General features: G+C 31.7%; 2 protein-coding genes across 2 annotated transcripts in view; both read right to left on the bottom strand.

The window, feature by feature from the left end:
• Window positions 1-16,534: 16,534 nt before the first annotated feature.
• Window positions 16,535-20,474, bottom strand: LOC114711675 (subtilisin-like protease Glyma18g48580). The gene is made up of 11 exons (XM_028896092.1): window positions 20,382-20,474; window positions 20,184-20,293; window positions 19,649-19,746; window positions 19,368-19,532; window positions 19,010-19,133; window positions 18,374-18,917; window positions 18,184-18,278; window positions 17,826-18,092; window positions 17,611-17,725; window positions 17,304-17,517; window positions 16,535-17,207 (listed from the first exon to the last, which is right to left on the bottom strand). Exons 1-11 carry the CDS (start codon window positions 20,472-20,474, stop codon window positions 16,666-16,668), a joined length of 2,367 nt encoding a protein of 788 aa, XP_028751925.1. The 3' UTR covers window positions 16,535-16,665.
• Window positions 20,475-70,602: 50,128 nt separating this feature from the next.
• LOC114711676 (uncharacterized) overlaps window positions 70,603-72,089 on the bottom strand; it is a 3,692-nt gene continuing 2,205 nt past the window's right edge. The window contains exon 3 of the mRNA XM_028896094.1: window positions 70,603-70,921. Coding sequence (XP_028751927.1) covers window positions 70,603-70,921 — 319 coding nt within the window. The remainder of the gene's footprint in view (window positions 70,922-72,089) is intronic.

A 72,089-nucleotide genomic window follows, 5' to 3' on the forward strand; every position in this document is an offset into this window, starting at 1 on the left:
TTTTCCAAGCTAAGTTAAGAGATAAAAATCCTATCCTCTTCCATCCAATCCTTTTGACATTTTTTAATTACTTTACTATCATTACTATCATATCTTATCCTATCCTCCCCATTAAGCATGCCATTCTCTCCATTTTTTTTCTCTATCCATATTTTATATATGACACCATTTTAGTTTCCTAGGGATTATCTTAGATTATTTGTATAGAATAATTTATTCAAAATATGTAATATTTAAATAGATTATCCTAGGATTTATTTGAATTGTATGAAGATAATCATGAAAAATCAAGGAAGGTATGAGAAGGCTAAATCATTCAAAAATCAAGAGTCCAAGATAAAGTAAAGATCATAATCTTTATCCTATAAGGAGGCAAGCAGGGGGTCAGCAAAGGCTATAAAAAGAGGTATAAGGGCATGGACCAGGACAAGTCTTCTTCACTCGCTCTCTATACTTCCCACAAGCATCCACTAAGGCATCAAATTCTGTTTATTGTTGTCTTTATATTTTTGTTTTCTTTCTTGATCAATATGATGTATTCTAGCCACATGAGTGGCTAGTCTCCTTGTTCTTGAGGAGAGATGTTGCGGTTTGAGTCCTATGCTTTAATCTGAATGAGTTATAACTAGAATTTTTAATCTTTCATATGTAAGTTTTTATGATTTCCTAGTTTTAGGTTTTGAAACTCTTATATATGATTCTTTTGATTATTAATATGAATTTCTTTTTCAGTTATAATTTGTGAGCTTATTTATAAATTCTTTCTCCTTTCATAATTATTTCATGTTATTCTAATATGTTATTTTAGGATCACATGAGTAGTTATAAATTAAGTTTAGTGTTAGCTTACTTTTTAAGAAGATATCGTTTAAATATTCTTGTTTTAAGGGACAAATTATAATTGGAATTGAATTTCACATACTACGTGGTTCTAAAAGTAATTATTTTGTTGATATTTATATACTAGTTTTAGGTATAGAAATTAATTAAATAGTTATGACCTACGTTTTCACCTAGGGTTTATATTTTGACTTAGTACTCTTCTCTTTATCAACTCTTATTAACTTTTAGACTGGGATAGCCACACATCTATCCTTGGGAAGCTTATCTTATCGGTAAGGTTTTTCTTAGTCACTATCTTATTTTTACGTTCTCTTTACTTTCTTGTTCACCTTAATCTAAAATCAACATTCTCTTCTACCCCTTATTCCTCTTTAATCTCGTAACTCAACTTAAAAGTTATTTTAAAGCCAAGCTTTGACTCCACAAGAGACCGACCTAGGGTTGGCTATACCACATAGGATTAATACCAGTAACTAATTTGAAGTGCTAGCAACAAGTGCAATCACCTCACTTATGTCATCTTACTTTGGAAAATATTCAAAATAAATGACTAAAAGAAATTAAATATTGTCTACCAATATTAGTTAGGGATGAGTGTTGGAACTTATAGGCATAGCTATAGGGAGTGGTTGCACTACTATAGAATTACAAATACTTGACGCTAAATACTTGATGGTTATAACAAAAAATCATCAAATATGGTCATGCAGAATTTGCGAGAAGAATATTTGACAGTTCTAAGAGGAACCGTCAAGTTTCCTGTGATAATACTTGATGATTTTGAAAAAAAAAAAAACGCCAAGTATTTGAGGAAAATATTTGACAGGTCCTATGTGAACTGTTAAATATTTTCCTCAAATACTTGACAGTTATATTGAAAAACTGTCAAGTATTATGTTTTAAAACCTTCATTTTTGTTCATTTCACTCGACCTAGGTTTAAAATTTCAGGCGCCCCTTCTGGTTCCTAACATGTGCCCAGACATCACAACCCTCTAAACTGCCATCCCCACCTTATTTTCAATCTTTCCTTCTTGTTTTTGTTGATCATCGTCCATCATCATCCCTCTCTATGTCCTCCTCCATCATTGTCACGTCCTCCAGTATCATCATTGTCGTGACTTGTTGTCCAAATTTTATAGTTTCAGGTTGGTTGTCTCTTCTATTAAATCCTTTATCTCATTTAGTGGTTCCTTCCAAATGATTGTAGTTGAAAGAGGATGATAAGATGAACAATTATTTTTGGTCCATTATTGTTTCTCTATTCGGCCGAATCCATTTTTTTTCACATTTTGATCAGTTTTAGGGTTTAGGCTCCTTTCAATTTTTGTTTTAGCTATAAATTGTTTGCTAAAGTATAGAAATTGCTAATGTTTCAATTTTTTGTTTTTGTAATTGAAATTGACTGAGGCTGTACGTTTTATGTTTTTGAATGTTAATTAATTTGTATGTTGTTAATGAAATTGCCTTATGATTTGCTGCTAAATACTTTATTTTGAAGTAAAATGAAGGGCACAAAGCCTGAAAAATGCTAAGTTATAAGTTGTTATGCTGCTAATTTTTTTTCCAAATGGAATAGCACATTAGTAGCAGTAGAATATTTTTCAAATTGCCTAATGGTTGTGGTGTTTGGAAATTGGTGTTTGAGGTGGCATTAAAGAAGAGCAAGAAGACGAATTTGTTTGATTTGGGTTGGAATATTTGTAATAAAATATATACTTATATCTTAGTCAAGAAGGGTGTAAAGAGGGGGCAAGCTTAATCTTGAATGCAAGAAATAGGGATTAATGCTTTGCTTGGATTATAATAAGGGTATTTTAGTCATTCTGACATTTATACATTTTCTTCTGACCATTCACTTCCTATTTTTGTTTAATTCTCACAATATCTTTGAGTCGTTGATCACTTTTCCTCTAAATGATTTATCTTAGTTAAGGACAATGGACAAGGAATGGATGTCTGCTAATCGTCTGTCAAAGGAATATTAGGATAAGGGAGAAGATTTTATTAAGTTTGCGGTTAAGCACGCCGATGATCGAAATTGGATTATTTGCCCTTGTCTTAAGTGCTGCCTTGTGAAGTGGGTTTTGCCATTTGTTTGTGAGAGCTACCTAATTATTAATCGAATCGATCAAAGTTATAAGTACTGGATAAAGCACGGAGAGACAAGAGATACGAGGAATAGTAGTCGAGGCCATAATGAAAGTTTGTGGATCATCTAATTTTGAAACAAGTACATTTGAAACTGATTGTCTTGAGGATATGGCCAATGTGATTGAATAGGAACTTGAGGATTGTCCAGAAATGTTTGACATATTGAAGTGTGATGCTAAGACAGCTCTATATGAAGGTTGTACTAACTTCACAAAACTGTCTGCAGTTTTGAAACTGTATAATTTGAAGGCAAGAAATGGGTGGAGTGATATAAGCTTCACATAGTTGCTTTCGCTTGTTAAACAAATACTACTGAAAGAAAACGAGCTTCCAAGCAAAACATATGATGCAAAGCAAGTGTTACGCTCTATCGGCCTCAGCTATGAGAAGATACACGCTTGTTCCAACGATTGCATTTTGTTTAGGAAGAAATATAAATCACTAACTGAGTGTCCTAAGCGTAATGTGTCGCATTACCAAGAGAATGGGAAGAGTCCGAAGAAGGCATTATGGTATTTTCCCATTGTGTTGAAATTCAGATGTTTGTATAGTAATATAGAAGATGTAAAAAATTTAAGGTGGCATGCAGAGGAAAGGATTAAAGATGGCAAGCTTCGGCATCTTGTTGATTCTCCAGAATGGAAGAAGTTTGATATTGAGTATTCAGAATTCAGAGAAGAAGATAGAAATCTACAAGTTGCATTAGCCACCGATAGGATGAACCTATATGGGATGTAAAGCAGCACCCACAGCACATAGCTAGTAATTTTGTTTATATATAACCTTCCCCCATGGCTATACATGAAGAGCAAGTATTTTATGATGTCTATGATAATCTCTGGGCCAAAGCAACCAAGAAATGATATAGATATATACCTAGCTCCATTAATTGAAGACTTAAAACTATTGTGGGAGAGTGGGGTCGATGTATACGATGGGTATAAGGGAGAAACATTCAAGTTGAAAGCCATGTTGTTTGGCACAATTAACGACTTCCCTGCTTATGATAATCTCTCAGGGTATAACATTAAAGGGCAACTTGGTTTTCCTATTTGTGAAGAGAGCATAGATTCTATAAGGTTGAAGCATGGTATGAAAAATTCATATATAGGGCATCGTAGATGGTTGTATTGTGATCATCCTTACTAGCGATTTAAAAAATATTTCAATGGGAATTCTAAAAAAGGTAAGGTACCTACACCATTGATTGGGGAGGATGTATTTCAAAAGGTGAAAGATATAGATTGTGAACTAGGAAAACCTTTTGCGATGCACGTTAGGACAAGTGGGTGGAAGAAAAGATCCATTTTCTTTATGTTGCCATATTGGATGACCCTGAATGTGAGGTATTTTCTGGATGTTATGCATATTCAGAAAAATGTATGTGAAACTCTATTTGACACATTACTTCATATTCTAGGAAAGACTAAAGATGGCATAAATAGGAGGGTAAACATGGTTGAGATGGGGTAAGGGAGGAATCGGCACCAAAGGATAAGGGAACTCATACATTTCTTCATCCTGCAGCTCACATGCTATCTAAAAAAGAGAAAATTAGCTTTGTGAGTTTCTTGCTGCAATAAAAGTGCCGGAAGGTTACCTTTTTAACATTAGTAACCTTGTGTCAATGAAGGATTTGAAGCTAAAAGGATTAAAATTTCATGACTACCATGTCTTGATGGAAAACTTTATTCCAGTAGCAATGCAAGCTATTTTACCTGATAAGGTGAGAGTTACGATCATGAAGTTATGTTTCTTCTTTAAGTCTCTTTTCAATAAAGTGATTAATCCTGATAAATTGCTAAGATTGCAAACCAGAATCATAGTTACGTTGTGCAAACTTGAAATATATTTTCCTCAGGCCTTTTTTGACATCATAGTCCACCTAACCATCCACTTAGTTAGAGAGGTTCAATTGTGTGGCCCAGCATACTTAAGATGGATGTACCTAGTTAAGCGTTACATGAAAATATTGAAAAGGTACGTGAAAAATTGGAGTCGGCCAAAGGGTTCTATCATAGAAAGATTGATAACCTCTCAAAATTCCTACTGAGTTAAGCTGACTTAGCGCTCTTTTATTGGGTTTGAAAGTCAATTTTGCAGGAAACAAAGCCTGAGGAGAGTAAGGAATTGAGAAGAGCTGAAAAGAGGTCATCCGCCGCGGCTTATGGGAGAAAACGCCACGGCGGCTCAAACAGAGAGGGAGGAGTGCGTCTCTATAAAAGTCACCGCGGCGCCTTACTGAATCCGCTGCGGCGCCCAAGCTATCTTGGAGGAAGCCTATTCAGTATAATCCACCGCGGCCGATTATCACATGCGCCATGGCACCTAAACCTCGAAGGAAAGCTGTTCTGTGAAATCCGCCACGGCGCTTGAAGGAATCCGCTGCGGCACCTATCCCCTCGCAGCTGTGCGTTTTATGTTGTAACTTAAAAAATTAGGGCATATAGAGGGGGATACTTGGTTTTTCAGACATACTTTGACTTTGGAGCGATTTTGGAGGCTGGCTCTGCTAGGGTTTAGAGCTTTGGAGGCTTGGAATCTTTAGGCTTGAAGCTAGAAGAAATTCGAAGCTTGTAACTCAATTTTCTGGGTTTTCTTCTTCTTCCTTTCTTGTTTCTGCTATGACTACTAGCTACTCTTATAGTTGTAGTTCTTTACTTGATATGTATAGCTAAATCCATTTCTCTAGGGTTATTTTGATCTATTGTATGGATTGAGACTTGGTTTTACTATCTCTTGAGTGTTAATGATAATGTTTACTTGTTTTTACTTTGAGCTTAATGCTTCCTTATGTCTAGCCATCATTTGGAATGATTGTTTCATTAGTTTAACTTAAGAAAGTTAAGTTAATTTGTGAACTTTGGTAAAAACATGCTAGTCCAGAAATTTAACTGAGTAAATAGACGGTTTGTTGATAAAACAGAGATTTATCTGTTGACCTAGCATAGACTAAATGGGTTTTGGTTTTTAAAGTGCAAGCTTTTTAAACAAATGCAAGAGATTGCTGTGTTTTAATTGTGTTTGCAAACATTTGGTTTTGACTTGAGAAAGTTTAATCAATTTTGCAAACCCCAGCTAACTGAACTTATTGTAAAGCACTACTTGAGAAGTGATTAATCCAGTTTCATGAAGTACTTTGGTGAAGAATAACCCTAGTTTCTTAATTGTTTCAAGGTCAAGTTGATTTTACACTGCTTTAAACCATTTTTTTCCCTAATTTCATTTCACAAACTCTTTTACAACAATTGTTTCACTTAACCTAATCAAGTACACAATTATGATTTTCAACTCATCTAGCCTTAGTCTCTGAGGGAATGATACTTTTTATATTACTTGTGACCCATCCGCTTGCGGTTACGTTAATCGATGAACAAAGATATATTTATGAAGAGGCTACTGAATTTTGTACCCAGTATTTAAAAAATGCAAGTGATATTGGGTTTCCAGTGTCTCGTCATGAGAGAAGGATGGATGGAGAAGGGATTATATGAAGGAAAGTTGTGACTATTTTAAACCAATAGTGGAAGCAAGCACACCTATATGTATTGCACAACTCTGAAGAGATTGAGGACTATGAGGACAAGCACATTGATGAGCTTAAGAGGGATAATCCGAATAAACTTGAAAGTTGGTATGTGAAAATGCACAATAAACAATTTACAACATGTTTGAAAGAGCACGTACATGGCAAGTATAATGTTGATCCTAATTCAGTTTCTAAGAAATTAAAGTTATTGGCAGATAGACTTACCAAACATGTGATTTCTTGCACAAACTACTTTATTAATGGGTTCACTTTCTATACTAAAGAGCAAGATGATTGGAGTAAACAGCAAAATAATGGCGTAACTCTTTTAGCTAATACCATACATATATCGAGTGCGAAAGATAAAAATCCTATTTATGCATGAACGTCATACTTTGGGTAATTGAGGAAATTTGGGAGCTGGATTACATTAGATTCAGAGTTTTGGCATTCGGTTGCAAGTGGGTAGACAATAATAATGCATTGAGGATTGATGACTTAAGGTTCATACAATTGAATTTGAATAAGAAAGGATACAAAGAAGAGCCTTTCATTTTAGCTTCTCAGGCTAGACAAGTTCTCTATGTCCCAGATCCGGCTACTAAAGGATGGTCTATTGTTTTGTTGACCAATAAAATGAATAAGGAGATGGGGTATAAAGACAATACAGTTGAGGATGATCCATTTCAAGGGACAGCACTTGAATCTCTTTTAAATGAAGATGAATCCATGTACATCAGGCATGATCACAGTGATGGAGTATGGATTTCAAAGAGGGGAGAAGTGCTTTGCAAGAAGATCAAAACAATTCAAATGAAAAAGATCAAACAAAAAGCTAAGAGTAGAAAAAGGAAAAGATCTAGTTAAAGATGTAAATTTTCTTTATTATTGTGTAAGTTTTATTTGTTTTAATTTGGTTTAAATCAATTACGTTATTAATGATTTTGTTTGATTTCATTTCATTATAGATTATGGCTGACGATAGTGGTTGTAGCACCGATAATCCATCTCAGCCCAGGGATACCTCTGACTAGGAGAGACAGCTACAAGAAGAGGCAGCATAGATATAGAGGGGGTTTTGTGTAATGCAAGAGGTGGTAAAAGCAAGAATGGAGGAAAAGAAATTTGTTGTATAGTCAAATAAGAAAGGACAAGCTGTATGGTCAAATAGATTTATCAGCTATATTGGAGCAGTGGCACGAAGCACCGTGCAGCATTAGAGGAGGGTCGATCATTCAGTTCAGGACGTTATTTGGACAGATGTATTGGTAAGATATAATAAGAATTCAAATTTCATTTGCTTACAAGGTGCCTCACACTAACATGTATTGTCTTATGTGGTTTACAATCTGGATTTGATATTGATGCGAGCAACAAGAAGTTTGTTTTGGGGAAGGCTGGGAGGGCACTACACTCTTTCTAATATTTTATGACAAACAAGTACTTGAAGGATCCTTCCACTGTTGATGAGTCTGAGGTTCCGAGCTTGATACAGGAATTGGTCAAACTAGAGGATTGGGCTGCTTTTGTGACTTCACGTCGTGATTATCAATTTCAAGTAATATTTATTCATAATTCTTAATTAAATAGTCATTTTTGTTTAATAGATGCACTATTAACCAGAATTTACTTTGTTTTTTTAAGAATTAAGCACCCAAAATAAGGAAAGGGTCAAGAAGAATGAATATCCCTATTGAAAAGGGCACTTGGGTTATGCGGGCCTCGAGCAAGAGGTGGCTGAGAAGGAGGGATCAGATGTCACAGTATCCCATCAAATGCTATGGGCATTGGCCAACTAAAATAAAGATGGCCAAATTGATAATCCTCGCGTCCAGGAGGTCGTGGACAGGATGGTGAGTTTTATTCTAAATTAAATCATCCTTATGTTGTTAATAAATATCTTTATTGACCAATACTAACTATGTTTGTTGCACAGCAGAGTTTCTCCTATGAAGTTTCGTAAGGGGCATATTTTGCATATGACCAGGATATATTAAGAAAGGCGTTAAGGACTCCTGATCATCCTAGTCTTCTTAGAGGTGTCGGTTATGGAGTCATCAAGAAGGAATACTTTAGGTTTAGACAAAAGCGATCTTCATCATACACCTTCTTCTATAGAGTTTACGGAGCTAAAAGAAGAAACGCCCTGGTTAAAGGAGCAAGTGAAAGCACCAGCACTCCTAATTGATCAATTGATCAAGGCACAAGCACCATAGCCGCCTTCGAATCTCAGCCCAAGTGGGCAAGACAGCTGTACATTCCCCTCGCTACCTGAGGTATAATAGTTTTTGTGTTTATATGATTACACTAAATTATTTTCATATCACACTAACTTGATCATATGTTTATTCAGGGTGAAGTGGACATTCAGTGTGGGGGCATATAGCCTTAGACATCACACGGTTGCAACGGGCTACATGTTCAATTTATTGGTAGAGAGCATGAATCATAATGCCTCTCCCTGCTGATCATGTGAGCACTGCCATTGATGCTAATTATGCCCTTCCTATGCCCATCCCTGATGCAGAGACAGTGGCTCAAGCCGTGGGTAGCTTTGTTGCTTGGCCTAGCCATTTTCTTACATTAGGACATCTTACAAAGGTATATATGTATAGATTGAAACCTTTAGTTGATTAAAAATAAGCTCTGTTTTAATTACTAACAGTCTATTTGTCAGTCTAAGGAGAAGAAGAGCCTATTGGGTAATCACTCATTATCATCACCACAGAAGCAGCCCTCTGAGTTCGTTCAAGTGGTATCATCAAGATTCCGATTATGTCTGGAGGAATACACAGTTGAGGCCAAATTAGAACATGGAGAGAATTTCATGATTCCCCTAGAGTTTGAGCCAAAGGTCTATGGTCGACCCTTGTCAGAGTACGTCACAAATGACGTATTGAATGAAATTCTAGCACATGGAATGACTAGCACAAATGCCTATAACTTTTATATTAGGTATTTGTTAAAACCTTAATTAAATACTTAAGTACTTGAGCATTTATTCTATTAATATCTTTGTTTGTTGATTTAGGTATCTTTTCAAGAATTTTATAATCCCCAGTGGCCTTGATGACAAGTTCAATGTAAATGATTTATGTGTAATATCTCTTATAGTCATATTTCTCAAATTTTTAATGTAAAAGTCACTTAACTAATTTGGATAAGTTAAAAAAACTAAATATGTTACTCAATTATAATAGATCTGAAATGATCTTCCTAAAATATTCTTATGTAATTTTATATTATACTACTTCCGGTCTTAATTATAAAACATCATTTGTAGTCTACGAATAAGGTCTTATAATTAAGACCAGAGGTAGTATATTAGTTTTTCAGTTAGAGATAGATGTTTGGAAAAAAACAATAAATAGGAGAGATAAAATGGATTAAGATATTATATTTAGAACCAAAACTAACCCTAAACTAGCTCCTATGTTTAGAACCGACAGAGTATCACATAGTTTCAACTCTACGTATAATATGTTTGTTGAATAGAAGTGTTGTAATTTTAAGCGATTGAAATAAACAAGTAGCTTTAGATATTTGACAGAAAAGAAGAAAAGAAAAGGGAAGGAATTGATTATCAAAAGAGAAAATTAAAGGAAAGTAACTAACTGGACTTGACTCGTGTCACTAACTCACTCTATATATGTTTCCCAACAAGAATAACTTTTGATGGTTGAGACCGAAAAGGCAGAGAAGAAACAACTTTTGAGTCTATTATTATATTATCACGTGAAGCCGTACGTGTGAGCATATTTCACTGTATGTTCCGCACCCAGAAAATTCCAAAGTTCGGTTTGTTGGAAGTATTTTTATTGAAATGGAACAGGAAAAGGGATCGAAAAGGCAACATGAACATGAATGGGAAAGAAAAAGTAGCAGCATGCGAATGAGAACAAGAAAGAGAATAGGAATGAGTTTTAAAATTATGTTTTGATATATGACAGAAAAAAATTAATGAAATGAAATCTCGATATATATATATATATATATATATGTGACTTTTATTTGGGACGTATGAATTAAGCATGAAAAAGGAAGCCAGAAACATTGAACAGGCTACAATGCCCTAATACAAATGGAACCAGATGGGAATCTGGCAATTCCCTCCCCCTTTTCCATTTCCAAAGAACAAATTCCTTCCAAGTTCCAACCAAACAAGCCTTTAATGGTTTTTTTTTTTTTTGGTGAGGATTACACTTCTCTTTATTTTGTTTGATGTCAGCAGCTTTCACGACATAAAGACTCCCCCCCCCCTTTCTTTTAGTAGTGGTGGGAGGAATCACCCTCGTCTTAAAAAAGACTAGTAATAACTTTTTCTTAGTTCCTTGAAAAATAAAGTAAGCGTAGTGCAAAACTTTAGTTAAAGAGAAGTAATGGCTCAATCAAAAAAGGCCCTTCTTTAATTTGTTGACTATAAAAGGAGAAAGATAGGAGCACATGCATTGTGTAAAGACAAGAAAAATATCCTAATGAAAATAATAATTTAACGATGTCCACGACTAATCCAATCTTTGAATTAATTAAGATAAGGTAGTGCTTTTTCTCATGGAAAAACAATATTCTTAAAATTCATAAATGATTATTCTTGAATTTATAAAAGTTGAATAATAAATTCATGAGAATATCTATTCACGATTGCCTGTATTGTCACTATCAAATGTTAAAGATTGCTTGATTTTCATCGATGTGCCGATGTCAGTAATAAAATTTATAACAAATTATATTACCTCCCCTACTTAATATAAAAGCTGATTGACTAATTTGAGTAGATTAAAAAAATTCATTAAGTTAATTCTTTGTAATAAATAGGTGTTGTTTTTCCTAAAATATTCCTGCTAATCATGTGTATTAGTTAAAACTACCATTTGATGAAACATTTAATATGTGCAACTACTATAATGACTACTTTGGAGAAAATTGATAAATATAAAAAACAAAGTAGATTTGGATCTTATATTTAAGATCAAATTAAATATCAACCTAGCTCTTATATAAAAATCAGGAGATACTATTATTTATGAATTTTAAATAATGCAACTCATTTTTTGAACTCCTTATATACACAAGAAAATATTGGCCCTATGGCGAATGCTCTTGTAAGTTTTAACAATGTTTTTCCCTTACCACTCACTTTAATCAATAGCATCTACATGATTTAATTTCCTTATTTCTTTTGAATTTTTTAAAAAGTGAGATGACATAGCGTGGTTAGCGAGCTGCAAAGGCTAATTACTCTGTTATGTTTTGTCCCCAGTTGTCAATATCTGTAAGCACTTCTTCTGAAGTCTATCAGTACTATAAAGATGTCTATACAAAAAGAACAAATTATTCTCAGAATATCATGAAGAAACTTCGCTTTTATGGGGAGCGAAACTCGTGTATTTTTTTTAAAAAAGATTATATAGTCCCGTTTTCTCATTTCAAGCAAGATAGTTTGAAAAATGAAGATGTAAATGTCTAAAGGATGAAGAAATAACTGTTTGAAAAAGGACAAGGTTGAATAAGATGTTGCCGATCCTGTAGCACTTATTACCCCACCTTATCTTCAAAAGAAGATTCTTTTCTGCTGATCACTTTTCAAGAAGTAAAACACACACATACTCACATTCTTATATCTATACGTACGCGCTTAAAATTTATGAATGTGTCACATTTAGTGAATTCTTTAACATACCTATTATTTCTATTATTTTCATTTAATACACTTCTTCATTTCTCTGCAACATGGCTTTGATAAAAACTGAACAAATAGCAAGAAGGTAAACAGGTAAACAACACTCTTGAATAGTACTACTCTTAGTCTTTAATATAAGAGCTAGTTGACTAATTTGAGTAGATTAAAAAAATTAGTTAAGTTACTTATTTGTATTAAGTAGGTGTTGTTTTCTCTAAAATATCTTACTAATCATGTATATTAGCTAAAAATATCATTTGATAGAACATTTAATATGTACAACTATTTCAAGAACTATCTTAAAAAAATGGATAAATAAAAGAGACAAAGTGAATTAAGATCTTATATTTAGGATCAAATTGAATGTCAAACTAGCTCTTATATTAAGTAATAGAGGTAATACTATAATAACAAAACAAAAAATTTGCAAGGAAGGAAACTTAAACATGTCCAATAATGATATGTGGTTATCAATCTTCAAGTGATTAGAACAAACTAGGTATATATAATTCTTAGATATTGATTATAAAAATGTGAAGAGATGAGTTGTTATGGTTCTTGACTCGTGGGTCTCCCCACTAAGCATGTACTCCTCCAGTTTTTAATATAAGACCTAATTGTTGAGTTGATTTTGATCATAAATATAAGATTTATTTCTCATATTTATCATTTTTTCCTAAATTACCCTTATTGATACTCCTTCATGCATAATCAAATAAAAGGAGGAAGGATATTAAAGAAGACAATTATGGTGTTTTAGGAAAAACATGTCATATTTCTTATAATTACCTAACTTACTTAACTTTGTTAATCTAATCAAGTTAGTTAAATAAGTCTTATACTCCTCTGATCCTTAATATAAGACCCAATTGTTGAGTTGGTTTGGTTTTAAATATAAGACCCATTTCTCATATTTATCATTTTTCTCTAAATTACTCCTATGGATACTCCCTCAACTATAATCAAGTAGAAGAGGAAGAGAAGGTATTAAGAAAGATGATTATAGTATTTTAAGAAAAACGTGTCACACATTTCTTATAATTAACTAACTTACCTAACTTCTTTAATCTAATCAAATTAGTTAAATGGGTCTTATATTAGGACTGGAAGAGTAATTATATATCCATTATTAAGCAACTCGACATACAATTCAATAATGGGAGACTTTTACTGTGACACAACCCTCCACTTTTGGAAGAGTCATCACTACTTCATTAAAAGAAAGGAATGAAGGAAGGAGACAAGCTAGTAATAATTTTTTTTATTCATATGATTATTAAAGAAAGTATAATGCATTACTTAGATAAAAAAAGTAACTCAATCAATTGATGATTATAATTAAATAATGGAGAATCGCAAGAGCACATCGAATAAATACGACAACAACAACATTGTAACGATATAATAATATAACTAAGTCCATGAATTATTAATCATCTTTAAAATAGGACATTAGTGTGTTCACAGGTGGAAAGTTTCTTCATTCATTTGTCTTAGTTACTATGGCATTCAAATGCCCAAGAGAAGACAAAACTGATGTCTTATAATTATTATGTGTACATATGATCATAAGAGTTAATGATACGTTGTTCTAATGGCAACGCTACTCGTTATGTTCGTACAAGATTTCAGGTTTGAACTTCAGCCAATTTTAACCTTTTCCTGCACCATCACAAAGCAATTATATATAAAAGAATGGGAGAAATTGCATAAATATAATGTCTCGGATTAGCACAATATATATATATTAATTACGACTCTTTATAAACTTCATATTTTATGTTTATTTTATGAATTTTACTTTCATTATTTTTTATTTTATATTCTTTTGCAAGGTAGAATATGCCCACTTACAAAACTTCCAATCTTTTGGAAAAGCAATCTCTTTCTGAAAGCAACCGAGGGGTTTTGCGACCATCGATCATCATGTATGAGTATACCACAGCATTATTCCTAGAATGCTTTTTATTTGTAAAAAAGAAATCATTTTTTAAAGATTTCTTATATGATAGGACTGTGACCATCATTTTGGCATCTCCCAAAAAAAAAAAGAGAAAAGAAAAGAAAAGGAATCCATTAACAAACAATGTTTGGCACATATATTGCAATACAATCAAGCATGGGATGTGGAATATAGTGTGCTTTTCCTCATGATTTGATAAATCTCTTTTCATTCGTTCATCATTTTCCTCATACCAAATAAATAATTGAAAAAGTAAAAGCTTATATTTCTTTTCATGCCATGCAAGGTATAATCCATATCATCCGTCCTATACCTTTTCATTATTTTTTTTTTCACTTATAAATTTCATTATTCTACATATATATCCCAGACGAGCCATCCCATTATAATGCTTGAGAAATGAGAGCTCTGCCTTTTACATGCCAATTGTACGACATGTGTTGTACATAGATATTATATTCTACGTTAACGACTAATTTTTAGAATATTATCATCGGTATATCAATACAAATGATGAAATTTATTATGTTACAAATCTTGAATTGCGTGACTTATACGCAAACACACAGACACACACACGCACACTTGCTATAATTATAATTATTTCTTACTTATAATACAGTCTTATTCATTTGCAACTCAACTTTTATTCCCCAAGGTCTCTCCACTTCTGTAACTCAGTTTTAGATGTTGAATGAAGGTTTGATGTCAAACGTTTGGTAAGATCTCATACAGAAATATTATAATTGTTGTGCGCTCATCGATTTTCTCTGGAAAATAAACAAATTTTTCAAGAGTGATCTCAAGGAGCTACCAAAAACATATGAAATGTAAAATATAAAATCAGAAGTAGTTGAGAAAGTTGCGAGTAACTCTCGAGTGGACTGGTCTCTTTGTTATTGTACTAAGACGTAGATGAGCACATCGACACACATCTGAGCACAAATTAATTAAAACTACTGCCTCTCACAAACTATTACACAAGCAAAGTGGATTATTGGTAACCCTGAAATCTACATAGCCACCTTCTTATGTTGAGGGATTACTATAGGACTTCTCGCTCCATGCTTGCCATCAGTCGAAGTCAACTCTCCAAATGAAGGCTCTGAAGTTTTGGCTGAACGTGTGGCCTGCAAAATAACCATATAGCTCTTCTTTTGATTTGTCCTTTGAATGGTTAAAGTTGTTGGAAGAACAACAGCTTTAAATCCTCTAGGGGCTTTAATAATTACATTATATATCCTTGGAGGCCCAACATTTGTTACTGCACGAGTAATATTTACAGGTTTCACACCCAGAAAAGGCAATGTGATGGAAGGGTAGTTGAAATCTTCTAGTTTGTAAGACCTTGGACATTTGTATGGCCTATTATAATTAATGGCTTCAATTATTCTTTCCTCGTAAAAAGAGAAGCATAACAAGTTGAGGTAATCGGAAGTTTTGAGATCATAAAAATCCAGGGTCAATTGCAATGTTGGGATTGACATATCCTGTACCATAGTGAAATGGAGTTCCTCGGCTACCATCTTGTTCGTCCTGAATCGGTCTATTGGTGTTATCCAGCATGCTTGCTATAGCAACATAATTTTTTAATCCTCGTAGATTTTATTATCTATTGAATTTTACTTCATTATTTTTATTTTATTTTATTTTATATTTTATATTCTTTTGAAAGGAATATGCCCACCTGCGAAACTTCCTATCTTTTGGAAAAGCAATCTCTTTCTGAAAGCAAGCGAAACCGATCATCATGAGTATTACAGCATCCCAAGTATGCTTTTAAGAAGAAGAAGAAGAAAAAAACCATTTTTTAGAGATTTATTATGATAGGACTGTGACCACATTTGGCATCTGCCCAGAAATGTTTTAAAAAAAGGGAATCCATTAACAAAGGATGTTTGGCACAGATATTGCATTGTTGCAATATAATCAAGCATGGGCGGCATGGAATATAGGGCTTTCCTTCGTGATTTGATAAATCTCTTTTCATTCTTTCATAATTTTTGTCATACCAAATAAACAACTGAAAAAGAATATGCTTATATCTCTTTTCATATCCTGTACCATACAAAATATAATTCATTCATCCATCCCATCCCTTTAATTTCATTGTTTCTTTTTCTTTGTGTCATTTATAACTTTCATTATTCTCCATCCCACCAGACCAGCAATCCCATACATATAGAGCTTTGATAAACGAGCTATGTTATTTGCAACAATATGAATGTGAATAGAATCAGATATCATATATAAGTATTATATTCTACGTTAATGACAAAGTTTTATAATATAAACCAACGGTATATTACACACTCTTGTTATAATTCTTTTCACTGAAAGCGTATCTATCGAGTAGACCCATCGCTTTGTTATTGTAATAAGACAAAGATGAGTACATTCACACGCATCTGAGCACACACTAATTAACACTACTGCCTCACACACTTTTACACAAACACAGTGGATTGGTAACATTGAAATCTACGTAGCCATTTTCTCATGGAGGAATCACTATAGGACTTCTCACTTTATGCTTGCCATCACTCCAAGTCAACTCTCCAAATAAAGGCTCTAAAGTTTTGGCCGAACGTGTTGCCTGCACAATAACCATATAGCTCTTCTTCTGGTTTGTCCTCTGAAAGGTTAAAGTTGTTGGAATAACAACAACCTTAAATCCTGTTGGGGGTTTCACATTTACAGTGTATGTACTTGGAGGCCCAACATTTGTTACTATACGAGTAACATTGACAGGTTTCACACCCAGAAAAGGCAATGTGATGGAAGGGTAGTTGAAATCTTCTAGTCTGTAAAACCTCGGACATTTGTATGGCCTATTATAATTAATGGCTTCAATTATTCTTTCCTCGTAAAAAGAGAAGCATAACAAGTTGAGGTAATCAAAAGTTTTGAGATCATAAACAAGTCCAGGGTCGATGGCAAGGTTGGGTCTGACATATCCTGTGCCATAATGAAATGGAGTTGCTACGCCACCATCTTGTTCGTCCTTAATCGGTCCATTGGTATTATCCATCGTGCTTGCTACAACAAGATATAGTTTTTGATCCTTTTCTTACGAAAAGAATGAAATAAAAAACTGCAAACATGGAAAAAAAAATATTAATGTATATGTCATACCCGTGGTCATGATTGCTGACTTTATCATTGCAGGACTCCAACTAGGATGGCGATTTTTAATTAGACCAGCAATGCCCGAAACATGAGGACATGCCTGGGAAGTTCCCGTTAAAGCATTATAGTCAAAGCGACGGTGATCTGAATCAAGGTTTGTGGGACTTGCGGCAGATGAATAAGCAGCGATTATATCCTGACCTGGTGCTGTTACATCAGGCTGTAAAAGATTAAAAAACAAAAAGAAAACGTTAAGAATTATTACAATACTCTGATGACTGGGGGAGTCGTTGTGTGAGAATGGATCGATGACCTTAAGGATTGAGGGAAGAATCATGTTGGGTCCCCTTGATGAGAATGCAGTAACTATTGGAGCCGGCCTTTTTGGTATAAATGTTCTTGCATTACTCATTGCTGCAAGTGGCATCCTGCAACATATGCAAACATAGAAATGGAGGCCTGTTACTAAGGATATTCGCAGAGCAATCCCAAATGGATTGGCGAATGAGAAAGGTGTGCAATCATTACTTGTTTCCAGAGAAATAGGTGTGGCTTTTCGTTTTAGGCTCACTCTGATCGCGAGGAGGAGGATAAGGAATGTTGGAAGTACCAATAGAATGAACATCGGCTGTACGTGTGTTCAATTGCTTATCATTTTGTAAAATCATTTGCAAAGCCTGTACACGGTTTGCTTCTTGGCCCTTGTCGACAGGCCTGAGGCTCCTTCCTCTTTGGCATACTACTATGCGGCCCCTTACTTTGCGAGGATCAAGAGTTCCAGCTTTGCAAAGCTGACTGCGCAAGAGAGCAACCGAAATGTACGTACATGTTTATATTGACAGTTCAACAAAGAGAGAGCATCATGAGCTGTGAAATTCATTCTTACGCATCCTGAAATGTTACGTTAGGAAGTCTGGCATTGCCAGCAATCACCACAGGAATTAACCTCTGAGATCTCGAGTTTGTATCAATACTTGTGCCCTGATTATACATATATACATGGCCAGAGAGTTTTAAGAGAAGAAACCAACAAAATCAATGTATATAATCATTAGAAGAAGAGAAGCGATACGAACCTTAATGATTTGGCCATTACCAAGAGTAATATTATTGCTGAATTCCCTGTCAATGGAGCCAGCAGCAATGGTGAAGATCCAAGGCGCCACATTTGCCACAGTCTGAAATTCTGGTCCCTCGTTACCGGCGGAGGCAACAACTATGATTCCCCTGGAAACCGCATGGAAAGATCCAATGGAGATTCCATCGGTCAACATATCGTTCACATTCGGAACGGCAATCCCACCCAGTGAAACGGAGATAATATCAACACCATCATCGATGGCTTGATCAAAAGCTTTAATCGTATCTTCATCGGCGCAATCTTCAGCATTGTGAAGACCCCAGCAAACTTTGTACGCCGCCAGACGAGCTCTTGGAGATCCTCCTTTGGCGGTTCCGTTCCCATTGTTCCGAACGCTCACGTTTCGCACGAAGTTGCCCCCTGCTGTCGACAGAGTGTGGGTCCCATGCCCCACCACGTCACGTGCGCTAATTACACCGGTAACCCTCCCGTGTTTTATCTGGTACGCGTTATAGAACGCTCTCGCTCCAATCAGCTTCCTATTTTTTGCACATACACACATGCCACACATGAGCAAAACATACAAATCATCCTCCCTGCATCTGAACTCGTACCCAACTTTTGATCAAACCTGTTGCAGAGAGTTCTGTTGGGGCCAGACAGACTATAAAGCTCGCATTTTGATCCTCCACGCCACCTCCTTGGAACGGGACCGTACCCATCATCTCTGAAGCTTTTCGATTCTGGCCAAACACCTACATATATCCAACAACTCAACGTATGAGGATAAAACATAATGATGAAAATTATTAATCTTGTTGCAAAATTTTTAGGATCTGGGGGGCATTACAAAGAAGACATTAGAGTCGCCGAACCCAAATGTTCACAGATTTTTAGAAACTCAAATAGCTTTAGTGAATCGGAGAGACATAGAGAAGAAATATACGTAGATAGATTTCATTTCATTTGCAAATAGTACGGTTAATTACCGGTATCAAGGCTGCCAATAATCACATTTTGACCAAATCTTCCTTTGACCCAAGCTGAGTCAGCTCTGACTCTTCCGTTTCTTTCTTGCCCCAGAAAGCCCCATGACCTGGTTGTATGCAGCTTATGCGATTGGCCCAAGAACACCGACACTACTTTTGGATTTTCTGCGTCCATTTTTCAACCATTTTATATCAATCATCAATATCAATGTCTAATAAATAAAATATAAAATATAGAATTGAATAGATCTACGAGATATATGAGGGTACAAGTCTCTCACTCTTGATCTTTTCTGCCTCATCATCTTCAAGTAATGCAGCAAAGCCATTGATGTGTCGGTTGTATGAGTAATAGATGGCTTCTTTGGCCCTTTCATGGCTGTCAAATTAAACATATGACTATTGAAATTAGCGCTGTACACATAGGATTCTTTGCAGAAAGAGAAAAGTTAATTACACCATTCAAAATAATTGAATTAGAGGGAGACATAAAAATTAGAATAAGAATCCAAAAGGATAGCCACGGGGGGAGAGAGAAAGAGAGAATGAGCAATAAAACAAGTTTTGCGCACGTTTTTATTTATGTTACTTGTTTTCTTTTCATTGGAAAAACAGCGGTTATAGGGGGTGTCGGTGCGCCTTTTTTGAATCATCCCTGACTCTCATACAGTGCACCTCTTGCTCTCTTCTTGTCCAAATTACTCCCTCTAATTTTTATCATAAGGAACTGTGTTACATATATCTACATTATGTATAGAGAGAAAGGTTCTCTTAGAAAATGAGTGACAGATGTCCATGAAACTTGCACGTACGTACCTTCCTAAGACGGAGGCAAGTAAATCATAATGGGAACTTGTGGCGAAGTCCATATCAGCAGAGGAAGGTTTCGGACCATGAGAATGGGATCCCAAGTATATAACGTACGACTGCAACATGAAGTTGTTTAAGGCGGTTGAGGACGACGACAAGAATATAATACTTACGAAAATTATGAAACCAATGATGCTTGCATACCTTTTTAATGGCATAGGCAGGTTGCAGCAGCTGCAAGAAGTTGCAGAGCAGAAAAGACGAAAGAAGAAGGTGAAACATAGTTGAGCCTACCATTTTGCTTCCCCTGATTGTGCGAGAATGGCCACTCTATTTCGCCTCTTTATATAAGTCCCTTCCCACGTGTTTGTGGACTAGTGGAACATTTCTTTCTTCTTCATTTGTCTTTATTTTTGGGGAAAAAAAATTAGTGAACAGAATTGGCCTACAATGAGATTGATTCAATTACTCCAATAATATAATCTTGTCGGGTGGAGCTTGAAAAAATTACGATCCCTAAAGACAGTTTATCCTAAACAACTTTACTAATTAAATGGGAACACTTTAAAAAGAATTATTTTTATGATTTATGAGACAAAGTTCCTCTTACATGTTTATGCAAAATTACTTGAAAGAAGTTAAACTAAAAGCATCCCAATTATAAGTTGGGAAAATTGTGCCCCAAAAAAAAAAAAAGGAATGAGATATTGAGGAAGAAGGAGTATTTCTCGAAACTTGCAATCGAGCTTTAAGAGATCTTCACGAATGTTTGCATGATGATTCTTGAAACTCGATTGCACATCTTCAATATAATAGATCTTCAATTCTTGGCCTTTCCAGCCAAATATCTCACTCATTTGGTCCTTTTGCACAATTTTCCCTTGTAAGTGTGATTTTCTCATTTGTATCAATCTTGACATCAGTGAGATGCGTGTATGTGAGAGTGTAGCTTAACAAGAGATTATACTACTTAGATAGCGATTCGATCAAGTGACTTTTCCCCCATCAAGTGTTGGTCCAAAAAAATAAAGAGAATTCTATAACATCCTTACACAATTAAGAATTCCAGAGAACTACTGGTTATTCCATATTGATATAACATACTTTCATCGCTTATTATAATAAACAACTATTAAAATGGTTAAAATGTTAGTTAAATTTAGTTAAAAATAAGGAAAATTTGCAACAAAGTCCCAACCAAGAAAATTAAATACAAAAATATCCCTTGAAATCATCAAATTATTCTAAAGTTTCAAGTGACCTCATTACAAGAGAATTTATTTGTTTAATTACCAAATTATCTTTTTTTTTTAAGTTTGCATTGACAACTGAAAGAGCAGTTATTAACAATTTAAGGTGTAAGGATTAACAACTATTGCGGTGAGTATTGATAACTCAAGCATTACATTTTGTGATATGGTGAGAAAATGTGTTGTCAATACCTGCTATGATAATTGTTAATCCTTACACCTTAAGTTGCCAATGAGTGCTCTTTCAGTTGTCAATGCAAACTTAAAAAAAAAAATGATAATTTGGTAATTAAACAAATAAAATTTATTACAATAAGGTCCCTTGAAACTTCAGAATAATTTGATGATTTCAAGGGACCTTTTTGTATTTAATTCCTTTGGGTGAGACCTTATTGCAATTTTTCCTAAAAATAAATGAATGTGCAAGATATATATATACATATTTTTTTGAATTATATCCTTATTTGTAAAGAGAGTATATTAGAAATAATGAGTACAAATTTATTGTATAGAGATAATAAGTGACATATATTTAATACGAATAAAGGTAAAAATACGAGTTTAAAATTTTAGATAAAAAGAATTTTTTTTTATATATAGAAACATCATTATGAGAGGGATATTGTTGTTTATAAATGCAGATAATGACATATCATGGATTTTTTTTTATCTTTATATTTTTATTATATATTGGGGGTAGATTGGTGATAAATGATAAATATGTGGAATTAGGAGATTGACAAATAATGAAGAGTGTGGTTTTATCTACAAATTTGTGTAAGGTAAAAACATGACAATAAATTATTACTCCTCTTGTCTTATTTATAGGACAGAGACAGAAGGTTTTTTTTAGTCCTATTTATAGCTCACTTCATTAAATTTTTACCATAAATGTATTATATTGTCTTTCATTTATTATAGTACAGATAGTTATTTTTTTTCAAAGATGTATATATTAAATAGAGGTAAAGTTAGAAAGTTGCTATATTTTAATGAAGAGTTAATGCAGTTTAAGGTTTTTCTTGGTCCTTATGAAACATATTGAAAATGCCTTATAGATAGGACTAGAGGAGTATATAACTTTTGTAGAAAGCCAACATATTGAAAATACCTTATAGATAGGACTAGAGGAGTATAACTTTTGTAGAGGAGTATAAATAATGGTAGAATTTAACATATATGTCTTACTTCATTGCCTTTAGTTCTTGAACTAAAATAAGAGTTTTTTTTTTTTTTAGTACACTATTAAATCCTCATGATAAGATGAAAAATGATGCAAATTATAGTTGTTCACGGGACGGACCAGGATTGGGACAGGCCTGTCCCAATTCCTTCCTGATGAACAGTAACAGGACAGAGAAATTGTCCCCTGTCCTGTCCCGTCCCGGTGTTGTCCCGGTCCCAGTTGGGACAAGACGGGATTGGGACGTCCTGATATAAATTTTTTAAAAAAAATTTTTTGAGTTGTTGGGCCTGTTGCAATAAAATTTGATTTTTTTTTCTAATTGTAGTTTTTTAGGCTTAGGCCTTGTAAAAATATCTTTTTGTTTTCTTTTTTATTTCTTTGGGTACCCTTAAACAAAAACCCAAAATATTACATATAATAGCTATTAAAAACTCTAATTAAAAGCTTTAACACAATAAAAGCTTGCTAGAAATTCTAATCATCAATAGTTTCAAATCATTAACAAATATAAAAGTTCTAAATAAATGAATCCATAGTTTCATACAATAGTCTCAAATATTAAAAAAATATGAAAATAATGATATTATATAAATATGAAAAAAAAAATGAAAAAAAAAAAGGATCCGGTTCTGAAAAATTTCAGGACAGACCTGTCCTGTTCCAATAAGGTCTAGACCGCAACAGGCCGGCCTTGAGCACCCCTATTGTAAATGTTATCCCTGTAGTTAACAGGGGCTTTTAATATTTGTTTGACCGAAAATTGGCGGGTGACCAATCCACATGTCACGATCCCAATACCTCATTCCGTCCTTTGGCCTTCTAAGATGAATGGTTCCAACGTAAATTCTTGTCTTTATGAGGGGCTTCATGTCGAATTTGCAATGTTTAGAAGCCTTGATTGCAAGGTTGTTTTTTCATGGCCAAGGCTAGCAATGCAAAGTTGAGTCACAATTATTTAACGAACGGTCAATTGTTGGCAAAATAATAATAATAATAATAACTAACGGTCAATATATATTATTTCTAATTAATTTGACTTTTAATTTGATCTAAAATATATATAATATCATAATTTAGTTTCTCTCTCACATTTATCTATTTTTTTCAAGATAATCTTTGTAGTAGTTGCACATGTTAAATGTTTCATCAAATGGTAATTCTGGCTAATATACATGATTAACAGAAAATTAGTTAAGTTAGTGAGTGTAATAAATAAGTATTATCTTTTCTAAAACATCCCCGTTAATCATGTATATTAGTTAGAAATATTATTTGATAGAACTTTTAGCATGTACAACTATTAAAAAGACTATTTTGAAAAAGATAGATAAATAATGAAAAATAAAGTGAATTAAAGTCTTATATTTAAAACCAAATCAAATATCAAACTTGCTCTTATATTAAAAACTACTCCTTTGGTTCTATTTACAGGCACTTCCAATATATTTCACACAAACTAAGAAAATCTAAAATGTATTAACTCTCTATTAAAATATAATAATTTTTCACTTTACACATATTTAATATATACATTTTCAAAAAGGATAACTATCTATACCATAATAAATAAAGAACAAAATAATACATTCATACTAAAAATTTAATAAAAATGACTTATAAATAGAATAAAAAAAATCTTTTCTAATACTAAAGCGACGTTGTACATCGTGGTAAAAGTGTCGGGTACTGTGTCAAAAAAAAAAAAAGTTTCGGGTGCCATTTAGGAGCTACATTGCGTCAACTAGAAGTTCGAACCAACCGCTTTTTGACGAAGACTTCTAAAGTTGGCCTTTAAATCTTTCTTTTACTATTTGTTGAAAAACGCTTTTTTTAACTTGTTGTACAATATTATTATTATTATTATTATTATAGGAAAATAATTAAAAGCTCAAATGAGTTGGGTTGTTAAGGCTCACTAAACAAGGTGAGTATGTTAATATTAGGGTTCAAAGAATATTTAAAGCAATAACGAATCAAATCATGGAGGGGGGAAAGAAAAGAGAAGAGGGAGGGAGAGTAAGATGGAGGGGTTCAATACAGAGAACTTCTCAATAGGGAAGGCAAATTAATATATAATTGGAAAAATTGTGATAGAATCCCAAGTAAAAAAATACTTAATAAAAATCCCAGTAACAACATAGCAATTAATAAGGACAAATTCTAGAGTAGTAAATGACAACTACTCACTTGTTATTAAGACTTCCTGATAATTATTATTTTTTTATTGGGACGTCATTGTAATTCTCTCTATATAATTCTTATTCAAATGTATAAATGTGTGCGGCATAAATATAACTTTAAACCCGAACCCAAATATCAAAAGCAAGGATTATAGAATTTCAATAAATTAAATGTAAATATTCTAAAATAACCTAAAATATAATGATAAATAGGAAAGATTACAATAATTAGAAAAGTTCCTAATCCTTCAAATCAAGCTTCAATTCTTCAATATTCTTCTTCTTGCTTTTCTAATTTCATCAAATACTTATAATCCTCTGCTGATGAGATCCACATAATAGCAAGTATATGAGTTGCATTGTCAAGGATTGGACCAAATTAAACTTTGTTAATTATTATTATCATCATCATCATATCCTACAATATCTTTTGTTTGCTTTTCCAGATGAACATTCCATTTAGTCATTCATAGTGCGTTATAAAGTATAATGCTCCTTTCTCAAAAGAAAAGCAAATTCTATGTACTACTTCCTGTTTTAGTTATGAGACTTTATTTGTAAACGATATCTTATAATTAGGATCAGAGATAATACATTTTTTCTTTTGGTCACTCTAAATCATATGCTACTTCTCATTTTAAATATAAGAGCTAATTTGTAGTGTAATTTATACTACAAATCAACTCTTATATTTAAAACTAGAGTCAGCACATAAAACAACCAAGAATGTGGGTTTTATGCTTTGAACAAAGTTTAAGATTAGCTGCCATATTCATGATTTATAAACTTAATAATATGAATTCTTATCAAATTTATATTTCATATATATATATATAAATATAAATATAATACTGCCATATCATATATATGCATATGAACAAAATTTGAGATTAGCTGCCATATTTCACATTAAGTGTTTGATTTAGCTTATTTTAAGAGATTTTGCATTGTGCATATAAATATGTGGAAAGACTTTTACCTTATAAAACTCAAAGTAATTTTTATAGAGTGTTAATGACATTATGAATGATATGTGTAGGAATATCATTTAAGTTTAGGACAGACGTTGTTTTAGTTATCAATGTTGTTAATTAACCTACATCGGTGAGTTTTTATTGTTTTATAAGATTATATCCAAACTCACGAGTATTCTATTATCACAAATTTGTCACTATTCGACCTCGCTTTCAAACCACGCAGGAAAAGATAATAATTTTTTTACTTTTTATTTAAATCTATCGTTTTATCCATATGTTATAAATATTGAACTACAAAATTCTAAACACGATTTAATAATTTAATTTGAGAAAAAAATTAATATTAAAGTTTACGCTTACTATCAATTTTTCTGGTTAAATTACTATCAAATTTTAATATCATATAAGAGAGAGAAACGCCGACGGGATAAGAGTCGATCTTGCGTTCAGAAAACTTCAAATATTAATAATTTTTCTTAAATTCATGTTTGATTTCAATGAAATACCAATTCACGTGCAAATCAAATGAGAGAAAAATAAGATATATGTCCTTATTGAAAAATTTGACATAATAAATATAAAAAATTTAATGTAAGTATTGTTCTAAAATTAGACACTCGTTAATAGAAGTTTAAGAGCGTACACAGAATAAAATCATATGGAAAAATGAATAGCGTTAAGAGACTATTTTTTAAAGGAAAAAGGACACAAAAATGATGCTTAAATGTTGAAATTTCTATTTGGTCACTTAAATAATGGAAATCCCTTTTTGAGCGCAAATAATCAAATGGGGATTTTAAAGTTTGTTGAAAAGACCAAATTGCCCTTTATTATATTTTTTCAAAAAAAAAAGCACCATCACATGCCAGTCAGTTGTCAGAACTTCGATGCTGAAGGCCACCGCCTGAGTTCGGGGGCCACCGGTCGCCTAAACTCTGGCGGTCAGCTTGCTACCAGTCTTCGGAACTCCGGTGACGGCCGATAACTATTTTTTTGGGATTTTTTCAAGTCCAGTAATGTGATTAATAAGTTCGGTACAATATGTAATAAGTTTTTTAGTAAATTCAAAAATTAAAATTTTTACAAATTTTGTAATTCAGTTAACAAATTCTTTAACGCTATTAACAAGTTAGTATAATAGTTAACAACAGGCTTTTCAAAAAATTTAAAAAGTGACATTTTTACAACTTGAAAGTTATGTAAAGATATTAATAACTCCTATAACGCTGTTAACAACCCTAATAACAAGTCATGTAATGATATTAACTTTTATAACTATAGTGATTGCTTAATAAATAAAAAAATTTTGTTGTGCAACCTTTATAGGGAGCTAATATTAAAAACATTAACATTCATAAGAAATTTTTTAAATGGTGCTATAAGAATTGTTAGTATCATTGCATGACTTCTTAATCACATTACTGAAGTTGTAAAAATATTATTTTTTGAATTTTCTAAAAAAAATTATTGTTAACTACTATACTAAGCTTGTTAATAACATTAGAAAACTTGTTAACCGCGTTAATAAATTTGTAAGAACGCCAATTTTTGAATTTCTTAGAACGCTTGTTATTAAATGCTATAACAAACTTATTAATCACATTAAAAAACTTGTTAGTCACATTATTAGACTTGAAAAAAATTCCAAAAAAATAGTTGCTGATCATTGGAACTCTAGTGACTAGTTGTTAGCTAGTCATCGGAGCTCAAGTGGCTCGCGGCTAGTACTGGGAAAACGGGCCGGCCCGGCACGGGCTCGGGCTTAAACGGGCTGGCCCGTTTAAGCTCGAGTTCTAAAAATGAAGCATTTTTCCAAGCCCGGCCCGTGAGATAACGGGCTCGAGCTGGCCTGCGGGCTTTTAGCCCGTTTAACTAAAATGTATTTTTATTATTATTTTGCCTATTTTATCAAAATAATAAAAATGAAACAATAAAATTACTAATAAAAGATATAAATATAAATAAAAATAAGTCACAAACATAAACATCATTATGTCAAAACATCTATTACTGTGTAATAGAGTCTATTGAATGAACAAATTAAATAGAGAACAGACATAAACAACTAAATAAATACTAAATTCAGTAAATAATTACAATATGAATGATCTTGTTTAATTATAAATAATTAACAAAAAAGTTTAACTAACAAACATAGTATACATAAAAAATAATTTTTTGTCTTACTAACAAAAAAGAAAAGAGTTCATCATCCCTAGTTCTCAATTTGTTTCTAACTATAAAAATGATATAGATCTTTATTTTAATTCAAAAGATTCTTTAACCAATTCTATTTCAAGTATAAAGAATATGAAAGAATGATAAATAAAGATTGTAAAATAACACATACAGTATTTTAATAGGTTTTGAGTTTTGACAACTTATAAATAATAACACATTTTTGTTAATATACTTAGAATTATGGTGATTTCTTTTTTGAGAATGCTATTTGTGTAAGCAGTGGGGTAAGTAAAACTAAGAGTATATTATATGTAAAATGTTAGGGTTTTCCTTTTTAAGTTAAGAAAAAAATATAAAAATTTTTAAAAAATATTGACGGGCTTAAACGGGCCGGCCCGTTTATTTTTCTGCCCTACAGGGCTAGCCCTTTTAAGCCCGACTTTCCTTTTAAGGCTCCAAAATACAAGCCCGGCCCGTAACTTAAACGGGCTTAAACGGGCCGACCCGACAGGCTCGGCCCGTTTTCCCGACTCTACTCGCGGCCGGTGAGGGTACTTGATGGTTTTTTTAAAAAAGATAGAGGGTAATTTGATCTTTTCAGTAAATTTCAAAATCTCAATTTGGTCATGTGTGCTCAAGGAGGAATTCTCATTATTTAGGTGACCAAATGAAAATTTCAATATTTAAGTGTCATTTTTTTTCTTTTTTTAAATGTTAAATATCATATGTATACTTGAATAAAAATTATTTTTGTTGAGTAATATATTATATATATAGAATATGAAAATTGAATCAATGGGTATTGAGTCTAGCGGAAGGAGTCACTTCCTCATAACGTGACGAATCATATTGGGTCTAGCAAAAGGAGCCACTTCCTCGTAACGTGACGAATCAATATTCAAATCCCCCCTAAAAGAGATGCTCACAATTAGTACTTGGTAGTGTTTCGAATAGAATTATTTTTAATAGAAATATACCTATATGTAGAAAAAAAAGAAAATAAAAATTAAAGGATATACTCCCTCCGTTCCTTATTATAAGAGACATTTGATACTTATGGCATGTTCCTATATATAAGAGACACTTACAAGTTGTCTCTACTTTTTTGTGTTGATTTACTATTTTACCCATATTTATTATCTTCAACTCACACTCTCCCTCCCTCTCACTTCTCTTTCTTTTAATAATTTAATTGTTCTCTCTCATGCTCTCTCTCCTTATTAATGAGGGCATTTTTGAAAAAAAATTATACTTTCTACACATTAATTGTTCTTAACTAATTTTAACTATTTTTTTATCAACGTACTTCGGTTATTTGTCTCTTATAATAAGGAACAGAGGGAGTATCATCTAAAAAAATCACAAAAAAAGATCTTGAAAATTAAAAAATTGTATACAGGGATTCATTCACAAAAATTTTTGTCATTTGCTTATCAACTATTATCAAAACCCATACTAATATCATAATGGGTCCTTATTTGTCATTTTTCTGTTTACAAAGTTTTTATTTGCCATTTTCCCTATCATCTTTTATTGAAGGACTCAAAAAGTTTAAACTAATTCAAATCGAGTCTAAGCATAACCACAAAATGTTAGCAAACGCTCCCACCAAGACCAAGTATTTAACTTGGGGTGTTTTCAAGACATTCAAAACCTCCGGTCAAAACAGTACAACTGTTGCCAGCCGAACCAAAGCACTTCAATCTCCTAGTTTTTTTCCCCCCAATCCGCTTCAATCTCCTAGTTATTTGCATAGAATGTTCCCAATCAGTGTTATATTGAAATGCGAAGAAGCTTGCCAAATAGCCAATCCCAAATGTCACGAAATCCCCCGCCCTTTTGAGGTTCCCCCAGTGCTAAAGAACATGTAACAAGATATATGTACGACTCATTCCAAATTTTGATTATGGACTAAGACGGAATAGAGAAAATAAATTATTACAATATTAATGATCAACTAGGGGGAAAAAAAAGATTTTGATTCACGACTCACAAGATCATAAGTTGAAAATCCATTGTTGTTAACGCGAGTACCTTATAGCCAAGTGATCTATTAATACTTTTGTTTAAGCTTAGAAGCAGGCCGATCTAAACTTTTTTTTATATGAAAACTGTGAGGATGCTTGATGTTATTTTTACGGATGCTATATATCACAGTAAATGTCATTTTCCCAGTTACAAAAAAAAAAGTCATTTTCGTGGCAGGCAAAAAGAAGAAGTAACACTTCTTAACAATATCATTATGATTTTTGACGTTATGCATCACTCATCATCACAATTATAGCTACTCATTGTCGGTGAGGCCTTTTCTTTTCTCTCTTTCCGATAAAGCTGTTATGTTCTTCATCTTTTCCATTAATTAATTTAAAGATAATATTTTTTTACTTATATTTTTATTTAATTTTTTGTCGGCCAACATAAATCCTTATAAAGCTGACATTCTAACAAATATGCCATACTTAATTGAAGACCATAATAAATGCTGTACTTAATTAAATCTACGGTGGTAAAGCGGGTTGACGGTATAGATACAAGCTAACTAGTAGTGGTGTGGATGCGGGCCAATCGACAATAATGAAGGATAAAAGCGACCGTACCTTGGTGAGCTCACAAAATGTCAACCCGCATCCACCAACATGGGCTGGCTTGCCTAAAGTTTTTTTTTTTTTTCCAAAAGGTTTGTTGTTGCATAATTGAAGCAAAAACCGAGGAGCTAAGAGGATCGAACTTGATTTTTAAGTATAAGTTAATGATTGTTCAACAACAATTAAATTTAGAAAAAAATCACAAAAAGGCCTAAAAATAAAAAATTACATATAGGGACCCATTCATAAAAATGGTTGTCAAAACTTATACTATTGTTGTCAAAATTTATACTAATATTGTAATAGGTCCCTATTTAAAATTTTTCTATTTCAATATTTTTTTTACAATTTTTTCCTAAATTTATTATTGAATATAATTTTTTTATTTGAATAGAGAAAATTTTAAATATTACTTTACTTCATGTAAATTATCTAAATAAATGTTACAAATAGTACTAATAAATGTAACGGAGCAGGCTCACAACAGCACTAGTTGAAGTGGCCAACACCTTGACGGGTTGGCAGATCCCCCCATTTTTGGTGGGGTGGCAGGCACTAGCTTTAGTTTATAAAAACCTACTGCTCTTCTTTTCAGATGAAAGAAATTCGGTCATGCTATTCGAATAGTTTGAAAAGTATAACAATAAATATTTAAAAATATTAATAATAAATTTTATATTATATTATGGCTAATATAATTTTTTGTCTCTTAAATTTGTCCTCATTTTGATTATAGTCCATCAAACTTCAAACAATAGATTTTGGTCCCTTTAGGGGCAAAATGGTCAAGATTTTTATTATATTATAGGGACTATATTTTAAATAAAAAAAATTTGAGAGATCAAAACTTATCATTTAAAATTTGAGAGATCAAAATAAAATAAAAATAAATTTAAAAGACCAAAAATTAGTTTAATCCTAAAATATACTACTTTCCATGTCTATGGAGCCATCTAAACATATGGAACCCCTCATACCAGCCCGTTCAGGCTCGGTTTAGTAAGGGGTTGCGCTTGGGCTTTATGAGGTGTGGAGGGAAAGTTAGACGGTACATTTAAGCCCAAAAGCGAAAATGTCAGCCTTATAAACTCTGTTTGTACAAGGCTTTCAGAGGGGAAAGGAGGGAAGAGGCTGCCCTCCCTTTATTTGGCTGGAACATATTTTAATAGAGAGGAGGGAGCTGCTCCCCTCTTTTTTTTCAGGTTACCTACTCAATTCACTGGAACTTTACTCCGACTACATTTGGATCTGACCCGGGTCGCGTACTTGGCTGTGGTGGGTGAGTCTCCCAACGAGGATTTCTACATACGCTGAGACTCGAACTCGAGACCTCGCTTAAGCGGTACCAAGCCGCTTACCACTTGGACCAACCCCTGTTGGTTCCCCTCTTTTTGTTTGGCTGGAACAATTTTTAAAGAGGGAAGGGGTTCCGATTCCCTCTTTTCCTCCTATTAGTCTCTCATTCAAAAGTGGAGTTTTTTGGATGGAAGATAAGAAAGAAAATATTTAATTTCATAACTAACCTTAGTAAAATAATATAATTTCTCTTTTATCCTCTCTTTGGCTCTTTCATTCCACACTTCTCTCTCAATCTTACAATTTTAATAACTCTAATCAACTCAACTTCTCCTCTTGTATTCAACAATTCAACTAGAAAAGTCAAACTACTTAAAATTTTGCTTAAAAAAAATGAAATGATAAAAATTATTGGGACAAAAAAAGAAATGATGAAGAATTATAATATTTTTGAAAAAGTCATTATAGAGTAATATTAACTTAAGCTAGATAATAAGCATCTTTTAATTAGTTAAAAATTAAAAAATAAGAAAATAAAAGATAAAAAATGGAAAAAAATTTTTGAATCCAGTAAAATCAACGAATAACATTATGGAAAGAAATTTGATTTCACTTTTTTGTTTGTTTTTCTCAATGAGTTGTGCTTGTGGCAAAAGCACAACCTAGTGTTTTTTTTTCAAGTTGATAAATTGCCTCATACATATTGATAAAATAAAAAAAATAAAGGAATTTATTTAAATTTTATAAGAGTAAAATAGTTAATTTTTGAATAGCTCATATCCCTTCCCCTCTTATGTCAGGTAAGATATCATTAAAATGCTTCCTCTTCCTTCTCCTCCGATCAATCTAAACAAACGATTATAAAATTCGTCCCCTCTCCTCCCCTTCCTTTCCCACCTCTCTATATCTCTCCTTCCTTCCCCTTCCCTCCATTGAAATCTCTTTCCTCCTCTTCTTTTTATTGAGCCAAACACAGCGTTAGAGTTATCACAGCCTATTTAAACACGCAATAGTTTTTTATATTAAAAATCTGTATTTATGATCTTTACTATAAATCACTTTATCATATTTTCTTATATCAAGGAATATATTAAAATGAAAAAAATTCTTAGTTACCCTTATTAAAGTTCTCTCCATTTACAGATTATTCTTATATCTCCCCCTATTTTCTCTTTTTCCAATAAAAATCAAATAAAGATAAAATTAGAAAATAAACATTAAATGTGTTATAAGTAATAATTTATATTTAAAACGAGAACTATCTTTTTCAATCATGTGTATTGAGTGATTGGAATTATTTTTTGGTGAAAACCCTTTACGATGAATATTGAATAGGAATACTTTGGAGAAAGACAAAAAACAAAATAGGTTAGAGTCCTATATTTAAGATCAAATTTGATTCTTAATTAGCTATTATATTAAAAATCATAAGATTTCAGGGTTGGCGAACTGTTCATATCCAATCCTTTTAAGCCTGCCTGCCTCATAGTGACAGCTCTTATCTTTATGATCTATGTTTTCATACTTTTGACAGTTGTGGATGACATAGAGATCATTATTATGAAAATACTAAAACATTAAATTTTAGTTTGGTTTGATTCACATGAAAAATTTATTAACTTGATATCAAGAAAAATTTATTAACTAAAGGTAAAATAATCAATAAAATTGGTGATTGCTGCCTGGTTCAATAATGATTCAGACGCGGGTTCTCAATTTTTATCTTTTTCAAAAGGGTTTGAAGCTTCGAAACACATTTTTGCAACTATTTAATCATTTTGAGTATATTCATTTTTCATATGTTTTTGTGAAATCTACATATTAAAAATATGAATTGCTATAAAATAAGTATGTGAATCACATACACATCTCATAGTTAGTTTTTTTTTTAAATATTGATAAATCACTATTTTTTTTAGTAATAACTATATCTTTATTCAAAAGATAATTAGTGAGTCGTCTATTTCAATCTGATCCGTTTTTAATCATTTAGGTTAATTTTCTTGTTTATTTTGTCATCACTTGTAAATATTTGACTTTGATTTATCTCTCTCACACACACATATATAGTTCTTGCTGGCTTTTATTCTCATTTAGTGGTATGTTAATTTTTAGAGAACCTTGAAGAATAGTAGATGGATGCAAACGAAGGAAATAATTTAAGAAAAGAAGGGAAGCAAAGTTTAAGGCATCCGTACGTCATGGTTGGCCTAAGCTAAAGCTTTAATATGAAAAATCAGAGACTCTAGAACCACCATGAGTTTGAAAGCTTGAATCTTAATCATATATAGAATGATTTCGGAGCTGAACCGAAAATTGAGGCTTAAATACCTAAAAATAGAGTATTCATTAGATGACTGAAAGCTCGCACCTCTTAATATATTTTTTGAATCTTCGAAACAAAAATAATAAATAATAAAAACAGAGCAGCAAAAAGCTAAACAAAAGTGTTCATTGAATTACCCAAAAGCTCGTAATACATTTTTTTTTAAATTTGTAAAACAAAGACAGTCAATAATAAAACTATAACAGTTAAATAACCAAACAAGTATAGTTATATGAGGATTACCGTTGCTAAAACTCTTGTGGCCAGCCTGTGTCCAGGCATGATTAGGTGGCATTCTGAAAGGAAAAGAAAAAAATTTAAAGGGCACATTTCACAACATTTCAAAAGGACTAAATTACTCCAACTGTCCTAATTTGGTATTTTAAAATTCAGCCTTTCTAATTTGGCATTTAACATTTTAAGTGTATATTTTTGGTTTTTCCTCCTAAATTTTAAGACTGAAGCGTAGGTTTAAGATTAATAAAATATATTAAGAGCAACTTATAAATAAGATTAGAAAAGTAGTTAAAGTTGTGTTATTTTCCAACTAGAGTAGATGAATCGAATCCCACCAATTAAGAAGTAGTTACTGATTTGCCAAATGAAATTTTTAATTAGTCAGCTGAAAGTAACAGACGAGAAAAAAAAAAAAAGAGAGAGACTAGGGAAGAAAATGAGAGAGAAATGAGAGCTTTCTCATACTAAGGAAAAGCGAGAGAAAGAAAAGGAAGGAAAGAAAATGGGAAGTAAGACCCATCCTAATTTTTTCCAACACTTTCCCTATACATAGAGAGAAAATAAGAAGAAAATGTATATCCCACTTCTATGCTTTTGCATCACGTCCGCTACTAATTAGGTCCTATTTAGATTAGCGTTTGAAATTATTTATAAACGGCACCTCCTAATATAATTGACACAATCTTTCTCCATTTTGATCTAATAATAGCCACATCTTTAAATTTGTTTGATCATCGTGTGACCATTTGTGTGTGTACCAAACATGCCGTCATGTATTTCTATCATAATCCTATGTGCTTCTTGAAGATCCACACAAGGCAATAATATTCCATCAAAGCTTCTTTTGTACAGGGTATCATTACTGATTAAAAAAAAAAAAACCCATGGCCAATTATCTGATGGCTTTCTTTTGGTTTTGCGTGGCGTTCAATAGATAAGTGCAGTTTTTCATGTATACCTTGATATTGTGATACCATGATAGCTCATCATGCCCCTCTCCAATATTCAAGCAGAAGGCTGATGACCTTCTGGTGTTCAATCTGAATTGGTTGGACATGGATCCCATAATTAAGCTGAATCATAGCTGCCTAAGTAGCTAAAGCATTGGCGAAGTGATTTTTGTCTCTGGTCATATGATGGAAGCTAATTATTTCAAACTATTCGATCAACTCCACCAAATACCCCTGATAAGGGATTAATTTTGGGTTTTTAGAGAAATCTTACCAAATTGTTCGGATCAAACTATCTTCATTCAATGAACAAAACATCAACATATATCAACTAAAAGCCATGAACTCAGATGGTAGAATTTCGTGCTGATAACGTGTTATGAAATTAACCAACAAAGAAAGTATATTAGAGAAGAGATGTAAACAAGAAAATGAAAGAATAATATTATATTCCCTCACTTGCTTCACCTTTCCCACAATACAATGGCATGCCCTATTTATAGGCATAATCTTACACAGGTTAAACTTATATTTAAATGATGTAAAAAGGGCAATAAACCACATAAATGTGAGTGGGGGTGAGTTACAAGATTAAAAGCATGGTGGAGAAGTAATGAAATAGTAGAAGATTAATGCCTAGTGGAAGTAGTGAGAGTTGAGGAGGAAGGGAAGATAAACATCCACATTTGATAATATTCATAACAATTTTAACTTTATATAGTGTTTCAATTTGGTCCTTTAATACTAAAATTGTTAGATTTAAATGATATCTTTTTCATGAGAATCATGATTATTTTGAAAATTAAACTTGACATGCTAATATTTGAGAATGTTTTATTAACATTTAAAATCTCAATGTCACCATTTTTTGTTAACAATTTTAGGATTAAATGACTAAAAATATATTTTTTAAAATTAAGTGACTAAATTGAAACTCTATATAAAATTATAGGAGATCCCAAATATTTCAAGAATGATCTCAATCCATGCCTATTTCTTTTTCTTTTTCTTTTCCTTTTTTTAATACAACACCTATTTCAATCTGTGCGGAAATTATTGCCAAATCTGATTGTGCTGTTGGCCCGAGAAAGTCTAATTACTTCGTGGGCTTGATAGTTGTTCTCATTTGTTCTTAAGCCCATCCACCTTCACTTAGGAAGGTCTACCTTATAGGTTAGGTTAATTATGACCTGTTTATTGAAGCTTAATTAACCCAAAAAACATGATTTTGAGCAAGTTATTATATAAGAGGATCGTTGAGAGAATCTTAAATTAAATAAGCTGTGTGTTGAAAAAAATGTTTTCAACTTATTTTGATGAACTAATCAAAGCCACTTGTCAAAGTAGGTTGAAAATATTTTCTTCTTATAACCCTCGTGCTCAGATTAAGGTTCTTTCAATAATTGTTTTTATGTGTCTTGATCAGAATGGCCTTTTTGTTGGGTTTAGACAAATGGACCTCAGATTTTGCTCTTGTAAATGAGGTTGGCTATTTGGGTTCAACACCGTTGCAATCGCCTTCAAGGGGTCTGGTTTCTCTCCGCTACTCTTATCCTCTATTGCCCATCCGCTGCTTGTATAAGGCACCGTTTTTAGCAAAATGAGAAGAGGGCTGGAATAAAAAGATGAGACGAAGAGGATTCGGCAAATCAACAAAAGCAAAAACGTTGTCCCTATTTGTGGGACCCACCCACCCCCAAAACTTTCTTTTAAAAAATCAATTAAATACCCTTTTTTTCATTAATTAGAGAAATATATAAGAAAAATTTAGAACCAAAACCAACTCCCTAACCAGTTTTTACATTTAGAAATAAGGGAGTATCACGTGGTTCCAATTGTACTTATAATCTGTTTGTTGAATAAAAGTGTTGTAATTTTAAGCCATTGAAATAAACAAGCAGCTTTCGATATTTGACAGAAAAGAAGAAAAGAAAAGAAAGGAATTGATTATCAAAAAAGAAAACTAAAGAGAGGGAACTGTAATAGGACTTGACTCATGAGTCACTCCCTCACTGTATATAGGGGGTATTTGGATAGAAACCAAACCATGGTTTTAGAAGTGCTTTTATGGATTACGAAGTAAATATGTGGAAGAGATTACCTCATTTTACGAAAAAGTGATTCTGAAACCTAGGTTTTGATTTTGCCAAACAACCCCATATGTCTTCGAGCAAGAATAGCTTCTCATGGTTGGGGCCGAAAAAGGAGGGGCGAAGAAACAACTTTGGGTCTATTATTTTATTATCACGTGAAGCCGTACATGTGGGCCCATTTCACTGTATTTTCCACACGCAATTCCGAAGTTTGGTTTGTCGGAAGGAGTTTTTTTTATAGAAATGGAATGGAACAGGAAAGGATTTGAAAAGGCAAATATGAATGAATAGGAGAGAAAAAGTGCGGTGCGAAAGAGAACAGGAAAGAGAATAGGAATGAGTTTTCAAATTATGTTTTGATATATGACAGAAAAAGTTAATGAAATGAAATATTGATATATGTGTGTACTTTTAATTGAGACATATAACCCCATATCATCAGGTCACTTAGAATTTAAGATTAATTTCTGCCGAATTAGAAGAATTATGATTAAAGCCCTCTCAATAAAAATGTTTTTGAGATTATAACTCGTGTTCTCTTTTTTTTACATAGTTAAAACTATTTACCATCTCAGTCAACAACTTATTGATTACTAATTCAATCTTTAAATTAAGCAAGATAAGATGTTAGTGTTTTCACTCAAGAAAAGTAATATTCCTAAAACTGATAAATGATTATCCTTGAATTTACAAGAGTCGATGCATAAATGAAACTATCTATTTATGATTGGATTTTCATTGTAACTATCAAGTATTTATGATCACTTGATTTACATTGATGAATCAATTTCAATAATAAAATTTATAACGAATTAAATTATTTATAAATTTTAAATAATGCGAATCATTTTTTAAACTCCGTATAATACATAAGAAAATATTGGCCCTATGGTGAATGCTTTTCTAACAAACTTTTTCCTTATTACCACTCACTCTAATCAATATTATTATACATTACTTAATTTTCTTTCCTTTCTTTTTGATTTTTTGACAAAGTGAGATCACATAAGTGTGCTTAATCGGCTGTAAAGGCCAACCTCAATATATTTAAGCATTTTTTTCCCTGAAGTCTATTAATACTACGATATATAGAGATGTCTGATACAAATAAAGAAAACAAATTATTCCCAGAATATCATGAAGTTATAAGTACGTGATAAAAGATTAAGAAACTTCACTTTATAACGAGTGAAACTCGTGTTTTTTTAATTCCCGTTTTCCAATGAAAGCAATCTAGTAGTTTGGAGAAAAAAGATCTAAATGTCTAAAGGATGAAGAAATAATTGTGAGAAAAAGGACAGGTTTGAATAAAATGTAGCCGATTCTTGGAGCACATATTACCCCACCTTATCTCCAAAGAAGATTCTCTTCTCTGTGTGTACGCGTCACAATTACAAAACAAAAAATTGCAAGAAAGAAAAATTGAACATAAATGCCCAATGTAAAGATAATTCTTAGATATTGATAGAAACGGAATCAACAAGAAATGGGCTGTCATAGTTCTTGACTTTGTGCGTCTCCCGCTAAGCATATAATTACAAATCCATTATTAAGCAACTTTACAATTCAACAATGATGAGGACTTTTCCTGTAAGATAGCTCTTCACTTTTGGAATAGCCACACTTCATTAAAATAAAGGAAGGAAGGAAGGAGAGAAGAAGCTAGTCATAACTTCTTTTTCCCCCTTGATAATTAAAGCACGCATAACTTTAGTTAAAGAGAGGAAGTGACTCAATCAATTGACCTTATCTGTTGACCATGTATAAATTAAAGGGCACAAGAATAATATCGTCACAAATATAATAAATAATAATATAACTGTGTTCATTCAATATCCCGAGGGAAGTTTCTTCTTTCTCATTATCACCATATCAACCATTTGTGTAATAGTCTGAGACAGTAGTGTTAATTAATAGGATGCAAGACAAAAAATTGCAAGGAAAAAAAGAAAGGAAACTTGTACATAAATTGCCCATACTCGTGTATACGATGCCAAGACTTAAAAATATATAATTACTAAAGTAAAAATGAAAAATAATTTTTTTGACACAACTATATGAGAGGTAATGCTATTATATCAGATTGGAGTATTATCATATCGAATTGAAAATAATATTTACATATAAAAAAATGACTAGGTGTCAATGTTTGAAAGAAAAGGAATTGAACAAAATATTATCTCTTATCCTAAATATAAAATATATTTTATAGTCTAAAATCGTACCACAAAATAGATCTTATATTTAAACTAGAGCAAAATGACTTTCATTTTCATATATTTAGATAAATGAAAATAAAATGATGCAGGGACCAAAATGACTCTATACCTGCTTTCCCCTCCCTCAGCACTTTCTTCTTCGCTAAATCTACAACAAGGGAAGCACGATGGGGCTGATTCAAATGAGCAAATAAGTGGGCCAAAAGAAAAGGGGTATTGTTGTCATTTTATAATGCAACTCGCACAAGGAATCCAACATTCCAATTCCAAGTTTCATCCCAAATAAACAAGGCTTTAACTTTATCTAAGCTTTTAATTTGATTTTTTAACTTTAAAAAGTATGTCTTTGATCATTTGGTCTTAAAATTGTTAGATTTAAATAATATTTTTTTTACCAATCATAGTTATTTTAAAAATTAAACTTAATATGTTAATATTTGAAAATGTTTTATTAATATTTAAAATCTCAATATCATCATTTTTGTTGACAATATAAGTAAAAATATATTTTTTTAAATTAAGAGATGAAATTGTAACTCTACATAGAGTTAAAGGATATCCCGAATATTTCAGGAATGATTTTAATCCACTCCCATTTTTTTCCTTTTTGTTTTTTTATACAACGCTTATTTCAATCTCCGCGGCAATTATTACAAAATATGATTGTGCTGTTGGCCCAAGAAATTCTAATTGGGCTTCGTGGGCTTGGTACTTGTTCAAATTTATTCTTAAGCCCATCGACCTTCAATTATGAAGGTCTACCTTATTGATTAGGTTAATTAGGACCTGTTTATTGAAGCTTAATTAACCCAAAAGACATGATTTTGAGCGAGTTATTATATAAGAGGATTGTTGAGATAATCTTAAATTAAACAAGATGGGTGTTGAAAAAACTGTTTTCAACTTATTTTGACAAATTAATCAAAGCCACTTGTCAACGTCGGTCGAAAATATTTTCTTCTTATAACTCGCCCGTGTTCCGATTAAGGTTCTTCCAATAATTTTTTTAATGTATATTAATCAAAATGGCTTTTTTGCTTAAACAAATGGGCCTAAGATTTTGCTCTTGTAAATGAGGTTTGGGTGCTTGGGTTCAACACCATCGCAATCCCTCTGCTGCCAATGTGCTGCTTGCATACGGCACCCTTTTTAGCAAAATGAGAAGAGAGTTAGAATGAAAAGACAAGACGAAGATGATTTGGCAAATGGACAAAGGGAAAAACGTTGTGAGAGGATGAAATAACTATTCATCCTTATTTGTGGGACCCACCCACCTCCAAAACAATTTCTTAAAAAATAATTAAATACTTTTTTTAATTAGAGAAATACATTTAAAAAATTAAGACGAAAACCAACTCTCTAACAAGCTGTTAGGTATAAAACTGAAAGAGCATCATATAGTTCCAATTGTACTTATAATCTGTTTGTTGAATAGAAGCGCTGTAATTTTATAAGCGATTGAAAGAAACAATTAGCTTTAGATATTTGACAGAAAAGAAGAAAAGAAAAGAAAAGGAAGTGAAGTGATTATCCGAAAAAGAAAACTAAAGGAAGGGAATTATAATGGGACTTGGACTCATGAGTCACTAACTCACAGTACACATGTCCCCCTGCAAGAATAACTTCTGATGGTTGAGGCCGACAAAAGGAGAGGAAAAGAAACAACTTTGAGTCTATTATTATATTATCACGTGAAGCCGTACCTGTGGGCACATTTCACTGTCTGTTCCCCACGCAGAAAATTCCAAAGTTTGGTTTGTTGGGAGGATTTTTTTTATGGAAATGGAACAGGAAAGGGATTCGAAAAGGTAAACATGAAAATGAATGGGAAAGAAAAAGTACCGTGCGAAGGAGAACGAGCAAGAGAATAGGAATGAGTTTTAAAATTATGTTTTGATATATGACGGGAAAAAAATTAATGAAATAAAATATTGATACATTTGTGTGTGCGACTTTTACTCAAGACATATAACCTAATATCTTCAAATCATTTAGGACTTAAGACTAATTTCTGTTAAATTAAAAATAGTAAGAGTCGATGCATAAATTCATGAAACTATTTATTTACAATTGAATTTTCATTGTATTTGGCCAAAAAAAGAAAAGAATTTTCATTGTAACTATCAAGCATTAATGATTACTTGATTTACATTGATGAATAAATGTCAATAATAAAATTTATAGCGAATTATATTATTTATAAATTTTAAATAATACGCCTCATTTTTTTTAAACTCTTTATAATGCATAAGAAAATATTGGCCCTATGGCGAAAGTTTTTCTAACAAACTTTTTCCTCGCCACTCACTCTAATCAATATTATTATCCATTACTTAATTTTCTTTCCTTTCTTTTGAATATTTTACAAAGTGAGATCACATAAATGTGGTTAATGAGCTGTAAAGGCCAATTCTCAATATATTTAAGCTTTTTTTCTAAAGTCGATGTCTGATACAAATAAAGAAAACAAATTATTCCCAGAATATCATGAAGTTATAAGTACGTGATAAAAGATTAAGAAACTTCACTCTTTAAAATTAGGTAGAGTTTCATCAATGTAGTGTATGTTAATTTTGGTTTGCTTATTAGGTTGAGATATTTGTGCCATTAATTAGTTTCTTTACATGTTTTGTCTACTTATTGAGTTTTTGAACTTCACAGGGAATCTGAGCACTGAAGACCTCTGTACTAAAAATGAGAGAATTAAACAGAAATTTGAAAGCTCCACCGACTCATTGAGAGAGGTGGTGGAATTTTCTGAAGGTGGAAGGTGTAGGATGAAAATAGATTTGTTACACCTAAAAGCTCCACCGATCTATTGTGAAATATGTTCAACGGTAAAACTTCATGTGATAATATTTTATTTCGACTCAAAAAAGTTATTTTTTTCTTTTTGTCGGCCAGTGCCTCATGACTCAAGACTTACTATTCCCTTATTTATCAAAAGCTAATTGTTTATTTTAATTGCTTCTGTTTATTCAACAAACACGAGGCATTCCATCTCCCACACGAGTGACCTAGAATGCAAATTAACCCGTGTAAACACACACATCTCTAATTTAAGCTTTTATTTTCGGTCCCAAAAAAAAATTTTATGCTTTAATTTTGGAAGAATTGCTATGTAATCATACATAAATAATCTAACCACTAAAAAGTGTCATAACAAATTAATAGCATGCAGCGACAATATGGGACAATCGAAATAACAAACAGGTTACATATTTCTAACTTAGCGTATGACTTAATTAATAAACATTTAAAAAAATAACAGAAATTATAAATTGCGATGCATGATAAGAGCTAATTAGATAAAATGCTCATCCATATAGCGCATAAAATGTTTCGGGTGGCTTCATAAGTTCAATTGCCCCCCAACCCTAAACTAGCCTTTAAGGTAGGCCTGCGCCCTTGGCTTTGGGGATAGCTTTTTTTTTTTATTATTATTGAAAGGTTTAGGGGAAAATCTAATATGAACACCACAGAAGAATTAAGCTCTAGCCCAAACCACACTAGGCTCGAAAAGGAACACGTCTTAAGCCCACCACGAAGCCTAATTTTTGTTACATTTGATTTTGGGTCAATACTCAATAGCTCAAATTAGTTGAATACTCCATATGACTTTCAATCTGGGACTATTGATAAATGTGGACCCGTTATATTGGGATTATGTGACATTTATTAGGGAGAACTAGTATAATAAGGTCCCAAAAAAGAATACAAAAGCGAAGGAAAAAAAACTTTTTTTAATTAGAGAGAGTAACTACTAACGAGTTGAAGTTACATGACCCACGACCTTTTATTTATAGAAAAAAATTTTTGCCACTAGGTTATTGGCATAAAAAGAATAACTTTTGAGTTTATTAAGATTCAATCACAGAAAGTCGTTCCTGTGAGCATGGTTCACAATGATATATGGTGAAGCTTTTAAGTGTAACAAATCTATCTCCATTTTTTGTTGGAAGGATATTTTTATGGAAATGGAACAGGAAAGGGAATCCGAAAGGCAACAGAAAATGAATGGGAAAGGAAAAAATCATTTTATTAATGCCTCTAACATGATTTATAGCCTATATTTATCTTCATTTATCATACTTGGCCTCAAAACCTTATTAAAGTCTCCATCTTCCTCATTCTTTGGCTTTAGAAAATTTTTATTTTGTAATTTGGTCCTCAGGAATCCTTATATCTTTTTAGGAAATTTGTGAGACTCCGGCCAAAAGAGCTCTAATAGTTTACTTATTTTAACCCTTTTTTTTGTACCTCTAGACCCAATATTCATAATGTTACACCCTTCCCTACTTGGTCATTGTGGTTATAACACCCACGACTTCCTCTATAAGAAGAGGAATGGCGTGTCATTGAATCAAAAGGTTCCTGACGTAACTATTAGTTATTAAGGTTTTATTGTCGCAACATATAGTCAAAATTATTATTTCTAAAAGTGTCATAGTTATTAATCTTCACGTTATCATTGAAATTTAAAGCATCAAAATACCAGTGATTATTATTTGCGTTAGTGTTTAATTCCATATAATAAAAGTTATTATTTGTTAAAATGAAATGGTGGTTGAATTTTAAGTCACCGCCTCTTTAACAATTCTCTTATTATTATTGTTGACGCCCCAACCGTGCGGTAGTCCCCCCCCCCCAGTTTGAACTACGGACAAAGCGGTCATTTCGTAAAACAGTTAATGTGGCAAAGGTCCTTAAATAATAAAAACTTTAAAGGAAACAGACCATTAGGTGATTCTATTATAATATCTACGTATATTTCGTATTTCTTTTGTGTCATTCAGTCCCATGCTCTTAACAATCAGGTTGTTACCATCTTTTTTTTATATTCAAAAGCAAAATATTATTATAAACATAACATTTACATGAAAAAAAGAAATAGGACAAGAATAAATATTCGAAAGCTTAATGTAAAAGAATGCTTTGATCCAAGGAGATGAATTTTTTCCCAATATAGATTATTTGCGGCACTACTTCTTCTTTAGAAAGTTAATGAACATATGCAAGATGCAAGAAACGTTAGAGGATGCGCATAATTCCGTTTCCAAATAAACATTACAAGATGTACATAATAAATTAATAATAAATAGTCCATCCCTTGTTAAAAATGATGCGGGAGTAGCGGGTATGATTAAGGGTTGTGAGGATTTTTGGTGTGAGAAAAGGCCAAGTAGTATTGATCATACCTTTTTAACGAAAGATGATGCCCATAGCTGTGTTTTAATAAAAAAAATAATATAAGACCTAATTAACTAATTCAAGTAGATTAAGGATCTTAGTTAAATTAGTTAATATGATATGTTTTTTTTAATACCCTAAGTATTTTCTTAATTTTTTCTTTCTCCGATTTGATTATTATTAGGAGAATATCAATAAGGTTAATCTGAAAAAAAAATTAATAAACATATGAAATAGGTTTTATATATAAAACTAATATAAATTTATAATTAACTCTTATATTAAAAACCAGAAGAGTATATTTTAATAATAAGGTTGTTACCATCATCATTTATGAGAAGATGACGGCAACAGAGCCGGGAAAAAATCTTAAAGCGGCTGTAGAAAAAATTTATACATTATAATTACCAATAATAAATAACAGTAATAAGTAATAAAAAATATTATTTAAATTTAATTTAATGAAATTAATATATTATTTTCGATATTTATGTATCGTAAAGAATTTAGAGAAAATTAAAAATTATTCAAATTTATATTTATAAAACAATATTAAATGGCTTTAGCGATGCGTGAGCATGTGACGTCCGGTTGGCTTTGTTTCCAGCCTCTCCCCCGTTGGCAGAGTTTTAGTGCACCTAATGTTGGGGTATCCAGACATATGCTTTTTTAGACAATCATTTAAATAAATATAAATTTTAAAATAAAAAATAATTTTTTTTAACTCAGTTTTAGTGCACCACACTTCCAGTTTTTCATTATGTTTTTGTGATTCAAAACAGGGCACACTGATTTGAGATCAGTCATAAACATGGTGTTTATGGCTATGACATCCAAAATCTTATTCCAACAGTTCGAGTTTAAAAATTTTAATTTACAACCTTTTAATTTAGGAAAATTCTCATAAAAGATCTCTACAATGCATAAAAGACACGTGCTGAATATGCATAACAGCGTATCAGGATGGGTGAACTAATTTGAAAGACGCACTACCCCATGTTATATAGAAAAGAGGACACAGTGTGGATACAGGGTGTGTTTGGGTGACACCTCAAACCATGGTTTGGGGTGTCAATCACCCAAACACCCCCTCTAAAAACCAAAACCATGGTTTTGAGTCAAAACCATGGTTTTGAGTCAAAACCATGGTTTTGACTCCAAAACCATGGTTTTGGAAAAAACAAAGGGCCTGTTTGGATACTCTGAAACCACGGTTTCAGAAGCACTTTTCCGCAAAACGAGGTAACATCCTCCACATATTTACTTCGTAATCCGTAAAAGCACTTCTGAAACCATGGTTTGGTTTTTATCCAAACACTCCCAAAATTTTTTTGCTTTTGGAGGAAAAAAGGAGAGTGTGAGAGTCTATATGATATGTATCTTGTTATTTTTTTTATAAACATATTTTTTGATAAACATATTTAATCTTATATTTTATAAATATATATACACATTAATTATTTATTAATTATATTATCTTATGTATTATTAATTATGTTGGTAAAAAATATATTATTAACAATTTTATTCCTTCAAATTAAAATATATCATAAAATCTATTTTTCTGTAATTATCATATTAACTTATGTCTTTTTTTTTAGTAATTTGTATATATAAAAAGTGCTTCTGATAACAACTATCCAAACACTCTCACTTCTCAGAATCACTTTTTTACAAAATCTATTCTTCACAGAATCTATTCTCCCCAAAATCTATTCTCCAGAATCACTTTTTCAAACCACAGTTTGGTTTCATCCAAACACACCCTGTACAGTTGTCATTGAGGAATTAATTTTTGTTAATAACTTATTCATTTTAGGCAATACCTTAAGAATTGTTGTCATCTACTTTTAAGTTTTAGCACTTTAATTTTACCCAAGTATGAACTGTTAACAAAATTTATTATTAAGAAATCAATTTTTGTTAGTAGTTTATTTGTTTTAGGCAATATCCGAAGAATTGTTATCATCAACTTTCAAGTTTTAAGACTTTAATTTTATCCAAGTGAAAACTATCAATAAAATTTGTTATTAAAAAATTAATTTTGTTAATAGCTCATTTATTTTAGGCAATACCTAAAAAATTGTTTTCATTCACTTTCATAGTGTAAGTACCCAAGTATGAATTGTCAATTAAATTGGTTATTAACAAATTAATTTTGTTAATAACTTAATCATTTTAATCAAATGCCTAAAAAATTGTTGTCATTCATTTTTGCATTTTAAAACTTTAATTTTATTTTGTTTTTCTGATTGCATTATTCCCCACGCTCTCCTTCATTATTCTTCCACATTTTTTAGTCTTGCTTGATCCCCCACTTTATTCATCTTATCAGTCTTATCAATATTTTTTATTCATTTATTCTGTATAAAACTATTCTTTATTAGTTTATATGAATTGAAATTGCTAAGATCTATTAAAATGATATTACCAATCGCCAAATTAGTTGACATGCGTGTCCATCTCAATTTTATTTTTAAAATAAAACTCTATGTGTTATCTAATTAAGTGTGTGAGACTGTATAGGTTATCTAATTAAGGATGGAATATTTTGACACTTGTTGCATAAATTTATTTATAATTTATATAATATGCTAAAGATTACACTCCCCCGACTCTTGATATAGGACCTAATTATTAAGTTGATATTGGTCTTAAATATAATATCTATTTCTCATATTTATTAGTTTTTTCTAAATTACCCCTATGGATATTCCCTCAACTATAATCAAGTAAAAGACAAAGAAATGATATTAAGAAAAATGATTATGGTATTTTAGGAAAAACATGTCATATTTTTTATAATCAACTAACTTACCTAACTTTTTTAATCTAATCAAATTAGTTAAATAGGTTTTATATTAAAGACCAGAGGAGTAATATACTTCTTTGATTGACATTGATTTTGATATATGATTATTTATAATATATTTGTTATGTCTTAAGGTATTTGGTTTTCATAAATTAGAAAATTATTATCATAAAAATATCATAATAAAATAATAAAAAATCTAAATAAAGAGATAAGGATATATTTATTGACTTATAATTAGTTCATTTCCCTTCTCTTCCTGAGCCAAACAAAAAACTTTCTCCTCACTCCCAACCAAAAATTTTTAAGGTGTCTTGATGAGTTCTTCTCGTAAATTTATTCGTCTAAAAAAGCGTCATTTGTAAGGTACTTTTTGTTTTAATTTATGTATCTATTAAAATAAAAAATTATTGCCTGCAAGGCCAATCCACATGCTATAAGAAGGCCTGCGTATCATCAACTTGAACATCCCATGCCTCAGACATAGCCGCCATTTGTGGCCACCAACTCACCCGCCTAACTTGATATTCAGCTACCAATTGCTCTCATATATCTTATATTACAGTTTTAATATGCAAGTCCTAATAATTTTACTTCATTTTTAACTAAGTATTTAATGTTTTTTCTTTTTATTAAGTTCTTATAGTTTTCTCAACTCTAGGTAGCCAAAATCCCAAAAAGATACCTCTAAAATTTTAAAATATCAAATTAGGAATTACTACAAAAATGTATTGTTATTGACTTTTTAAGTATAGTTAATTACTACTAAAATGTAGTATATAAGACTGATTTTTAAATTATATTATATATGATAATATAAATAAATAAATAAAAATAAGCCTGGCCTACAGGTTTGGAAACCAAATTTTATGTAAAGAGGCCTAGTCTATTTATTTAAAGAGACTTACAAGTAGGATTGAACCTGATCTTAGTTTATTTATCAATCAGGTTAAGTTAGGTTTAAAGTAGGTTAGGTCGTAAACTCCCCAAAGGATTTTGATCTACCTCCACCCCTACTTGAAGAATAAAACTCGAGTTGGAAACGAATATAATAAGGCTGAATTGTATAAGGGAGAAATGAAAAGCTAAAAATAATTTGACATAATATTTTCCAGCGTATTGCATGGAGTATAAAAATTTGTCACATGATTATTTGTAAAATATGATTTTTATAAATTTTATCTCGTGAATTGACCGGTATATTAATATGGATGTTAATAACTAATCATAAATATAATATATATATATATATATATATATATGTAAATAGAGTATGCCCAAAGTTTTGGCACAAGAAACGTATTGTTCCGGCAGAACATAATTCATTTTTTCTGTACTTTTTTTATTCTTTACCTTTCATTTGGATGGAGGGAAAATAATAAAAAAGAGAAAATTAAGCAAGAAAATAAGTAGAGAAGTGAGTTTTCCCCATTTAAATGGGGGAGAAAAATTGAAAAAAGAAAAGTTAGGATGAAATAGGGTGTAAGACCTGCCTCATTTTTTTTCAACTTTTCTCTCCATAATGAGAAAAAAAACTCATTTCCCCTATTGCTCCATCATATTTTTATATTAAACTTTTAGCATTTATTAACTATGTTGAATAATGTACAATTTATTTACTTCTTTTTTGTTGGCAAAAATTTTATTTATTTCTTTTTATTATATCTAATTTCAAAAAAATGTCTACATTATTTTGTTCTTTTTCCTTGAAAAATAACTTTTTCTAAAATATAGTAGCATATCTTTATTGAATAATTTAATTTTAAATTATTTGATGATGCTAATATTAATATGATTTTTCTATTGTGGTAGTTAATTTTGACTTTAAACCTAATATATATGTAGATAGAAAGGTATTTCAGTCATTCAAATATTTGCTTATTTTTTCTTCATATTTTCCCTCATTCATCCTAATAAAAAGAATAATAATATTTTCTCTTAGGTTTTTTCTCCTATCATTTTTCTTCTTCCAGACTTTTCTCTCCATCTAAATGGAGCATTACTTTTATATTTAGTTATAATTTGATTTTTTTTAAATTTTATAAAATGTCTCTTGAGCTCTTTAACTTAATATCATAGCGTTGGTTTGATGTGAGGGGAAAAGAGAGGATATGAGGAAAGAAAAATTTTTAATGAGTTTGATTTGCGAAATTGATGAAGTGAGATTAAATGCTTGTAATTAATTTTTCTTGTTCTTCTAAGTTATCTTCTATTTTCTCTTTATTAAAATATTATAACTTCTTCAATTTTTTAGTTGGAAATAATTAAATTTTTTCTCATCTTCTCTCTATTTTTTTATACCAAATAGACAGTTAGGCTCAAATGATAGTTTTTATGCCAATCAATGCTCTTTTTAAAAATTAAACTTAATATCAATCTCATGTTCCAAATTTTAGCATAAAAGATTTGTTTTTTTTAAGAAAACATATTTAGCTATTAAGTCTATAAGTAAATAAAAAAGGGAAAAATAACACAAAAATACTTATTTTCCTGCATGCGCCCTGATCCAATCAGTTTTTCCTGTGATGTCGTTGAAATAAATAAAAAAGAGAAAATAACACAAAAATACTTATTAAATTCAAAAATGATAAATAGGTAATTTTAAGAGATTTATATAAAATAAAATTTATAATAAGTCACATATATTTTTGTCCTGGTCTATGTCATAAACTCCATTCAATCTGCAGAAAACATAGCCTATTTTTAGTAGTATTTGTATCATTTCAAAATTAATTACAGAGTCGTCATCAATATAGCTTATGTTACTTTTGGTAATATTCGTGTCATTCTAGGAAAATATTGGCTTTCTTGATTTAACTAGAGTTTCTATGCATGTTTTGTCTATTTGCTATAAAGTCTTTCAAGTTTCAACTTTGTAGAGAACCATAGCACGGATCTGGATGGGGAAACAAGAAATTTAATAGCAAATGGGAAAATCATAAAATTAAAATCCACCATGCCTTGTTACTTTACCCTGTTTCCTATATAAAAATCCACCCATCATTAATTGGTTTTTAAAAAAAGAAAGTGATTTTGTCGTGACGTCAAACAAAGCAAAAAAGAGAGGTTATGGTAAAACTTCTCACTTGAAATCATTGAAAGAGGTGTTGGAAATTTTCTGAAGTGAAACAATCTGTGTCCCAAACATTCTTTGTTAATGGATTCCAATGTCCTTTATTAATTTTTCTAGGGAGATCTTCACAAAATGATTTCTTTTTTCTAAAAATTAAAAAAAAAAGTATTCTTCGTGTGCTGTGATACTTACAATCGATCCATGGGCGCAAAATCCCTCGCTTTCTTTCATAAACAGATTGCTTTTCCAAATGATTGAGAGTTTCGCAGGTGGGCATATATATATATATATATATATATATAAAACTTATTCAAAAGAATATAAATATACTTTGTGCGAGTCCTAGCTATCAGGTTTTTCTCCCCAGTTCTTTTATATATTCACTTAGAGATGACCCAGGAAAAAGTTGAAATTGGCCAGCAAAATATATATTGTTACGGTCATGCATGTACACATAAAAATTATAAGACATCATTTTTGTCGATCCCCCATTTGGCATGTAGTTGCTATAGTAAGTACACTATATAACATCTTAATTTAAAGATGCGTGATTAATGAATGAATTCAATTATATTGCTAAAATTATACTACCTCGGGTCTTAAATACAAGAGCTAGTTGGGGGTTATAAATATAAGACCTCAATCCATTTTGTCTTCCAAATTTATAATATATTCTCAAAAATATCCTTATTAATTGTAAAGTATTTTTGTCCAAATATAAGTTCAATGTACATGATTGAATAATGGTAATTTAAGAAAGTCAATATACATTTGTCACAAATAACTAACTTAATAAAAATTTTTTAATATCTCCAAGTTAGTTATTTAGCTATTATATTAAAAACCGGAGGTAGTACCTGTTACCACATTATTCTTGTCATCTTTATTCTATGTGCTCCTACGAGATTCTCCATTTAATTATAGTCATAAGATAAGGTCAATTGATTGAGTCACTTCTTCTCTGTATCTAAATTAAAGTAATGCATTATGGGCATGCTTTAATTATATCAAGGTTAAAAAAGTAAGGCTAGCTTCTTGTCTCCTCCCTTTCATTCCTTTCGTTTGATGAAGTGTAGCTATTGCAAAAGTGAGGGGCTGTGTGGCAGGAAATTAGAAGTCCTAACAATGGATATATGACTATATGCTTAGTGGGAGACCCAGAAGTCAAGAACTATATAACAACCCGTCTCTTGATTTCATTTTTATGAATATCTAGGAACTATCTTTGCTACCCTAGTTTTGATTTTTGCAATTTTTTGTTTGCTTCTAAGTGTAGTAATAATGGAACGTGTTGTTTACCCTTTTGTTTTGTTCAGCTTTTGCAGAGATATGAAGATGTGTATTAAGTAAAAGTAATAGGCAAGATACAGTACAATACATTTAAGATGACAAATTCATTAATTTTAAACATATATACGTAAATAAATTAACTCTTTAGAAATGATTGGCAGTATAAAAGAAAATTGAATGTTAAACAATTACTTCCCAACGAAGAGTATCCTCTTTTGAGATAAGGCGGGGCAGTAAGTGTTTCATAAAGTCATTTCTTCATATCCTTTAGAAATGTGGGTCTTCATTTTCCTAAACTAGATTGCTTTGAAATAAAAAGCGAGACCATATAAGATATTAAAAAAAAAAAAACTTCCACTCCCCACAAAAAGTGACGTTTCTTCATGTTTTATAACGGCATTATACTTCATGATATTCTGGGAACAAATTTTTTCTTTTTGCGTTAGACAAGCTTGGTGTATTAGCTTTTAGAATAAGTGCGTTCAGGCATCGACAAGGAAAGGAAATATCAAAAGAAGGATTAGACTTTACAGCTCATTAGCCTCATTTATGTCATCTCACTTTGGAAAATATTCAAAATAAAGGACTAAAAGAAATTAAATAATGTCTACCAATATTAGTTGGGGATGACTGTTGGAACCTATAGCTATAGGAAGTGGTTGGATTAGCATTCTCAAAAGTGATTTTATGATGTTCAAAATAAGCATGTGAGAAAAATTTTGTTTTAATTTGTATATAAATATTGGTTCTGTTATTTAACTATAGTCTCTATGCGTGTCCTATCTTTTAACTTTGTGGGCAACCCGATGAGCACTGAGTATCTGGACTATAAATGAAGAAAGAAGAAATTTAATAAATGGGAAAAATCATAAAACTAAAATCCACCATGCCTTGTTACTCTACCCTGTTTCCTATATGTAAATCCAAAAAAAAAAGAGTGCTTTTTTTTGTAAAAGTTCTGACGTCAAACAAAATAAAGAGAGTTCAAGGTAAAAACTCAATGCGAACTATGCTCAATCGTATAACTTCACGTGATAATATAACATTTAGACTCAAAATTCCCTTTTTTCCTGGTCGGCACTCATATGGTGATTGGTGGGCCGGTGACTCATGATTCATTATGTAGAATTCCCCTCTTTATCATCAAATTTTTTTTTTAACTAACAGGGGTTGAGTCTAAAGAAAAGGATTAGTCTCTCATAATGTGACAAACTAAAATTCGAATTCCTGTTAGGGGAGGTATCCACATTTAGTACCCAACAGTACCTCTAATAAGATTGTCTCAAGATACCTATGCTTTAATTTTTGTTTTTTAAAAAGCTAGATGTTTATTTGGATGGCTTTGTTTATTCCACAAACATACGCACAGCGGGAACAAGGTGATGCGCGAAGAATCGTGCAAAACACACGTCTCTAATTTATGCTTTAAAACAATGTATGATTCACCCAAAAATGTTTTCTTAGAAAGAAAATGAAAAGTGAATTGTCTTCTAATTTGTGTTAGGTTGTAAGGGAGAGAGAAGGACGACTGCGAGCAAAATGTAGGAATTAGATAAAAGATTTGAAAATTGAGAGAGATGTGAATTTTTTGTTTGTTTAAGTACGTTGCATTCACAGTAAGAAGTATTTTCTACTTAATATTTTAATCTAATTTTTTATTAGCATCGTAAAAAATTTTTTAATAACACTGAGTATTATAAAATAATTTTTTGTGCAATTTTTTTCTTAAAATATTTTGCAATAGCAAAAAGGTCATAAACTTAAAATATTGTGAGTGCTGCTGAAAAATATTTTAGCATATTGAATGTATCAAAAATTAATTTAAGATACTAGGTATCACTAAAAAATATTTTATAGTATTGAATACACTAAAATTTAGTTTAGTACATTGAGTTCTATTAAAAAAATATTTCAGGTTTACCCCTTTTTATATAAAAGCAGCTTTTTTAAAAAGGATGAAAAGATAAAACGTTACATATGTCTTGGGCCTCGGTGGGAGCAACATTCCAAAGCTAACCACCCCAACTAACAAGGCCCAAGAGAACACAAACCCGAAGTCCATACTGAAATAGAGAGCCAGACTCCACATAAAATTAGATTACTACTTTTAATAAAAAGATACTTATACTTAACAAAAATAAATAAATAAATAAATAAAATCTTGCTTTAAATATACTGTTCAAACTGGAACTTCCGTGACATGTCCTCATGTTGCCAGCATTGCTGGTCTTCTTAAAACTTGACATTCTAATTGGACTCTTGCAAGAAGTCACGAATCTTAGTCTTGACCGCTGTTAAGACATATCTTCTAGCCCAATATATAGGAGTTAAATTTGACTATAAATATATAATTTTAATTTATTTTATCTTTCATATTTTTTATTTATTTTAAAATTAATATATTTAACTTATAAATTGATGTATAATCTAATGTTATATTAAAATATTTTAGGGATGATGTCATAACTAATTTATTTAGTTTTTTTAATATTTTTAAATCAATTAACTAGTCAGAATTAGGGACTATGGGAGTGTAGGGTTGCGCATTGGTAGGGCTGAGTAAGGTTGGATCTTTGCCTGATGTCTAACCTGAAGAATGAATGGGTCAGAAAATGCAGCCCATTGTTCGGTCCTACCCATAACAAGCCCTAGTAAGTTTGGTTTGGGCAAATATAGGTTGGGCAGAACGGCTTCCATGCCAAACAAGTCAATATGCTATATTAATTAACTAATTATTTATGTCCCTCTAAAAAATCTAATATAACTTTGTATTAAAATGGCAACTTGGCCTTACTTTTGTTATTACTCATTAATATACTATGAAACTACATTTTGTAGTAGCTAAGAGGGGTGGATTATGACAAGAAAATATTGTTAGTGTATTTTATTAAACTTAATTGCTTTTCTAGTTTCTAAAATTTTTTAACCAAATATGAATATTTTTTTCCATAACTCCCAAATATTTATAAGAGGATGGAATAAGCTATATTTAAAAAAACTTTGTTTTGGTTTAATCAATTTTTAAATTATCTTGACCAGCTTTTAATTTTAAACAAATAGAGAGACGGTAGCTTTAAAAAAACAAGAAGCAGAACAAATTTCAAAATAACTCAATTATCTTTTCATAGACTATCAAAGTTATGCTCAAACTAAACGATATATAATTACTTATCTACCAATAAACAAATTGTCAATGGTCATAATATTTACATTAAAAAGGAGAATAGTTGTACAAATTGCAGTAAATGATAAGATGTCTAACTCTCAAAATCATTTGAAAATAAATAAGTATAATGAACACTGAATATTGATACAACAGTGCATTCGATTTAGGAGATAAATATAAGGTGAATAAATATATAAATAAAAGTATATATATTTTTGCTGGCAGGGCCAAATGGGTAGAATAGCATACTGTGCCCAATGCCTAACCTTACCCGACAATTTGCCCAGCCTAAACATGCTCAATATTTCTTTTGGGCCATTTTTTTAGTGAGGGCTAGCATTTTTTTTGCAAGTTTAGACGGGCATAGCGGACAACCAGGCCCTATAAACACTCCTATGGGAGTGTATACATCAGCCTGTTTTCATGTTTTTACACTTTTCTTCTCTCTTTTTACAAACCAAAAGAAGAGTAATATGATTATTTTGCAGGGACCATCACGTTCAGCCAAAACTTCAAAGCCTTCATTTAGAGAGTTGACTTGGATTTATGGCAAGCACAAAGTGCAAAGTCCTATATAGGGTAATCCCTCAGCATGAGAAAATGGCTGTATAGATTTTAATGTTAGCAATCCAATGCGTTTGTGCAATAGTCTGAGACAGTAGTGTTAATTAGTAGTATGCAGGACAAAAAATTGCAAGGAAAAAAGAAGAAGAGAAAACCTGGATATAATTGCCCGTGCTCGTGTATATGATGCCAATACTTTGAAATATATAATTACTAAAGTAAAAATTAAAAACAGTTGTTTTGATACAACTATATGAGGTAACGCTATTATATCATATGGGAGTATTATAAGATTGAAATGCAAATAATATTTACTTATAAAAAAATGACTAGGTGTCAACACTTGAAAGAAAAGGAATGGAACAAACTATTGCCTCTGATATAAGATTTATTTTATAGTGTAAAATTGTATTACAAAATAAATTTTATATTTAAAAAAGAGCAAAATAACTTTCATTTTTATATATTTAGATAAATGAAAGTAAAATGATGCATGAACCAAAATGACTCCATACCTACTTTCCCCTCCCTTAGCACTTTCTTCTTCTCCAGATCTACAGCTGGGAAGCACGATGGAGCTGATTCAAATGAGAAAACAAGCGGGCCAAAAGAAAAGGAGCATTGTTGTAATTTTATAATGCAATCCGCACAAAGAATCCAACATTCCAATTCCAAGTATAATCCCAAACACACAAGCTTTTAACTTCAGATAAGCTTTCAATTTGATTTTTTAACTTTGAAAAATATATCTTTTATCCTTTGATCTTAAAATTGTTAGGTTTAAATGATACTTTTATTTAACAATCATAATTATTTTAAAAATTAAACTTAATATGTTAACATTTGATAATATTTTATTAACATTTAAAGTCTCAATTTCATCATTTTTGATTAAATAAGTAAAAATATTTTTTTAAAAAAATTAAGAGATTAAATGAAAACTTTATACAGGGTTAAAGGAGATTCCAAATATTTCAGTTCTTTTTTTCTTTTTTAATAAAACGTCTATTTCAACCTCTGCGAGAATTATTACAAAATTTGATTATGCTATTAACCCAGGAAAATCTAATTAGACTTCGTGGGCTTGATGCTTTAATTTATTCTTAAGCCCATCGACCTTCAGTTATGCAGGTCTATTCATGAGGTGATGGGGGGTGATTGGGACTTGGGAGTTAAAACTAGTCAATATCCCAAGAGAGCAAAATACTTTTGCAGATGACTTGGCTAAGAAAGGTCTCTCCTGTTCAGCTTTGCTAGATGCTTGTCCTCCCCAACTTAGGACCCTTTGGATTACCGATTGTATGAGATCTGATCCCCCAAAGACTTAAGTTTTTTTTTTTTGGGCCTGAATCCCCCAATGACTTAGTTAATTTGTTTGGGCTTAGACCCTCCTTTTTACCCAAAAAGAAAAAGGAAGGTCTCCCTTACACGTTAGCTTAATGAGGACCTGTTTATTTAAGCTTAATTAACCCAAAAAACATGATTTTAAGCAAGTTATTACATAAGAAGATTGTTGAGAGAATCTTAAATTAAGCAAGACGTTTGTTTGGGAAAAAAAGATTTGAACTTATTCTGATAAATTAATCAAAGCCACTTGTCAAAGTAAGTTGAAAATGTTTTCTTCTTATGACCCTCATCCTCAAATTAATGTTCTTCCAATATTTTTTTTTCCTGTATCTTAATGAAAATGGGCTTTTTGTTAAGTTTAAACAAATGGGCCTAAGATTTTACTCTTACAATTGAGGTTGGGTACTTGGGCTCAACACCATTGCAATCCCTCTGGTGCCAATGTGCTGTTTGGATTCGGCACCGTTTTTAGCATAATGAGAAGAGAGCTAGAATGAAAAGATCAGAGTCATAAGACGAAGATGATTTGGCAAATAGACAGAGGCAAAAACGCTGTGAGAGGATGAAATAACTATTCATCCCTATTTGTGGGACCTACCCACCTCCAAAATAATTTTTAAAAAATTAATTAAATAATTTTTTCTTAAATTAGCGAAATACAAAAAAAAAAATTTAAGACCAAAACCAACTCTCTACAAGCTGTTAGGTTTAGAACTGAAAGAGCATCATATAGTTCCAATTGTACTTATAATCTGTTTGTTGGATAGAAGTGTTGTAATTTTATAAGCGATTGAAATAGACAATGAGCTTTAGATATTTGACACAAAAGAAGAAAAGAAAAGAAAAGGAACTGATTATCAGAGAAAGAAAACTAAAGGGAGCGAGCGATAATTGGACTTGACTCATGAGTGCTGAGTCACTAACTTACTGTGTGTGTATCTCCCAACAGGAATAACTTTTGATGGTTGACACCGAAAAAGGAGGGGAGAAGAAACAACTTTGAGTCTATTATTAAACTATCACGTGAAGCCGTACCTGTGGGCACACTTCACTGTATGTTCCACACGCGCAGAAAATTCCAAAGTTTGGTTTGTTGGAAGGATTTTTTTATGGAAATGGAACAGGAAAGGGATTCGAAAAGATAAACATGAAAATGAATGGGAAGGAAAAAGTACTGTGCGAAAGAGAAGTTGAAAGGGACTTGCAATGAGTTTTAAAATTACGTTTTGATATACATATATATATGTGACAGGAAAAATCAATGAAATGAAATATTGATATATATATATATGTGCGTGGCTTTTATTTAAGACATATAAACTAATATCCTTAAGTTATTTAAGATTTGAGACTAATTTCTGTCAAATCTCGAGAGTTAAGATTAAAGTCTTCCCAACAAAAATGTTTTTGAGATTGGAACTTACGTTCTCTTTTTTACATGGCTAAAACTATTTACTATTTCAATCTACAATTTGTTGATTACTAATTCAATCTTTAAATTAAGTAAGATAAGATGTTGGTGTTTTCACTCCAGAAAAGTAATATTTCTAAAATTCATAAATGATTATCCTTGAATTTTCAAAAGTCGATGCATAAATTCATGAAACTATCTATTTACGATCGAATTTTCAATGTAACTATCAAGTATTAATGATTACTTGATTTACATTGATGAATCAATTTCAATAATAAAATTTATAACGAATTATATTATTTATAAAATTTAAATAATGCGACTCACTTCTTAAACTCCTTATAATACATAAGAAAATATTGGCCCTGCGGCGAATGCTTTTCTAACAAACTTTTTCCTTACCCATTACTCTAATCAATATTATTATGCATTACTTAATTTTCTTTCCTTTCTTTTGAATATTTTACAAAGTGAGATCACATAATGGGCTGTGAAGGCCAATTCTCATTATATTTAAGCTTTTTTTTTCTCTCTAAAGTCTAATAATACTACGATATATAGAGATGTCTGATGCAAATAAAGAAAACAAATAATTCCCAGAATATCATGAAGTTATATAAGTGTGTGATAAAAGATCAAGAGACTTCACTTTATAGGGAGCGAAACTCTTTTTTTTTTTTTTAAATTCCCGTTTTCCGATGAAAGCAATCTAGTTTGGAAAATAAAGATCTAAATGTCTAAAGGATGAAGAAATAACTGTGAGACAAAGGACAGGTTTGAATAAAATGTAGCCGATTCTTGGAGCACATATTACCCCACCTTATCTCCAAAGAAGATTCTCTTCCCTGTGTGTGCCTGTCACAATTACAAAACAAAAAATTGCAAGAAAGAAAACTTGAACATACGTGTCCAATAATGGTGGTTATAAATTAAACCTTCAAGTGATAAAAACAAACGAGGTAAAGATAATTCTTAGATATTGACAGAAACGGAATCATCAAGAAATGGGCTGTCATAGTTCTTGACTTTGTGCGTCTCCCACCAGGCATATAATTACATATCCATTATTAGGCAACTTTGCAATTCAAAAATGATGGGGACTTTTCCTGTAAGATAGCTCTTCACTTTTGGAGTAGCCACACTTCATTAAAATAAAGAAAGGAAGGAAGGAGAGCAGAAGCTAGTCGTAACCTTTTTCCCCCCTCATTGATAATTAAAGCATGCATAACTTTAGTTAAAGAGAAGAAGGGACTCAATCAATTGACCTTATCTGTTGACCATGTATAAATTAAAGGGCACAAGAATAATATTGTCACAAATATAATAAATAATAATATAACTGTGTTCATTCAATATCCCGAGGAAAGTTTCTTGTTTCTTATTATCACCATATCAACCATTTGTGTAATAGTCTGAGACAGTAGTGTTAATTAGTAGTATGCAAGACAAAAAGGAAAGAAAACTTGTGTATAATTGCACATACTCATCTATACGATGCCAAGACTTAAAAATATATAATTACTAAAGTAAAAAATTAAAATGATTTTTTTGATACAACTATGTGAGAGGTAATGCTATTATATCAGATTGGAGTATTGTTGGATTGAATTGAAAATAATATTTATTTGTAAAAAAATGACTAGGTGTCAACACTTGAAAGAAAAGGAATAGAACAAAATACTGCCTCTTATCCTAAATATAACATCTATTTTATAGTGTAAAATTGTATCATAAAATAGATCTTATATTTAAAACGGAGCAAAATGACTTTCATTTTTATATATTTAGATAAATGAAAATAAAGTGATGCAGGCAGCCATATGACTCTATACCTGCTTTCCCCTCCCTCAGCACATTCTTCTTCTCCAGATCTACAGCGTAGGAAGCGCGACGGAGCTGATTCAAATGAGCAGCAAACAAGTGGGCCAAAAGAAAAGGGGTATTGTTGTCATTTTATAATGCAATCCGGAAAAAGAATCCAACAATCCAATTCCAAGTATAATCCCAAACAAACAAGGCTTTAACTTTTTATAAGGTTTTAATTTGGTCTTTTAAGATTAAAAAAATATTTTTAGTTCTTTAATTTTAAAATTGTTAAGTTTAAATGATACTTTTTTATAACAATTATAGTTATTTTGAAAACTAAACTTATTATGTTAACATCTGAAAATGTTTTATTAACATTTAAAATCTCAATGTCATCATTTTTGTTAACAATTTTAGAATTAAATAAGTAAAAATATTTTTTTAAAAAAAATTAAGAGATTAAATTAAAATTAAAGGAGATCCCAAATATTTCAGGAGTGATTTTAATCCATTCCTATTTCTTTTTCTTTTTGTTTTTTTATACAACGCCTAGTTCAATCTCTGTGGGAAATTATTACAAAATCTGGTTGTGCTCTTGGCCCAAGAAAATCTTATTAGGCTTCGTTGGCTTCATACTTGTTCTAATTTATTCTTAAGCCCATCCACCTTCAATTAGGAAGGTCTACCTTATAGGATCGACTAATTAGAACCTGTTTATTGGAGCTTAATTAACCCAAAAGACATGATTTTGATCAAGTTATTAGGTAAGAGGATTGTTGAGAGAATCTTACATTAAACAAGATGTGTTTTGGGAAAAAATGTTTTCAACTTATTTTGATACATTAATCACAGCCACTTGTCAAAAGTAAGTTGAAAATGTTTTCGTCTTATAACCCTCTTGTTCAGATTAAGGTTCTTCCAGTGATTTTTTGTATGCATCTTAATCAAAATGGCCTTTTTGTTGGGTGTAAACAAATGGGCCTATGATTTTGCTCTTGTAAATGAGGTTGGGTATTTGGGTTCAACACCATTGCAATCGCCTCCAAGGGGTCTGGCTTCTCTCCGCTACTCTTATCCTCTGTTGCCCATCCGCTGCTTGCATGAGGCACCTTTTTTAGCAAAATGAGAAGAGAGCTAGAATAAAAAGATAAGACGAGGAGGATTTGGCAAATGGAGACAAAGGCAAAAACGTTGTGAGAGGATGAAATAACTATTCATCCCTATTTGTGGGAGCCACCCTCCCCCAAAACATTTTTTTTTAAAAATCAATTAAATACCTTTTTTTCATTAATTAGAGAAATATATAAGAAAAATTTAAGACCAAAACCAACTCCTTAACTAGTTCTTATATTTAGAACTAAAAGAGTATCATAAAATTCTAATTGTACATATTATAATCTGTTGGTTGAATAGAAGTGTTGTAATTTTAAGCCATTAAAATAAACAAGTAGCTTTTTGGTCAAAAAAAGAAATAGCTTTAGATATCTGACAGAAAAGAAGAGAAGAAAAGAAAGGAATTGATTATCTGAAAAGAAAACTAAAGGAAGGGAACTATAGCAGGACTTGACTCATGAGTCACTAACTCACTGTATATATATGTCCCCCAACAAGAGTAGCTTTTGATGGCTGTGGCCGAAAAAGGCGGGGACAAGGGACAACTTTGAGTCTATTATTATATTATCACGTGAAGCCGTACCTGTGGGCATATTTCGCTGTTTGCTCCGCACCCAGAAAATTCCAAAGTTTGGTTTGTTGAAGGATTTTTAATAGAAATGGAACGGGAAAAGGATTCGAAAAGGTAAACATGAAAATGAACGGTGCTGGTGTAAAAAAAAACATGAAAATGAATGGGAAAGAAAAGGTGGTGTGCGAAAGAGAAAAAAAGGGTGTTTAGATTAAAACCAAATTATGATTTCAGAAGTGTTTTTACAGTTTATAAAGTAAATATGTGGAGGAATTTGCCTCATTTTACGGAAAAGTGCTTCTGAGAAGCATTTTTTAGGGTTGCCAAACACCCCAAGAAAAAGAATAAGAACCAGTTTTAAAATTACGTTTTGATATATCACAGAAAAAATTAATGAAATGAAATATTGATATATATATATATCACTACAAAAAAAACAGGAAATTAATAACAGAATTTAGTCACTAATCTATCACTAATCCTTTACAAATTCCGTCACTTAAATCAACAATAGAATTTAGTGACGGATGATTTCTGTCGCTAAATAGTGACAATTTTATTTTCTCATTAAATTCTGTTACAAATGTATTGTTAATTCTATTTTAAATGATTAGTGACGGAAATTAGTAAAGGAAAAATTCTGTCACTAGGTCTCATCACTAAACATTTTGTGACAAATATTAGTCTGTCGATAATTTTCGTCACTAATTCGTCGCAAAAAATATAATATAAATATATAATAATTATTTTTTTAACTTATTATAAAAATAAAAATATAATATATCATAATTTTTAAATAATATATTATATAAAATTAAAAAATACAAATGTTATGAAATTAAATAAAAATGAAAATAAAAATATACATTATTCTTATTACTCTATTAAATATATGAATAAAAATATAAATTATTGGGAATTTTTAACTAAAATATAAAAGTTAAATTCAAATAAATAATAATATATTAAATTATATAATATATATTAAATTATGTATATAATATTTATTACACATATTTGTATTTGTTATTAGAAATATTATATATATTTATATATTTTTGCATAAAAATTTTGCAAGTACTTCTAAACTCAACTGGCAAATTAAAGGCTTTGTTACGCGTGCAAGAGGTCTCAGGATTAAACCAACACTCCTTCACAAAATTGAGCCAATTTGTGATGTGGATAAGGCGATGACATGGCGGCTCATAATGATAGACACATGGCTGAAGAGATGACTTGGCAACATAGGAGAGAGAGTGGGTTAGATGGCTGCCATTGATGACGTGGCGAATCACAGTGATAGACACGTAGCGATGATGTGGACGAAGAGATGACGTGGCAACATAGGAGAGAAAGGGTTGGTAAAGTGGTAGTCATTAATGACGTGGTAGCTCACAGTAATAGCATGTGACAATAATGTGGATGAAGGGATGACATGGCGATATGAGAGAGAGAGGAGATGTGAGGTGATAGTCATAAACATGACATGTGGCAGCAATCAATCATTATTATGTGGTATTTTAACTTCACAAAATTAAAAAAAAATTTAGTGACGGATTAGTGATGGAAATTTTTATTACTAATTAGTGACGGATTCATTAATTTCCATCGCTAATCTGTTAGTAACTAGTGACGGAATTTTGAATTCTATCACTAATTATTTAGTGATGATGGAATTAGTGATGGAAAAAATTTCGTCGCTAATTCCGTTGCTAACTAAATTTTGTCACTAATCCGTCACTAATTTTGATTAGTGACAGAAATTTCATCACTAAATTTTATCGCTAATTTGATTTTTTTTTGTGTGTATGACTTTAATTTGAGACCCAATATCATTAAGTTACTTAGGATTTGAGATTAATATTGAATCAAGAGCGTTAATATTAAAGCCATCTCAACAAATGTGTTTTTTGGGATTTGAACTTATATTATCTTTTTGACATGGCTGAAATTATTTACCATTTCAACCACAACTTGTTAGTTACTAACTCAATCTTTAAATTAATTAAGATAAGATGTTAGTGTTTTCATTCAAGGAAAGCAATATTCCTAAAGTTCATAAGTGATTACCTTGAATTTACAAGAGCCGATGCATCCATTCATGAGACTACCTATTTACGATGAATTTTCATTGTAACAATCAAATATTAATGATTACTTGATTTACATTGATGAATCAATTTCAATAATAAAATTTATAACTAATTATATTATTCATATGTTAACATTGTGTAACAATCATGGTTATTTTAAAAATTAAACTTAACATGTTAACATTTAAAAATATTTTATTAATATTTAAAATCTCAATATCATCATTTTTATTAATAATTTTAAAATTAAATAAGTAAAAAAATTATTTTAAAATTAAGAGATGAAATTGAAACTCCACACAAAGTTAAAGGATATTCCAAATATTTCAGGAATGATTTTAATCCACTCCTTTTTTTTTTGTTTTTTTTGTTTTATACAACGCTTATTTCAATCTCTGCAGGAATTATTATAAAATCTGATTGTGCTGTTGGCTCAAGAAATTCTAATTAGGCTTCGTGGGCTTCATACTTGTTCTAATTTATTCTTAAGCCCATCCACCTTCAATTATGAAGGTCTACCTCATAGGTTAGGTTAATTAGGACCTGTTTATTGAAGCTTAATTAACCCAAAAAACAGGATTTTGAGCAAGTTATTAGATAAGAGGATTGTTGAGAGAATCTTAAATTAAACAAGATGTGTTTTGCAAAAAATGTTTTCAACTTATTTTGATACATTAATCAAAGCCACTTGTCAAAGTACGTTGAAACTGTTTTCTTCTTATAACCCGCGTGTTCAGATTGAGGTTCTTCCAACAAATATTTTTTGGCGCCTGTTTAGATAACATAGAAAACTATGGTTTTGGTCCCAGACTTGTTAAACACCCAAGAAAAAACAAAAACCATGGTTTTGGATAAAAACTATGGTTTGGAGCTCAAAACCATGATTTCAGAAGAAGTGAATCCATCCTGCTTCTAGCTCAAATGAGAGAGTATGATTGTGCCTGTAGAGTAGATTTTAACAATAATATGATTTCAACATTCCTCAATTATTTTTTATAAATATATTTAATCTTATATTTTATAAATATATATACATATTAATTATATTATTTTATATATTATTAATTATGTTGTTAAAAAAATATATTGTTAACAATTTTTTTTTTAAATTAAAATATATTATAAAATCTATCTTTTATGTAATTATCATATTAACTTATGCTTTTTTTAGTAAAATTTGTACATATAAAAAGTTCTTTTGATAACAACTATCCAAACACTCTCATTTATCAGAATCACTTTTTTACAAAATCTACTTTTTCTAGAATATATTCTCTAGAAGTTATTCTCTAAACTATGGTTTGGTTTCATTCAAACATCCCCTTACAGTATATTAATCAAACTGGCCTTTTTTGTTAAGTTTAAACAAATGGGCTTAAGATTTTGCTCTTATAAATGAGGTTGGGTACTTGGGTTCAACACCATCACAATCGTCCCCAAAGGGTCTGGCTTCCCTCCGCTGCTCTTCTCCTCTGCTGTCCATCCGCTGCTTGCATACGACACCGTTTTTAGCAAAATTTGGGGCTAGAATAAAAGGATGAGACGAAGAGGATTTGGCAAATGGAGAAATAACTATTCATCCCCATTCGTGGGACCCATCCACCTCCAAAACATTTTTTAAAAAAATCAATTAAATACTTTTTTTCATTAATTAGAAAAATACATAAGAATAATTTAGGACCAAAATCAACTTCTTAAATAACTCTTACATTTAGAACTAAAGGAGTATCATGAAGTTTTGATTGTACTTATTATAATCTGTTCGTTGAATAGAAGTCTTGTAAATTTAAGCTATTGGAATAAACATTGAAACAAACAAGTGGCTTTAGATATTTGACCCGAAAGAAGAGAAGAAAAGAAAAGGAATTGATTATCCAAAAAAAGAAAACTAAAAGAAGGGAACTATGATAGGACTTTACTCATGAGTCACTAAGTCACTGTATGTGTGTCTCCCAACAAAAATAACTTTTGACAGTTGAGGCCGAAAAAGGAGAGGAGAAGAAACAAGGAAGAATCTAAAAAAAAGAAAAATAATTATTCATCTGATTCTAAATATAAAACCTATTTTATAATGTAATTAAATTTGTAATTTAATTACATTATAAAATAGGTTTTATATTTAGGATCAGAAGAGTACAAAATAAGTTTTAAAGGTTATCATTCTCTATTCTAAAATTTATTGTTACATATTATTCAGATTGTTATTAGAACTTTTTAATAATTAATTTTTTTCCGGACTTGGTTATAATTCTTCCAACAAACAACTTTGGGTCTGTTATTATATTATCCCGTGAAGCCGTACCTGTGGGCGCATTTCACTGTCTGTTCCCCACGCAGAAAATTCCAAAGTTTGGTTTGTTGGAACGATTTTTTATGGAAATGGAACAGGAAAGGGATTCAAAAAGGTGAACATGAAAATGAATGGGAAAGGAAGAGTACTGACCGAAAGAGAACAAGCAAGAGAATAGGAATAAGTTTTAAAATTGTGTTTTGATATATGACAGAAAAAATCAATGAAATGAAATATTGATATATATGTGTGTGTGTGAGACTTTTATTTGAGATTAATTTCTGTTAGATCAGGAAAGTTAAGCTTAAAGTTCTCCCAGCAAAAATACTTTTGAGATTCAAACTTGTGTTTTTTTTTTACATGGCTAAAACTATTTATTATCTTAAGTAACAACTTGTTGATTATTAATTTAATTTTTTTAATCAAGTAAGATAAGATGTTAGTGTTTTCACTCAAGAAAACTAATATTCCTAAAATTCATAAATGATTATCCTTGAATTTACAAGGGTCGATGCATAAATTCATGAAACTATCTATTTACGATTGAATTTTCATTGTAACTATCAAGTATTAATGACTACTTGATTTACATTGATGAATTATATTATAACGAATCATATTATTTATAAATTTTAAATAATGCGACTCATTTTTTAAACTCCTTTTAATACATGAGAAAATGTTGGCCCTATGGTGAATGCTTTTCTAACAACTTTTTCCTTACCACTCACTTTAATCAATATTATTATACATTACTTAATTTTCTTTCCTTTCTTTTGAATATTTTACAAAGTGAGATCACATAAGAGTGCTTAATGGGCTGTAAAGGCCAATTCTAAAGTCTATTAATGCTACGATATATAGAGATGTCTGATACAAATAAAGAAAACAAATTATTCCCAGAATATCATGAAGTTATATAATTATGTGATAAAAGATTGAGAAACTTCACTTTATAGGGAGTGAAAATCATGTTTTTTTTAATTCCCTTTTTCCAATGAAAGCAACCTAGTTTGGAAAATAAAGATCTAAATGTCTAAAGGATGAAGAAATAACTGTGAGAAAAAGGACAGGTTTGAATAAAATGTAGCCGATTCTTGGAGCACACGTTACCCCACCTTATCTCCAAAGACGATTCTCTCCTCTGTGCGTGCGTGTCACAATTGCAAAACAAAAAATTGCAAGAAGAAAACTTGAACATACGTGTCCAATAATGGTGGCTATAAATTAAACCTTCAAGTGATTAAAACAAAAAGGTAAAGATAATTCTTAGATATTGACAGAAACGGAATCAACAAGAAATGGGCTGCCATAGTCCTTGACTTTGTGCGTCTCCCACTAAGCATATAATTACAAATCTAAGAATTACAGTAATCCCTCAACATGAGAAAATGGCTATGTAGATTTCAGTGTTGCCAGTCCACTGTACGTGTGATAGTGTGGGAGGCAGTAATGGTATTCAGTGTGCTCAGATTTGTGTGAAAGTAATAATCTTTGTCGTATATTACAATAACGTGACGGTCTACGATCTGTAGTAGGTCCTCTCGCAACTTTCTCAACTTCTGATTTTTTTTTTTAAATTTTAAATTTTATATTTTGGCTATGTCCTTGAAACCAGTAGTCTTGAAAAATTTGTTGCTTTTCTAGAGAAAATGGATGAGAGCGTATATTTCTGCAAGAAATTACAACAAACTTTAGACATCAAACCTTCATTCAACATCTAAAACTTGAGCTGCAGAGGTAGAGACCTTGGAACTCAAGTTGCAAGTGAATAAGACTGTATTTTAACTTAGACACAAAATAATTTAAATTCACTAGATATGCTTTTGTGTGTGAATTATATGAAGCGTGTGTATGTGTGAGGAACAAGTCACGTTATGCAAAATTTATAAACAAGATCTTTACAACATGATTCATTCTTTCGGGAGGAAAAAAAAAACCATTCTTGGGATGCTGTGGTGCTCATGATCGATTTTCATAAAGAGATTGCGTTTCCAAATGATTGGAACTTTCGTGAGCATATTCTTTTTAAAAGAATATAAATGTCATTTGTGCGAGTCTTAGCTATCTGGTTTTTCCCAATTCTTTTATAAATTTGCGATGACCGAAGAAAAAGTTGAAATTGGCCAACAAAACGTATATTGTTACTGTGAGAATAAATAGAGAATGGATTGGAAACATACGGGGTTGGATCTCGGGTCAGGTCAGTCAGATCCTTCTAGCTCACGCTTAAGCTAGACTATAAAAGTCTAAACTTTTGAGTGCACAGCAGAGCACCTCTTTGCAAGAAAGAAATAAGAGAGAGAGAGATAGTAGGAAAGCTCAACTACTGGAGTGAGTTGGACTGATAGGTGAAAGCCTCTATTTATAACTTTTGTCAAGGGTATTTTGGGAAGCCAAAATATCCACTGAGCCCATCAGGTTAAATCTGAGTTAGGATATATAAATATATCTTTATCTCATAATATCATGATAGTTGAATTCAAATCCAGAATCAATCACAATTAATTCTAAATATATATACTTTATATATTTAATCTATACAATATAAATTAATTAAATTTATATATAATATAAATCAATTAAATTTATATCGTAACCGATTGGATTTGATTCCAGATGTTTGACCGAGTCAAACATATCATAATCTTGCTTGGATATTTGACCGGTATATTTTCTTAAATCCAGTCAAATAGTCCGGCCCATCAAGGGCGGATCCAAGCCCAAAATCCAACATCTCCCACTCGTACTTGATGGGCTGTTCATCGTGTGATAGCTAAATCTTTCATTACTTCATACTAGGTGTTTGTCGTGACCGCATAGGCATGACGTCATCGATTCGGGTGCTTGTGCACTAGGATTCATTTATACAGGGCCAGCACACAAGAACACCCTTGGTGTATCTGCAAATTGTATGCTTGTTGCTTGGCATGACCTAGTTTTATCCATACACTTTACTTGTGGCATATCTAATCCCTCTCGAGTTATTTTGTTTACTTAGATTGCCTTCCTATACGTATGGTATCCACACTTGCTTAGTTGTTCTGTTCAACCTACAAGGGACATGTCACAGACACCAACATAGATGTCTACTTCAGGATAAATCCTCCTTCTGACTATTCATCATTTAGATTTTGCATAGTTGCTTTCCCAGTCTTGACCCGTTAGATCACATCATTCTTGACCATGGGGTTTAGGCTAGAGTAGCTATCACTAAACCAAACCCCTTGTGATGCTATCTAAGTCTTAAAGGCATTATGAAAGGTTTATTTCCTTTTTGGGACTTACACCGTAATGGATCAGGGGTCTTCCATCTACGCTCCATGTTGCAGATTTGAGTGAGCTCATGTAGTATGAATTGCATGCTACATTGCTCGATCCACTAAGTGGAGCATGTCGCTTTTGGTTTTAGTAGCACCATACAGACTTAAGTTCCAAATGCACTCCAACATTTGAACCAGGAGCTTTTTTATCACAACTATATATGATGTCTTACAAGTAAAAAGTTTCTCATCTAGCTACAGGTCTCATGGATTACACATTATCCATGATTCGACCCAAACTTTTATAGGTCTCATCTCAGTCTAGTTGATGCGATATTTGTGTAGTGATTCTTCTCTACCATCTCATGGTGATCATCTGCTGTCAAACCTTTTATATCCCATGAGAACACAATGAGGCAGTTGCTCATGTGAGTAAGCCAATCTTGTGACCTGTACGACATATTGGTGTTGTATACCTCGTGCCTATGCATGTATAAATATACAAATGTATACACAAGAAAATTTCTTTGAACTAGATAAAATGCATTGAATTACTAAGTAAGAGGAAACAAAAAGAAAGTTCAGTATAATATGTCTTGTGCTTGCGTAATTGAACAAGAAAAATGATCAAAAAGAAAAAGAAGTTCAATACATCATGCTTTAAGCATGCCCAAGGCCTTTACATGCTTGACAAAAGGATCTCTAGCTATAAGCTTGGTTAGGGGATCTGCCAACATCTTATGAGTGGACAAGTATTGAACTGTCACTTGTTTCTTAGCGATCATATGCATTACAAAGTGATATTTTATGTCTATATGCTTAGTACGATTGTGGTACTTAGGGTCCTTTGCATAGGATATCGCTGCTTGACTATCACAATGAATTAGAGTTGGTCCCTCACTACCACCATGGATTCCCAATCGTACTAAGAATCTTTTGAGCCATACAGCTTCTTAGACAGCTACAGAACATGCTACATATTCTACTTCCATGGATGAAAGAGACACACATGTTTGTTTCTTGTTGCTCCAAGAGATTGCTCTGTTGTTCAGTAGGAAAGCATAGCCTAACATCAAGTGTCTCTCATCCAGGTCTCCTGCCCAATCAGCATTGGAATAACCCTCCGCACGAAGGCCGTTTCCTTGATAGTGCAACTCATAGTCCATGGTTCCTTCTAGATATCTCATAATCCTCTTTATAGCTTCCCAGTGTTTTACTCCTAGATTGGATTGGAATCGGCTCACAAGTCCAACTGCGAAGCATATCTCCCGCCTGGTACACAACATAGCATACATTAGGCTACCAACGGCACTCGAGTATGGGACTCTCTTCATGCGTTCTATATCGTATTTTTTTATAGGGCGCATTTCCTCACTTAGGTTATGTCCCTTAACCACAGGGGTATCCATAGGCTTACAGTCTCTCATATTGAAACGCTCAAGAATCTTTGCTATGTATGCCTTTTGTGACAATGACAGTAATTTTCTAGAACGATCTCTTCTTATCTTAATGCCTAAGATATATTCTGCTTCGCCCATGTCTTTCATCTTGAAGTTCAAGGATAACCACTCTTTGATCATCTTTATTAGTTTGAGATTGTTACCAGCTAGGAATACGTCGTCGACGTAGAGGGATAGAATGACAAAGTTATCTCCAAACCACTTGATATAAATGCAGAGATCTTTCTTGATCATTTTAAAGCCATAGGAACTTATAGCTTTGTGGAACCTTAAGTACCACTGCCTAGATGATTGCTTGAGTCCATAAATGGATCTCAAGAGTTTACAAACCTTTTGTTTGTTCCCTTTCTGTATGAAGCCCTCAGGCTGTTCCATATAGATTTCTTCATCTAGTTCTCCATTCAGGAAAGCAGTTTTTACATCAATATGATGTAACGCTAAGTCTAAACTTGCTACTAGAGCCAGTATTAGTCGTATCGAGTTGAAACATACAACAGGTGAGAAGGTGTCTCCATAATCCACTCCTTCCCGTTGTGTATATCCTTTGGCAACTAACCTTGCTTTGGGTTTATCAATTGATCCATCAGCCTTACTTTTGTACTTGAGAATTCACTTGTTCCCAATTGCCTTCCGGCCAGGTGGTAGATCAACTAATTCCTATACTTGGTTGGACTCCATGGAATCTATTTCCTTTTGTAAGGCCTTTTGCCATTTTTCCTTAGCAAGCCCTGTTAGTGCTTCTTTAACACTTACGGGGTCTTCTTCATCGTTTTATGGACTAAAGATGAAGGTTGCTCCTTCAATTGAGAAGCGTCTCCTAGGAGTTTTATCTCTGTTACTTCTTCCAAGTAGGGTTGCTGCAGGACTTTCTTCCTGTGGCTGAGTTAGATCTTGTTGTGAAAATGATTCAACCCTCCCACTCGGATTAGTAGACTAAGGAATACTTTGTTGTACCTCATTGCTATCATTCTCATAAAGAC

This window comes from Neltuma alba, unplaced genomic scaffold, assembly GCF_004799145.2.
Source record: "Neltuma alba isolate B1F8T4 unplaced genomic scaffold, ASM479914v2 tig00011304_pilon, whole genome shotgun sequence".
Lineage (NCBI taxonomy): Eukaryota > Viridiplantae > Streptophyta > Magnoliopsida > Fabales > Fabaceae > Neltuma > Neltuma alba.

Excerpts from the sequence above, each read along its gene's own strand:
- LOC114711675 (XM_028896092.1), bottom strand. The coding sequence starts at position 20,474 with ATGGTAGGCTCAACTATGTTTCACCTTCTTCTTTCGTCTTTTCTGCTC. Across the intron at positions 19,134-19,367 it reads TATTGGCAGCCTTGATACCG|GTGTTTGGCCAGAATCGAAA; the intron begins GTAATTAACCGT and ends GGATATATGTAG. Across the intron at positions 18,279-18,373 it reads GTAATGGCCAAATCATTAAG|GGCACAAGTATTGATACAAA; the intron begins GTTCGTATCGCT and ends ATGTATAATCAG.